At 40.3% G+C, this 72,089-nt stretch overlaps 1 protein-coding gene across 1 annotated transcript; it reads left to right on the top strand.

The window, feature by feature from the left end:
- Positions 1 to 2,113: 2,113 nt before the first annotated feature.
- On the top strand, positions 2,114 to 51,323 carry MSH2 (mutS homolog 2; the record flags this gene model as incomplete). Its single annotated transcript, XM_009866590.1, has 15 exons — positions 2,114 to 2,268; positions 2,688 to 2,966; positions 3,303 to 3,449; positions 4,568 to 4,717; positions 6,937 to 7,070; positions 26,952 to 27,151; positions 31,884 to 31,993; positions 36,782 to 36,905; positions 37,918 to 38,068; positions 40,503 to 40,600; positions 42,305 to 42,550; positions 43,944 to 44,148; positions 44,542 to 44,789; positions 48,316 to 48,488; positions 50,912 to 51,323. Coding segments are annotated over 15 exons (2,591 nt in total), but the record flags the coding sequence as incomplete, so codon positions are not given.
- Between the last annotated feature and the right edge of the window lie 20,766 nt (positions 51,324 to 72,089).

Here is a 72,089-nt window from a genome sequence, read left to right on the forward strand (position 1 = left end):
CCGAATACGAATCTTTGTTCCTCAGCCTCTCGCAGCGTTGGAATGATGCTTCGTGGCCGTTCGGAGCGGGCTGCGTGTGACAGGTGTAGGTGTGCGGGCGTGGGGAGGGATCCGCAGCAGAGAGCACGGTTCTCGCTGTGCGCTTCCTGCCGCCGAAGCTCCCGGCGCAGCACAGGGCTGTCCCGTGTGCGAAGTTGGTTCAGTGCAACGTGTTGCACAGGCTGACAGCAGGAGGTAACGTTTTTCCAGCGCCTTGGTAGGTTTCCCTCCATGAAAATTGGTTACGTGGTGTTTTCTGTGGTAACTGAGGACAGGGCTCGTACAGTTCTGTGGTGCAGGTTGACAGGTAAACCGTGGTAACACAGTAATTATGCATTGCGTAAGGTTTTTTCTTGCATCCACCCCCTATTGCTTTTCATTTATCTCTCGGTATAAGATGCTGAAGCCTGCAGATGTTGGATGTGAGAGCATTGAGATGGATTATCTTGTCAGAAGAGGCAAACCTTAGTATTATCCTTGATCTCGAGGAACACAGCGTTGCAAAGTTATTGGGTTATACTTCACAAAATAAACCTATTTGTTATGAATGACTTCTGTGTGTTTGTGATGGTGTTAAAGAGGATGACATTCTCATGCTTTCCATTTTTTATTGCAGGTGATGAGCTAACATCTAAAAAAAACCTGCAAAACCAAAGCCTAGCCATTCCCCAAAAATCACAAAAAAACCCTCACAAACAAACAACTTGAAGAGGTTGATAGTTTCAAGCATAAAATTTGATTTGTCTTCCAGACAAGTGTAGAAACACATGTATCGTTATTTTTGTGTTCCATTTAAGTGACCTTTTTGCAGATGTATTCCTGTGACTATCAGCGCTGGTTTTAAAATGTTTAAAGCCTTATGTAGCATATCCAACTAAAAGTCATCATAGGACTACATTTTTTTACTTTCAGGATGATTTCAAAGCACACATCAGCTTCAGTTGCCCCTTCACCCCCTGACTAGTGTATTAGGTAGTCTCTGATAAAAAAAATAAAATTGTCTTGTTGGACAGTTCTGCACTGGGAAAGAACTTAGTTAAGTGGAGTTATCTTTTTACCTGCTTCTGAAAAAATTAAACACTAGAGACAGGAGGAAAGAAGAAGAAAGAAAACAAAGTCCTTATGTGTGTGGCAATTTAACATTCAACATTCTTCACGTAAAGGGTGGAAGAGCCTCAAGTGTGATGAAGGCATGCTACTAGAAAGACGGACACGATAATCCCTGTCAATTGCTTGTGCTTGCTTTGTATGTCATCTAGCTCTCGTGTGTCTGACACCAGTCTGAGTTAATTCCACTTGTCGATCTGGCAGAAAACTTAGTATGCTCACCTGAAACTCTTAATTTGTGTAGTAGCGGCATTTTCTTACTCTGTGAGTAGACTGGTGCCAAAGGTGTCGTGGGAGGTGGGATGTAGAAGCGATATTGCTCTTCTTGGCAGCTGTAGGGAATTAAATTTGTTCAATGGTATCATCTACCTGCAGCCTTATAAGGAAGAAAAGCAAGAAGTTTTCTGATTAGACACTTCCTAAATTAGGTTTTAATGTGAAGTTTTAAGCTTTTTTGAGAATATGGTGTTTTTACAGTGTTATTGGTGATAAAAGGGAAATGTCTTGGCAACTGTACCTTACCATCTTCTGAGCACAAATAAGGTGGCAGTTTGTTCTGTCAACAGAAGTAGGCTATCCAGGAAAGAAAAGAGGTTATCCAGAAGAAAAACCTGTAGTAGACTTGAATAACTCATTAAATTAGTGTGAAACATTTAATTAGAAAAAACAAATGAATATTCAAAGAAGAGGGGATGGGTGAGGAGAACAGTTCTCTTTGAGTGTGTGTATATATATATATGCATCTGTTTAGTGAAATTTGAAAATGAACGTTGTTTTTATTTGGATATGGACTAAAGTTTCTTCATGATTAATCAGTTGAACACTGTCTTTTTTTTGTTTCATGTATTTTATGTTTGCTTATTCTGATATTAGAAGTGTCCTTCCCAAAGACTGTGGGAATTTTGAAAATGAATCTTATGGACAAATTCGTCTGTCTCATAACTTTGTTTTTTTTCCTTTTTTGTAGGAACTCAAAAGCTCGAGAGTGTTGTGCTTAGTAAAATGAACTTTGAGTATTTTGTGAGAGATCTGCTTCTGGTTCGTCACTATAGAGTTGAAGTTTACAAGAACAAAGCAGGGAGTAAATCTGTCAAAGAAAATGACTGGTATTTAGCATATAAGGTACAATTTTCAACCTTTCTTTGTAGTTGTGAAGTGAAAGGGAAAAAATCCAAACAACGTAACTCTTGCCTGAGCCCCTCAGCTTGAAGTTTTGGGATTTTCGGGGACTGACATTGGTGATATGATGATAAATCACGTAGTCTTTTATATATTGCTGTATTTTCTACTTCTCTAAGCCTGAACGATCTTTGCCATAGGTTGAGAAATACAGGAAACCTGTAGTGGTTTACTTTGTGTAGAAGAAGTTTAAAATCCTAATGACTAAAAAAATACGATAGCTGTATGTTTTGTATTAATGGACTGTTCAGTATTTAGTTTTAATGATTGCTATCCTTTTTTTTAAAAAGAAAAAAAGGGGAAAAAAAGCAAACCCTTATGTGCATATATACTCTTTAAAAGTATGTTTCTTTTCTCTGTAGGGTTCTCCAGGAAATCTTTCCCAGTTTGAGGAAGTTCTCTTTGCCAACAATGATATGTCGACGGCCATTGGAGTTGTGGGAGTTAAACTGTCTACTACTGATGGACAAAGAGTGGTAGGAGTGGGGTATGTCGACACTACACTCAGGAAATTGAGCGTATGTGAGTTTTCAGATAATGACCAGTTCTCAAACCTTGAAGCTTTACTGGTTCAACTGGGACCGAAGGAGTGTGTGCTACCAGGAGGAGACACTGCAGGAGAGATGGCAAAACTCCGACAAGTAAGGGAACCATTGTGGCTTATGGTTAGACAAAAGTTTATCTAAAAAGCTGTATTCTGACTTATTAGCTGGGCCCCATGATTTATAGGAAAACGAAGGAGCAATATGTTAACTCAAAGAAGATTTGATTTATGAATCCAAAATGTACTATTTGTCTGTTGACTCGTTTCCATTTTAATAATCTGCAAAAGTTGTTCTTAGGGTAAAATCTTGTCTTGTTATTCTTTGCAATTTTTCTAGCAATAAATAAGTGTCCCTCTGGGTTTTTCTTCTATGTGATGAACATCTCTCCCCTGAATATTCAAAGTAGTTGATAACTGTATTTATGGACAACAGGTCATTCAGAGGGGAGGAATCCTGATTACAGACAGGAAGAAGGCAGATTTCACAGCAAAAGATATTGTTCAGGATCTCAATCGCTTGTTAAAATCAAAAAAAGAAGAACAGATCAATAGTGCGGCGTTGCCAGAGATGGAAAAGCAGGTAAGCGCAGAGCAATGTTTAACGTGCTTCTGTTTTTTAGAACTAGAGTGGTGTATGTGCCTATTGAGCTGTTCTCCGTCCTTACTGGTTCTGTTTTATGCCGGATTCCTGTAGTTCTGGGGCAGTGTACTGTACAACCCATGGTATATTTAGCTACATTCTTGCTGAAGTGTTTAGCAGTTCTGCTCAGCTTGAGTCTATGTCAAAGCTGGATTCCAGGGGACCTGGGGAAAAAAAAAAAAGAGAAAAACCTTCACTTACCTCTTCAAAGTAGTGAACTCTGGTAAGCAAATTGACTGTGCACAAGAAGTGCTCCTATTTATAGTCCATCTAGCCTAAGGACTGAAGTACAATACTTTGAGTATTTTGCATGACAGGAAAATTGGTATTTGAAAACAAAGTAATGTTTATGATAATATTTTTTGTGGTTTATATAATCTTAGGGCTCAAGCATATGATTTAATGCCTGCGTGTGAACTGAACATGTTTGTTCTTAGCTGCAAAGGAGGTAATTTGCTCGAGATAAACATGTTTTAAAGTGCCCTTCACTACTCTTGCTCACTGCAGGTGTAAGGTACAGAGTGATTCTGTCGTAATGTGTGATTTCATAACAGGTTAAAATTGTTTGAAGTGTGTTGCTCCTGAACAAGTCAGTCATGTTGCTGCTTCTCTTTTGTGCTGGCACCAGTATTTGTAACGCCATGCAGTGAGTCAGATCAGATCCTTGTTCTGACTGAAAACTAACCCTGAAACCATGTCTTGAGATGATCCATGATATCTCATTTATCTGCAATAACCTGTTTGTGTTATTAAGCCAGAAGCATCCTGATAACAGCTTTGGAAAGCTGGAGAGGCGTGCTCTTCACGTTTTAGTTATCAGATTATGCAAGTGTCTAGTTTGTTGTTCTTGCACCTACCTAGAAAGACACTGCAGTGCCATGGATTGTCCCTATGAAAATGAAGTCTTGTCAAACAGGATGAGTCCCTTCTGGAATTGACATGGCTCAAAGTCTTCCCTGGTTGTAATTTTCTAGGGGCATTTATCAAATGCTCTCTGATTCATGAGTGTTTGTAGCTACAATGTGGTAATGTGGTATGTATTTTCCCTCCCCCTTCAGGTTGCCATTTTGTCTTTGTCAGCCATTATCAAGTTTTTAGAGTTGCTGTCGGATGAGTCGAATTTTGGACAGTTTGAACTGACTACTTTTGATCTTAGTCAGTATATGGTTCTAGATAATGCAGCTGTTCAAGCCCTCAACCTTTTTCAGGTAAGAAGTGCACACTTGAATTGCTGTTTGTCAGTATACTTATTTAGCTGCTTGCCTAGTTGCAACTCCCCAGATCTTGAATTTGCACGTTTTAGCTGTGCTTTCAGCTGCTCCTGTACAGTGTGTGTTCTAAACACAGTTAGCCACGGTTACCGCCTTTCTCGCTTCTGTTTGTTGTTAGTTTGCTTTGAGTGTATAAGAGAAGGTTATCAAGGAGGAAGGAAGTGCCCACAAACAATTATCTACACAAACTGTGTAGAGTACAGGTATGGGAAGAGCTGTAGAAGTACCTCATGGTTGTAGCTGCTGAGAAGTTTGGCTAAGCAGCAGGGGGAGTGCTTTGTCTTTCTGCAGTTTTAGTCAGAGAAGTTCTCGTCTTCAGTGCCAAGAGCAGCTCTGAGGTGTGGAAGGGTGGAGAGTTCCATAGTTTTGTGGTAGAATAGGAAACGACAGAGCACAGTTGCTTTATGCAGCAGTGCTGTTTTGGGGAAAGATTAGAACCTGAACTAGATACTATTAGGGGAGCAGGAAGCATTTGGAAGGAGTGCTGCTGTGGCATGCTAACTGGCCAGTATAAATTTTACTTTTTGCATGCCTTTTCTGAAAATCCAGGCAGGTTACTGATCTGTCCCCCGTGCCTCTCACCACATCTGTGCTTTTTTGCTAAAACCTTTTATAGTTTTTCCTAAACTTTTTATAGTTCTAGGAAAATGTGGACCCAAAGTGATGCGTTGTATCAGCTTTTCTCCTTTTTTTTTTTTTTATGTTAGCGTGTTAGTAAACCCTGCTCAGTCATCTTTACTTGGAGCTCATGCCTGTGAGTTTCAGATTTATAGGAAGAAATCACAAATGTAGTCCCCTCTTTACCTTAGAGGGATTTCTGGAGGAAAAAATAGCATGCATTCAGTATCTGAGCTACCCTGGAGACAGGTGTTCTATTTTTTTTTCTTTATTTCTTGGTTCTGTGCCACTGTCTAGGGAATGATGCAAAAATTATCTCTCTTCTCAAGCTTTATGGAGGTGTTCTAGGAAGTTCAACGTTGTACAGCTGCGTCTGTTTGTAAGTCCTTGCAGGTGTTACGTGTTTTGTGATAGGAAATACACTGCCATGTCTGTGAGCCTTGGAACAGGGCGTTTGCCATGTAGCAGGAGGCTGTGTTGTCTGTGTAGCTGGGTGGTTGTAGGAAGGTTTTTGGACAGGCGCTAAAGCAAAGGCGAAATATTTTGTAATTTGAGTTGCTCTCTGAGCTTTGTAGGTAAAGTTTTTGTGGTGCAGCAGATGCAATTGATTATGTGAACCTGTAGCCTTCCAACTTAGAGGTGCTGAACTAGCTTATTTGTGTACAATACATGTGCTCTGGAATGCTTTCTTCTATTTGAAAGTTTTTCATATGTAATAATGTCCAGAACACTGAAGAGAGGTACATCCCCCTTAGATACTAGATTTTCCAGGGGTTAAATATGTCAGTATACCTCTCACTGCATTCATTGATGCTGGTTTTACATCCCAGTTATTTACAGGCATCCAGACCTGCTTCTGGTGGAATGCTTGCCTGCTGTTTTAATTGCACGTGTTCTTGTGTAGAAAGAGTTTTTAATTTCAAACTTGAGAGTTGAAACAAGCTTGTTGGCTGCTTTTCAATGTTGAATAAAATTTTTACTCCTTGGCTGTTTGTGCAAAAAATGATCAAAACGCCAAGAAAAAAGGTTCAAAAGGGCTGTCTAGAGTCTGGTTAATATTAAACCTATATTGCATATAGTAAGCTATAATCTGATCAGAGTAGGTATAATGTTTATAGTGCTCCAAAGATGATCTGGGAAAGCTTGAGAGAATTTTGATAATTGTGTTCTTTCCCATTGCTTCCTTTTGTCATGTCCCTGGCAGCTCCAATGATCTTCAACCAAAACCCTTGAAACCAATCCCGTTTCCTCCTTTTTTTTTTTTTTCCCCCCCTGGACAGAGCTCCAATTTTTTGACCTTGTGACAGGCAAATTAGTGAATATCAAGGTATATTTCCAATTTTTCTAGTCAAGGGCAAACTGCCCAGTGACTGTTCCAGGGACTAGTGTGTAAGTGTTTTTCTTTTATTTGCCTTTTTTGATGGGTGCCAAGTTGAGTACTGAAAAAACACCGATCTGTTCCTAGGTAGCAAAGTTGAGTGCTCTTCAGTGTGTGTCAGTAAACTTCACTAACTTTTTTTTTTTCCTCTTCCCCCCAGAGTTCTGTGGAAAATGCGAACACTGCGCAGTCTCTAGCTGGTTTACTAAATAAATGCAGAACCCCTCAAGGACAAAGACTAGTTCATCAGTGGATCAAACAACCACTTATGGACAAGAATAGAATTGAAGAAAGGTAACAGCGTTACGTGTCTGATAGACTTACACAAGTTAATAGCTGTTTTACAGAAGCCTCTTTCTTTTTAAGCCAGAATACTACAACCAAGAAGTTGGTGGGTTGATGGGTGGCTTTTGTGTACTATCCTGTAACACGCTGTAATTAAACGGAGCAGAAAATACTTTTCCCTGAGATGCAAATTGACAGGTTACTGTTAGATTAAATACTTTCTACAATTATGTCATTTTAAAGAGGAGGTATGATTTGTTTGGATGGTCAAATGATTCATGCTATAGGCTACAAGTGTAGCAGCCACTTCTGAACTGTTATTCACGCTTCAAATGCACAGTCTGTATAATAATATTTTGGTACCATTTCCAGTTTAACAGTTGGAAAAAAATAATTAACAAAGCACCCAACAATCAAGTAGTAGTGACCTCTTCCTATTTCTAGAAATAAAACTACCTTTAGCTGCCGTGGATCACTCTTACCATATCCTGCCGAGCTCTTCTGGCTGAGGTACAGGTGCTCTTTTTCTTGCTTGCTCTTTCATACTGCTGCCTGCCACGATGTGCCTGTCTTACCAGTGGATAGCAGTATCAGTCGATATGAAGCCTTAAAGAATCTGCACAGTCACTGCTGAGAAGGTACAGATAATTCCCAGTCCTTCAGAAAGAAAAACTGCAAAGGCCATATTCCTACTTTGTGTGATTATGTTCACCATGCAAACAAAAGCTACACTTGTTTTAAACTTATGCTAAATATAGCTAGAGTCTTATAATCTAAAACCAAACTTAATGCAACTTGAGTGATGAACAGGTTAACGAGTTGCAAAATGTATGTTAACGTCTACCTTGACAAAGCAGAAGAAACCATAAAACTGAATTTAACTTTGTTACATTCTCTAAGGCTCATATTTCAGATGAGACATTACAGGTATGTCTGTATATGCTGTTGGGCTTTAGCACAGATCGTGACCTGAAAAAGAAATTTTGTCTTGGGCCTGCTGATGTTTCAAGAAGTTATGCCAAGAGTAGTTTTCTCTCTAGATTTTGGAAGACTGGGTTATTCTGCCTCTCTTCAACAAATTTTTTGAATGCCTAGTAGCTTCATCAGAGCCCACTTAGAAATATTAATGGGACACTGAAATGTTTGTCCCTAGGTTTTTTGAATGCTGTTTCTTACTCTTGTGTGTACTACAAGAGCTTTCATTTTAGTTCTTGATTATGTACCTAGGATCATCCAGTTCTGTCAGTTTTGGATCCCAAGATCTGAGCCAACTTTGATTTTGTGGTTGTGTTGGTTTAAAGTTTTGAAAGTTATTACTCCCGTTTGTTGTTTTCTCATGTCAAAGTAAACATTGGAAATTTTAGCTTTTGTGTCAGACTTGTTTGCTCATTAGTGTGTATCAGAAGTCCTGCAAGTTTGGAAGAGAGACTGTGTTCTCTTTATAAAACTGAGGTTAAATTATAGGCAGAAAATGTTAACTTGACCTGCTTTGGACGGTTACAGTCATCTCCAGGTTTTGTGTTGTGGTTCTGTGTGGCTAATGTTGACTGCATTTAGGAAGAGCTGTATTTAAAGGAGGAGGGGAGTAATTACATGGAGTTAAGCTCTTAGTGAAGCTTGTAAAGGTTGTGTATCCAAGTGTTACGAGGTTGAAAGAGGTCTGTTGATAACCTTCTCTACCTTGCCCAGCCACAGAATCATCAGAGATGCAATTTGTTGTTTTTTCTATGTATATATGGACAGTGAGATACTTCTTTGGTTTGTTCTGCAGCATGGCTAAGCCTGTCTGAATGCCTCTCACTTTCAAGTACTGCTTTGATTAATGTAATTCTTTGGGATAAAAAGAATGTATTTTACTCGTAAGCTGTTGGTGTGTCATCCTCCCAATCTTAATGCTTTTCAGAGCATGTAAGGTCATTCTTTTCCTGTAATCTGAAGGAACAAGCAAAGTAAGAGAAACTGTTAGTGGGACTGATGGAATGTATTGACAGAATCAAATATATTTCTAAAGATTGTGGCCTCTTTAAGGATTGTGAACCATATTAGAACATATAGATGGCTTGAGAAAGAAGTCTATGGATTTCTGTTCCTTTATGTCCCCTTTGTTGTCGAGGGGAGTTACTGATTATTTCTTAGCTTGAAGTGTGCCATATTAAAGGACTCCCATTTAACACTAGCCAGTGCAAAACTAATCAAACTAAGCTGAGCTACCCAAGTTAGATGTCAGGTGACACTGTTTTGAAGCAAGCCTGGTTTTCTGCTTATACAGGAGGTATTTTGACTTTTATTACAGTAGTAGTGTAGGATAGGATGTCTGAAAGTTTATTTTAAAAAGCTAAGCTCTTGTAACCCTCGGCTAAGACCTGTAGGTGGTGCAAGTCGTCTTTTGGAGCTAAATGGACCAACTTTTTTCAGTACTTTGTAGCCTGCAGTGTGTTGTTAGAATTTATGGATAAATAGAGCACAGAGTTACATCAGTCCTCCATATTAGCCATTGATACAGTAACAACACAATTTAATGTACATAGTGCACAGGCTTCAGCTAAAACAGTGTTTAACTACTGAAATGGCTCTTAATGAGAACTAGGAAAACAGGGATTCCTGATACTTGCCTGTCTTGAAAGACTTGGGGTTCTGCCAGTGCCTGACTGGTTTTCCATGATTAGAAGAATAGTTATCAGTCATACAAGTATACAAGAAACTTCTCCCAAAAAAAAACAAGTATGTGAGGCTCCTGCTCCTTCCCTTACAGTCAGCATATTTCTGAGATTAAAATGTACTTGCAGAGACAGAAGTGCAAATACGTATGTTAATTGTGTGACACAATTGGCTGTAGTACAGCAAGGAACTTCAGTTTATAATGTTTATTCAGTTACTGGAAGGTGAGAAGTGGCACAGAAACAGTACTTGTTCTATTGTGCCCATAGAAGAGAACTCATGCTGAATATATTTACTCTTTTTCTATTTTTTGGGGAGGAAACTCTATCTGACACTTGTATACAGCACAAATATAAGATTCCAGCTCACCTTTTTTAGTCCTCTCTACAAACTATGACTGAATTTCTTATATGTCTATGTCCTATAATAGAAGGGATTAGATGCAGGGGTCTCAGGGGAGTTAAAGCCTGTACTCCAACTTGGCTTATTCAAGCTTGTTTTGAGCTTTTCTACTGTGTTCCTAAATATCTTCTTTCATGGGGGCCGCCACATTGTAGAAGCATGTCTAGCAGAGTCTAGCAGACTGTCTTATGTCAGGTAATAGATTCAGGAAACTTAAAATGAATAAATGGCTAGCAGAGTGACATTTCCAAGTTGGTAGAGCATTCTCATGAAGCAGTCTTGAAGGACAAAGTAGCAGCTTGTTTGAAACTGAAAAACTCCCAATTTATTGCTGGCTAATGTAGGCAGCCTTGAATGTGTTTACAGTGCTTCATTTAGGACTAAATTAGGTAACATGTGCTTTCTCTAGTAGGTAAATGGAGGGACTGAGTGGGGTAATGCATGTGGGGTAGCTCGGAAGCCACGTCCCTGGGTGCTTATCTTGGGTGCACGGGAATATGCAGGTGGAACAAGTGTGTGCACTGCAGGCCTGTCATCTGCCTCGGGACTTGAGGAACTTGGAGGGCTTGAGCAACCCTGGCAATCTGCTGGAGTGGAGAATGACACTTGCATCTTGCTAGCAGACGAGACAGCTGGATGGGAGTCAGCAGCGTGCCCTTGCAGCATCGGGGAGTCACTGTGCTGGACTCCACCAGTAAGGTTCGGGTGGAGGAATGTGATTGCTCACATCTGCTTGGTAGCTGCGAGGCTATGTCTGGAGTGCTGGATCCAGTGTGGGGCTTCACAGTACAGGTAGACGGGCAAATGATTGCCGGTGCAAGAGAAAGGCACCAAGCAGGATCGTGGGCCACAGTGAGCGTATGAAGAGAGGTTGAGGGAGTTGGGTTTGTAGCCTGGAGAAGACTTAAGGGGCAAACTTAACTGCTGGTTTCAGCTCCCCACTGGGTGGGAGTCGTAGAGAAGGTGGAGCCAGATGCTTCTTGCAAGGGCATAGCAGAAGTATGGAGTTGAAACAGACACCAACTTCACCAAAGGACTCTCTAGCTGGATCTAAAGAAAAAAAACTCCATGAGGATGGTCAAACTCTGGAATACATGCTCAGAGAGATGGAGGAATCTCTGTTCTTCTCCAGTGTTTAACTGAAGTTAGCCTTGTTTTGAACAAGGGATGGACCTAGAGGCCTTGAGTTCTCTTCTGATGTAAATATATTCCGAGGTAGGTTTTGACTGCTTTTGTGTTCTTTTCTACATCTCTCCCTGCAAAATGTTGCAGATAGCCTTTGTTGCTTCTGCCTTTGTGGTTAGCAGCTCTGGAAAGACTTTCAGTACTTCTGAGTGTACAGGTCAGTACTTGTCTGCAGCAACAGACGGATTTCAGGCACTTAAATTAGTAGTCTCAGTAAGGGAGGGGAGAATGTGACCAACTTAGAGGTTTGTCTAAGTGGCTTAATTAAAATGCATTTTAAATGCTGGGAGTGCCCATAATGCCTGTGAAGTAGCTTCTGAAATACAGGTTGAATCTGAACTGGTTGGAAGATGGAATTGTGATTTGTTATTGTCATGCAGATCATGATGCAATAAATATTTTGCATAAAAGAAGTTGCCATTCCGGTGACATGAAAATGGTGTTGGCTTCCCTGTAAGCCTTTAGAAACGTTAGAAAAATTTCCTCTTTTCATTCCAGAGATTGTAATCTCTTAAGTTCTTTAGAGAAATGTTTGGAGCTTGAAGCTCTCAATGCTTCTTCTTTAACCCTCTCCCCTCCCCTTGCCTATGTTTACTGTTTTCGAAACTACTAAATCAGCTGTATTTTGCATTTGCTTCTAAAACTGAGATTGACAGTGGGTGCTCTCTAGAAACATTAAACAAAAACTCTACTAGTCAAGTATGTGTCAGACAGGCCACCTCTCTGGGAAGGAATTTCCATCAAAATCCCAAGCACTTGGCACCTGTTGAAAAACTTAGATTCTTGTGTTGCAGGTGACTTGGTTTTAATTTTTGTGTGTGAGGAGAAAATGGGGGTGGTGTAAATAAGAGGTGAAAAAGGACTCTTTTCATGACACCTTCAGGTGTGGTAAAGACAATATTCCTGTTTCAGCTGGAGAAGCACCTAAAAGCTGTTTGTATTCTGCGTGTTATCCAAATCATTTGTCTTCTAGGTCAGGGATTAGCAATCAGCATTGCAAATCTGTAAATTATAGGTGGCATTCGGTGGTACAGCACTGGAGCAGGTAGTCATAGTATCTCCTAGCTGATACTTCCAGCCCGCCCCCATCATCCTGACAAGTCCTCACTTGGTTACAAAATAAATAGGATTAAGCTTTTAGTCAGGTTTGGGTTTTTTGCGTCTGAATTTTGAGGCTCAAGAGAAACAAGAATTAAACTAAAATTTGGTTGAAACTTCAAAATGGTTTTCAGGCTTTTAAGAAATAAGCAAATTGTTATTTGTTTAGGGAAATGTGAATCTCTAGCTGCCATGCTGTTCTTCTGCTCTCAGCCTGCCAAAAGGAGGTGGATGGTAATTGCTGCAGTAGTTAAATTTTTGCTTAGAATCTGTGTTTAATTATTCAGTTGTTTTTTATGTTTTTTTTTTTCTTTTGAAATCACAGCTATAAGTTAATTAAGTTTCCAGTTAAAGAGCATGACCATATGAAAACTTTTACTATGCATGTGTGCAAAGCTCTCTGGTTTGTCATAGTTTCCTTGATGGTCGTTACTTTGAACATTCTGTACAGGAATATGGTATAGTCTTAGTGAAAGAACAGTGAACATATTATTGGTTCTGCTCTGTTTAATTTGCATCCACAAACATTAGAAAGGTGGTGTGTTAAGAAACTACAATGGAAGCCCTTGGCAAGATAGTTTTGTCTTGACTTGTAATTTAATTTATCATGTGTAAGGGATGTAAAAAACTTTAATGTTTTGTTTACATACAGTTTTGGGTTTCCTCTCTGTAGAGAATGAATGCAAATAAAGAAATATTTTTTTTTTTTGTATGACAGAGAAATAGGACTTGTTCAAAATGCTCTCAGTCTGCACAAATTTAAGGAAATGCACAGGCTAGCAATTTCAGAGAGTGTTAGTGTTGGAGTAGTGTAATAAACTGAAGCTCTTAATTTTAATAATGCATGGAAACTTGTAGGGGATAAAACATTTTAGAAAAGAAATAATGGAAATGCCTTTCCTCAGCTGCCTCTAGTCTTTGAAGACCATACGGTAATACTCTTTTATCACTGGTTCCTGAAATGCCGTATTTAATTAAAAAGGAAGACTGGCGCAAAACCTCTGCACAGTAAGGCATTAATGCTGAGAAGCAGCCTTAGCTACTTTCCATGCTTAGTTTCTCTGGAAGGTTTTGGGTGGGGCAGTTTCACTGTGTGGGGTTTACAAACTTGCCCGTGACTCTACAGAACTTGATGAGTTTGTACTCTGTTGTCTTCATTGTTCTTTGTTAATGTATAAGAAATGGACTTTTAGTAGTAATTCTTAAAAGCTGGGTGTTTGTTTTCTAGAAGCCTAAATATTACGTTGATGAAATGGCAGTGTTGTGAAACTGACTGCTCTTGTCTTTAAATTGGGATATTTTTGCCTTCAGGTCCTTGACACTTGCTCACACTAGCTGTTCCATGTGTAGCATTGCCTTTGTCTTCAGTGGTCAGAATTCAATGTGGAAGGTTATTGATTTTGACTGTTATGCATCGTGCAACAACCTGTGACACCGAGTTGTTTCATAGTTGGCTGACAGTGTCTGCAACCCCTTAAATCTAAAAGGGTAGTCATGCTCCCCTGACTGGTGGATTCTTACCAGTTCCCTTGTCATTGGCATTAGCACTACTGTTTGTGTAGCTGCTTGGCTCATGTTTTGATAGGGAATTTAGCATGCTAAAATAATCAAGGGTGTGATGTTGTATAGCATTTAATCCAGTAAAACCAGGCAGTTGCCAAAAGGGGCAATACCACTTTATGGCCTTCAGCTCCTGCTGCTGCTTTTTTTGATCTCATGGCTACAGAATAATTTGATTTGGTTTGTTCACCTTATACAAACTAATCCACGAAAAAGTGAGGCAAGTTGTCATCTAAGATTAATCTATTTGCTCTGCTGCAGCTGGTCCATGATCTTATCACCATAAATGTGAGATTAACATCTTCTTAAATGCAGATCAAGCAATACCAAAAGCCTCTTCTTCATCTTATAAAATCTGACTTGTAAGTGCTTGCTTTCTGTTGGTATCTTGAATTTTTTTAGAATTTAGGCTAATTCATTTATTGATTACCAAACTTGCTACCGGAGGATAAATTGGATAGCTGCCTATCCTCAAATTGGAAAAGCGTCAGAATCCATGGAATGGAGGTGTTCACTACCGTTACTCAATAAACCTGCTGCCTTTCTGCCAAATTCACTATGAAGATGCTATTTAAATATTTTTAGCTCCTACAGAAGACAAACAATGGAAATCTTATGGAAAAAAATGTATTCATGGAAATAAATTAGATAATCAAGTCTTTTGTAGCATTGGGAAGACAGAAAATATGTCTCTGATTAAGTGTTTGGGAGACATGTAGAGAACCTTCTTTTATGAACTATCCTTGTATTGCTTTTGTCTGTACAGTTCCTTGCAGGTAAGAGATGGTTTAGTCCAGAACGCTTGTGCTGGGTTTTTGATGTGGGAGAGGATTTGCTGTGTAAAACATCTAATATTCAAAATTCAGCTTTGCTGGTGGATCTCTGGTGTGTTGTTTCTTCTATAAGTGTGCATGTTTAAAAGTTGGTAACAGCATTTGTCAATCTGTAAAGTAGCAGATTGCTGTAAGATGAGAGTTTTCCCTTTTGATCCGAGCTCCTCTTCTGTGGAGCTGTTTAATTCATTAAGGGTAATGATTTTGTTCTTTCTAAAGTGAGAATGAGGAGGAGCGGTGAATCAAATCTCAACAGAGCTGTTGCATAAAACTGTACTCTGAATGGCAGTTCTTAGTAATAATTAAAAAAGTAAACTTTAGTCTTATTGGGGAAATGTAACTTTAGAGAAACGTAAGTGGAAGTTTATTTTCCTTTACTATTGCTTGGATAGCTGACTGTTACTGTAACTAATGTACCCAGGCTGCTGAATGGGAAATAAGACCCTTGGTTTTGGTTTTAACTGTAACTGAGGTGGTTGTATAGGCAAAGTCTGGACACTCAGGTGTATGAAAGTTTCTTTAGGATATAGACAGGAGCAATACTTTTTTGCTTTATATGTTTTAATATTTTCAGAACGCAAGACTTATAGAGCAGGGCTGATCTGCCCTGTGTGGAGTAGTCCCAACTGTTAAGTGAGCTGTCAAGGGGAGCTGGTGAGAGGGAGTGGCTGGTAGGCTGCTTTGGGTCCCTGCTGCAGGGTGTAGGTGGCCGTCTGCTCTATCTAGAGAGAAACAGTAGGACCCTTGGCAACCTTTGGTCATCACCTGCATGTGGAAATGCTCCTGAAGATCCCCCTCTCTATTGCTCTGAAACATAGCTGGCAGCCTGGAGCTCTCTACCATGTGAAGAGAGAGGTGTGTGGTGGCATCAGGAGCACTGCAAGCCTTGCTTTATAAATGAAGAAATGTTTCTTTTTTGCTTCTCTTTGTTGTAGGGAGTTTGCACGCATGCCTTGGAGCCCTGCGGTTCTTCACTGTGACATGCTGAGCTCTGCTTGTCTGCTGCTGCTTTGTTTGCATGGGCTTCAGAATGATGCCAGGCACTCCCTTCCCCCCAGGGTCTAAAAATATTGCTGTTGCAGCAGGCTGCTTCACAATCAAGATCTTAATTGCATCAAGTGACACCTTGCTGGCAAGGATAAGACCCAAGATTTTTCTACTCAAGAATTGTTTTCCTCTTCGCCTTGCCTAGTCTACTGTGTTTAAACACTTGTGCAAAAAGCGTTAATTATTGATAACTTGCTTCAGAATACATAAGACTGCAATAAGTATCTTTAGGGGAGAAAAAAACATTATATTGAGCTTCACAGTGCTTTTTCTGGTAAACCTGTTGTTTTTTTTTTTATTTTATTTTTCTTTATTCTGTGCTCATTAGCTTGCAGCCTCACAGTCAGTACATACAGCTTCCAAACCTTTGCTTGATAGTTATTTTGTGCATGGTATCCCTGATAAAATTTCATGGCTTTAATTTACTCTCTCTAGGCTTTGACATAATACTCAAATGTGCATATGCAGGAATTCACATGGGGTGGGAAAGAATCTGTTGCTTCCCTGATACATATTAATTTTGTGTTAACATGAATGTAACTGATATAGAGGAGTGAACTCTTGATTATTTGGAAGAAGTCATTTATTGAATGTAAAAATTTGTCTATGAGTGGACTGTTCTGAAGTTATAAATATCCAATATTGTTTTCATGGTAGGATGGTTTGGGGACTAGTTAGGAAAATTAGAAAAGGCAGGAGGCTGATTGACTGGAGCTTTCTCTTATGTTGCCTAATCTTTCAGGTTAAACAGCAGGGACCCTGAAGTGGAGCACTTTGCCTGGCTGCCTATAGCACGCTTTATGTATTCAGCACTTTGGAAGGGTGTGCAGTGTGATTTCTGTGGCTGTCCCAGGGTTTAAAGGTGCTCTTCAACCCTTGGACCCTGTATTACAAGGGCCTATTACTTCAGCAGAGCTGCAAAAAGTAATTAACGTATTCATAGTTGCTTCGAGTTCCACGTTTTGAGATTACAATGTAGTAGAAGTGAGTTCAATCCAAAGGCCTGCCCTGTAATAGAATTGTAGAATTATTTAGGCTGGAAAAGACCTTTCAGATCATCAACTGTTAACCTAGCAATGCCAGGTCCACCACTAAACTGTGTCCCAAAGCACAAGCACCACATCTGCATGTCTTTTAAATACCTCCAGGGATGGCGAGTCATCCAGTTCCCTGGACAGCCTGTCCCAATGCTTAACCACCCTTTTGGTGAAGAAATTTTTCCTGATATCTAATCTAAACATCCCTGGTACAATTTGAGGCCATTTCCTCTTGTTCTGCCACTTCTTACCTGGGACAAGAGACTGACCCCCACCTCACTGCAACCTCCTTTCAGGCAGTTGTAGAGAGCCGCAAGGTCTTCCCTCAGCCTTTTGTTCTCCAGACTAAACAACCCCATTTCTCTCTGCCACTCCTCATAAGTCTTATTCTCAAGAACCTAATAGTGGAATGAAGGCCAATTTCTGGTACTAAATACATGTTCAGGGCCTCAGATACTTGGTTGAAGATCCTTTGATTTAGTTCACTTCTGACTTGAGGACAAAAGTGTGGCAGGGTGGAGATGAGCAGCAGGTAGCAATAGTAACACTTTCTGTGGTGACAGTGCTGTTTTTTACCAAATTAGAAGGTTTTGTGGGACTGTGGCCTGAGGCCATAATTTCCTAGGCAGTTTAAGCCAACATCAAGATAGAACTGGCTTTGTCCACAGTTGTTAGGGCCACCCCAGAGCAAGGTAGTTCAGAGGAGCCTTACTGGCAGAAAGCTAACACAGCCACAGCAAACCAGACTGTGTGTGTAAAGAGGGGGAAGCAAATGGGAATATCACCTTCAGGGTCAACATGAAGTGTCTGCAGCTGCCTTTACCAGACTACCTGTTTTTCTTCCTCCGTGCTATGTGTCTTGCCTGCTCTCAAGTTGTACTACTGAGTCAGGCCATGTATGGTCTCTGACTTTTTTGTTTCTGCAGAGGAGAAGTTTTGAAACTCTGTTTGGGTCTAGAACCGTGAATGATTGCAAAATCTTTTAAGAAGCTAGGATGACTATAGTATTGGAATGCCAGTATTGCCTTTATAAGATTGCAAACATTACAGGTAAACTGTAAGATGGAGTAAAGGCCCTAATAATATTGTAGGGCCAAACTGTACCAATTTCATTAAAATGGCAGAAAGATTTTGAGCCCTTGCTTTAGATATTTTCTCTCATATGTAAGATGTGCTAGAAAGGTATTACACAACTCGTCTAGAGAGCGATGTTCTGAGTTGTTGTTGAAACAAAAGCCTGTATTCAAATCTTGCATCTTCAAAGTGCTGGAAGAACTGGTGCTTATGGTGAGTCCCCAGCAAGGCGGCTGCTGCTCAGGTAAATATTGCCACCAGCTGGAGGTTTGCTGCCAGAAATGGTAGCAAAAATGATCACAATTGCCACAAAAATGATCAAAGGGCTGGATCCTACGAAGACAGGCTGAGAGAGTTGAGGTTATTCAGCCTGGAGAAGAGAAGGCTCCAGGGAGATGTTATAGTGGCCTTCCTGTACCTGAAGGGCGCTACAGGAAAACTGGGGAGGGACTATTTACAAGAGTGTGTAGTGACAGGATGAGGGGCAATGGTTTTAAAGTGAAGCAGGGCAGATTTAGACCAGGTATCAAGAAGAAGGTCTTTACAATGAAGGTGGTGGAGGCCCCATCCTTGAAGACATTCAGTGTCAGGCATGTTGGGGCTCTGAGCAACTTGATCTAAAGATGTCCCTGCTCACTGCAGAGGGGTTGGACTAGATGACCTTTAAAGATTCCTTCTGTGATTCTCTGATAAATCAGGACAGCTTCTGAGCGCTGTGTGCAAGCTGAGTGGGGGATTGAGAAGATCAGTGATACTAAGCCTAAGGTGTATGAGTAAAATAAAATGGCTTTTGGTGATAGTCTCTGTAAAGCTGCTGGTTCTGTATTCCTCTGATTTTATGTTATTTTTATATCAAATTGTTTACAAAGATTACTCCAGTTTCATAACAATGTGTTTTGTGCATAACTAAGCACTTTCAAAAGCACGTGTGGGTTGTCTAGATCTTATGCATTGTTATTTCTCTGTGCTTGTCTGAGAAATTTTGAATCTTAGTTTTAAAAAAGCATGTAAACGACTCTGGTATTGGGCAAAATGACCTCGAATGGTCGGTGTGATTTTTATGTTGCTGAAATGTGTGCTGGAGTAAAGTAATACTCAATATCAGGCTTCAGATTCCTGATTTAGGTTCCTGTGTGCCCTTCTCAGATTGTAAAGCTTGTAAAGCATGCTGGTGGTGTTTGTCATGTTTGCAAATTTAAGGTGATACTGCTTACCTGAGGTGGTGACAGCTGGACTTCAGCTAATTTTTATGAGAGGAAAGAGGTTTGTCTAGGGAACTATTGGGTTACCAGGGACAAGTTTGTAGAGGGAGCTTAGGACAGTGTCTTGCTTATTTCTGTCTGGAAAACACCAACGTTGGTACTAATCAGCTATAGCAACTTGCTCTAGTGTGGACTTTCTCCAGGGTATTAAAATCTCCAAGTACTTTGTGTGGAAGAGAAAACCAGATTAGAATGGGTAAGATGATGGCTTGTCTTTGCCCTGCTCTCCTTTGAAAAGGTGGTACTCAAGGCTGTAGTTTGTTAATGTTGTTCTGGTCAATTCCTTAGGATTAGAAAAGAAGAATTTACCAGGTTTGTGTGTCTGGGTTAAGCATGTCCAGAGAGAGTGTACCTCAACTACATTGGATTAAAAAGAGATCAGCGTTTGAAAGAAACCCGAGGAAAACCAACACACATGAAGAGTTTTCTATTTCACTTGCATAAGGGAAGTATGAAATTAAATAGTATAACTGCATATTCTGAAACTTTTTTAGTGAGATGAAACTCTTAGCATATTTTAAAACAGTCTTTAATATGCTGCTCTGCTAAAATTCTCTATAATCAAGTTAAACAGTTGGGCAGAAAAATCTTATTCTACAGTCATAGAAAACAGGCAGAGAATACAAATGTATGCTCTTCAGAAGACTTGGCTGTTGTATAACCAGGGGAGTTGGAATCTTTTAAGGTCTTCTTTAAAGTCAGCCAGCTTCTTCCATCAAAGAGTGCATTCTTAATTTGATTACACTGTTAACGCTATTTTTCATTGTGTCATGTGGAATTTTTAGTTAGTACACTTTTTCCCCATGAAAATGTCTACTAGAATTTGCGATTTTAAGTTACTACACTATAGTAGCAATTAAGTATATATGTTACTCATTATTAAATATATATATTACTGATTATATATGGATCCAAGTTTCATAATACAATAAAATCCACCAAGCCCTTTTTCTGAGCAGAGATGCTTGACGGAAGGTTCTCCTTTCTGCATGTGCAGGGAGACTCAGAACTGCCCAGGGTTTTGCTGAGTGTCAGTGCAAGACAGATGAAAACCTGGGTGCTTTATAGCTCACTTGTTGTACTGTTCAGTGTTTTGTGAACTTTTTTTTTGGTGCTGGTTGATCCTGCTCAGGCATTAAAAATATTCTATTCATTCTAACTCTAGTCTGTTAGTTTAGTTATTTCTACAGACAGAATTCTTTTTGTCCTTCTGTGAAAACTGTATACAAATCAGGCTTGATTAATGTTTTTCTATTAACTTATATTTCTAGGCTTTTACAGAGCTAGATAGAGAATTTAATTAAACCCTCCTGACAACCTCTGTGTTGTGATATTATTGAATGCAGTAATCTTAAAATCATGTTGAAAAATGCTGTGTAGTTGTAGCAAAGGAAGATGCAATCTTTTCTGCTGTCAAATGGGATGTAAACCTAGGTGGGACTGAAGCATTCTGATGAGAATTGGCAAAGTGTGTGCCATTTGTTAGATTGAAAGAGACTTTTGTTGTACTTTTTCGAGGTGGAATGTTATTCCTTTGTCTGTTAATGGTAAGTCCAAGAGATGCCTCTGGGCAATAAAACATGATAAAGGATGAAATGCCTTCAGTTGGATTCCAGAATATCCAACAGAAACTTGGAGATAGGTGGGATTTTTTTTTTTTTCTGCCTCTTGGAGCACACTGCATGCAATGTAACTTAGTATTGCATTGAATTCAAAGCTGATGAATAGCTTTGGTTTTGAGTAGCAGGGAATAAAAAGTTCAAGAAAATTACTGGCATTGGTTTTCAGTTATATTAGCCGAAATCTTGTCTTCTGTGTTTCTGGTTGACTTTGCAAATTTAAATAACTGTCTTGGAACAAATATTTCACATGTTCTAGTATGGTTTCAGTAGTTATAATTGCTTCTGTTATCTTGGTTGTGCTGCCTTAGATTTGTTTCTTCTTGTATTTTTTGATTTTGTTTCCTCAGTTGAGCTTTATATTAAAAACAACCTGTCATTTGATTTCATAGTTACTTGTGAGTATTAGACATGGCTTGTAGTTGCACTATCTTAATGCAGCCCTTTCTGTTCAGCAACCTTGTATGTATTCTTACCATACAGGAGATTGTTATGCAAAATATGGCATGAACACAAACTGTCAGCGTTATACTCGTGGCTGGCAAATACAAGGGATGGAAGACAGAATAGTACTAGTAAGATCATGAGATGTTAGTCTAATTAGCATAGTTTTGGCAGAGGAAAATTGTATCATGCTGATCTGAGAACTCTTTGAATTGTCATTGTTGTGGACAAAGGAAGAAAAAAAAAAAGAACAAATTAGAGCTTTCAAAGTCTTTGACAAGCTTTTATCCGAGAGGCTGTTGAACAAGCTGAGTCATAGGGTGAAAGTGAAGGGCTTGTTTCCAGCATTCTCCTGGAGAATCTGGCTGCTTGTGGTTTGGATGGGCATACACTTCACTGGGTGAAAAACTGGCTGGCTGGGCCCCAGGAGTAGTGGTAACTGCAGTTAAATCCAGCTGCTGGCTGGTCACAAGCACGTGTTCCCCAGGGCTCAGTACTGGGGCCACTCCTATTTATCATCTTTATCAGTGATATGGATGAAGGGATCAAGTGCGCCCTCAGTAAGTTTGCAGATGACACCAAGCTGGGTGGGAGTGCTGGTCTGTTTGAGGGTAGGGAGGTTCTGCAGAGGGATCTAGACAGACTTTATCGATGAGCCAAGACCAATTGTATGAATGTCAATAAGGCCAAATGCCGGGTCCTGGACTTTGGCCACAACAACCCCCAGCAGCGCTACAGGCTTGGGCAGGAGTGGCTGGAGAGCTGCCAGGCAGAGAGGGACCTGGGGGTGTTGATGGACAGCTGGCTGAATGTGAGCCAGGAGTGTGCCCAGGTGGCCAAGAAAACCAACAGCATCCTGGCCTGGATCAGGAATGGTGGTGTCAGCAGGAGCAGGGAGGTGATCATTGCTCTGTAGTCAGCACTGGTGAAGCCCCACCTTGAGTACTGTGTCCAGTTTTGGGCCCCTCACTACAAGAGGGACATTGAGGTGCTGAAGCATGTCAAGAGAAGGGCAACAAAGCTGGTGAAGTATCTTGAGCACAAATCTTACGAGGAGTGGCTGAGAGAACTGGGGTTGTTTTGCCTGGAGGAGAAAGGAGGCTGAGGGGAGACCTTATCGCCCTCTACAACTACCTGAAAGGAGGTTGTAGAGAGGGGGAGATCAGGCTATTCAACCAAGTAACAAGTGATAGGACAAGAGGAAATGGCTTTAAGTTAGGATATTAGGAAGAATTTATTGAAAGGGTTATCAGGCATTGTAATGGGTTGCCCAGGGCAGTAGTGGAGTCCCCTTCCTTAGAGGTATTTAAGGGTCCTGTAGACATTGTGCTCAGGGATGTGGTTTAGTCAGGACTTGTGGTGTTAGGTTAATGGTTGGACTCAATGATCTTAAACGTCTTCTCCAATCTAGGCAATTCTATTTGTGTAGAAGGCACAAACAAAACAAACAAAAAAGAGGTTTTAATCTTGGCAAAGGTAAGCTCAGGAGTCCAGAGGCCGCACTTGACATTTTCTGATGATCAAGATAGCAGCTGGCTAGTAAAGTACTGACATTTTTATAGCTAATACAAGTAAGGGCCAAACTTCTAATGAAAACCACAACAGGCAATCTGATTGCACAGGACAGACATGGCTTGGATTTTGATGAGAATAAGTATAAAACAATATGTACAGAAAGAAAGAATTTAATCTGATGGTGTTTTACAGAGCTTTACATGGGTTCAGAAAGGATGTTGGGCACCTGTGTGTCAGGTTAAAGCCAAGTCTTTAAAACCCAACTGCACAAAGATAAGGTACGGTAGCATTATAAAAACTGTTGCTGCTGATCTGTTCCAAGTGCAAAATTTATTGAGTTTCAAGAAGTGGTTCCATGTGTCCATATGCCAGCATTACTGATTGTGTAGGGACTTCTTGGAAGAGAAACTAAATGCTCTGGCTTTAAACATAAGCCATGAGAGGGCAAAATGGTATCTAATGTAGAGGGCAAACTTGAATTTTGCATTCTTGCATGTCTCAGAATCAGAGAAAGCAGCTATTATATTGGAAGTTTCAATGTGGAAATTATGGAGTAGTCTGTAGCTTAAACAAGTTGTTTAAAACCACCAAACCCTGATTTTCTACCCCAGATAGGAGTAGTATTTTTCTAGATTAAAATTCACTTTTATAGTTGGATAAACACTCCAGATGTGTCTTGCTTTCTTCCTAGTACTTTTTTTTAAGTGAAGAAAGGGTGTTTCAAACAACTTCATGCAATTTTACAGATAATAAAACTTGAAGGTATTTGTGACTAATGCCTCTTTAAGGTTTGATGTGTGGTGATATTTTGATAATTGAGAATAAATAGGTTTTCAAATTTTGCATATCACCTGGGAAGTGAGAGGACATAACATGGGAATAAATAGAACCTCATGTGTTTTTGCCATGACTATAACGTGCTGAAGACGAAGCAAGGTAACAGTAAGAAAATATGAATGTGATTTTTTGACAAGTTTTCAGTGAATCCTATCTTACTTTTGCCAAAAGAATTGTTTCCAGATTATAGGACTAAAAATGACCGAGTTACTTGGTTCCTGTGAAGAACAAGAAGTTGGCAGGTACTGCCCCTAGTTTCAGTAAGCTCGGACAGAGTGGGAACATACTCTGAGGGGAAGACCTGCAGGTGGGGTTTCTTCCTTCTGTAATCCCTGGGGGAAGGTAGGCAGACATCTTGTTAGTGGGCTTATATTTAGGCTGTTAAACAGTTGTATCTGATGTCTTCAGGAGTTTTTATATGTGTGATTTTTTTTTTTATTATTATTTTTATATAAAAAACCCAATCTGGTCTTGTGTGTTCAATCACCAGTTGTGGCTTGTGCTTCTGACAAAACGGTTTGTGATGCGAGTCTTAAGTCAAGTCTGCTAGATGAAGTGTAGGGGTTTTGGTAAACATGGCAATGTATCTACTGTGACAAGATCATGTAATTCTTGTTATTCCTCCAAACCATTTGATAGAAGCCTTGAAAGCTAGAAATCAGGCTTGGAAACACAGGGTCAGAATTGGAATGTTTGAGTATTGCAACATTTCTTACACAACTCTGGTTCTGTGTTCTTGGCAGTAGATAAGTATATTCCTATTTACTTCTCATAAGCTTTGTGTATATGCTGGAGCTTTAATGCATCTTTCAGAGATTCCTCATATTTCCTGTCCTTTTTGGAAATAAAGCAGTCAGTAATGTCAATCTTTACACTTACTTACTAAGATGGTAGTGGAATGAATAAATGTAGAGGTAGGATTCTTCTCTTGTCTTCTTCATTGATTTTGTTCAGTATAATACTGAAGTGGTGTGGGTAGAACACTTTCTGTAGCAGAAAGTCATTAATTTTGAGTTATTTATAAAAAACAGTAATGTACTGCTACCTCTGCAGGGGTATTGGTATCTATTGTCTTGCTGTAGACAAAGCCTTTGTTTCTTGAGCTACTGTCTTTACTCATTAGCTGAGGCAGTGTACTATCTTAACCTCTTTGTACTGTTTGCAGTGTCTAGTGCCCTCTGCAGAAGACTGCATAGTGTAGTATAGAGATTATTGCTTTCAAAATGACAAAATAAAATTGTAATTTCCAGTGTGGTTTGCAGATGCAAATGTTTCTGTTATTGAAACAGATGCACTTTTCTCCCAGTAAAGAAAACAGTAGAAATAATGTGGTGAAAGCTGTCCTTTCTCTGCTTGCATGTCTCTAAATGTAATTAAGTTCTGTGCTGAAGCCGAGATATTGACAGCCTGTTAATGTGATTAACCAAAAATTAACACAGTGTATCATGTGTGGAAGTCTCTGAAGGGGGCACAGTTCTTCATGCGGATTCCTAAAGAGTAGCCAAAGAATACTGACCTCTCTGGCATTCCCAAATGAACAATATCCAACTTCTTTGTTTAACTGTGAATACAAAGTAATGCAAAATGTGTAGAGATGGCAGTGTTAACTGATGCAAAAAAGCAAGAAATGTATGAAACTTCGCTTCGATATTAGTGGGGAAAATATAATTTAATGCTCTGTCACTTCTTGTTGACATTTATGTTTATTTTCAGCACTTAAAGAATATTTATTTCACTATTTAAAAAAAACCAAACACCACAACCAAAAGAACAAAAGAGCAGGAAGCAGCAGCAATGGCAGGCCAAAGGAAAGGCAAGCTGGGAGTCAATGGTGACAACGAGGCAGGCAGGGACAGTACCCTCATTGATGAGGTTGCTGTCCCCCAGTAGCTGCATGAGGAAAAGGGGGTATATCTGGTAATACAGTGATGATCTGAGGTGAAGGAAGGAAGTCACATCAGTGTGATCAGTGTGTCATGATCTGGATCAGTGGGGTGCATGGCCAGGCACGGGCATGGCTGCAGCATAGATAGGTGAGAACCAAGAACAGGTGCTTTAGTTTGAATGTAGCTCTTGAGTGGAGCAGAGGAAGCCCCAGACAAGCTGGAGCAAAGAAACCAGAATCTTGTTAGAGGAGGATCAGGTTAGCAAACATTTAAACAAATTGGACACATGCAAGTCTGTGGAACCTGAGGAGTACCCGCACAAGTGCTGAGGTAGCTGGCTGAAGTCATGGTGGGACCAATCTTGAAAGGTCGTGATAGTTGTCAGAGGCTTCTTAAGATAGGAGTGACATTTATTTTTCTTTCATTCCTCGATAAGGGCAAGCAGGACTATCCAGGGAATTACAGGTTGGTCAGCCTCATCTTTATCCTTAGGAAGGTGATAGAACAGATAATCTTGTAAAGCACTGCTAAATGTACTAAGGACAGGATAGTAGTTGGCATGGATTTATGAAAGAAAAAAATCATGTCTCACCAGCCTGATAGCCTTCTGCAACAAATTGATAGATTGGGGGAGAGCAGTTAAGCAGATTTTTGTCACTGTCTGCTGCTACATCTGATGAGGTTTTGGACTAGTTAAGTAGTTGATGTGGTGGACTGAAAACTAGCCAACTGCCTGGCTCAAAGGATTGTGATCAGAGCTATGAAGTTCAACTGGAGGACAGTTACTAGTGTTGTATCCCAGAGGTTCATATAGAGGCTATTCTTGGAGATATCTAAAACGTGACTGGACAGAGTCCTGGTGAGCTGGCTCTAGCTGACCCTGCTTTGAGAAAAGGATTTGCAGCAGTCAGTGTCCAAAGGTGCCTTCCAACCTCAAAGATGCTGATTCTGTGATCCAGGGTTGCCCAGCTGCACAGTGTTACCGCTGGCCTTTACCACAGGCAGCTAAACTCAGCCAAGAGTGTTTCTTTCTCTTTCAGTGTGGGTTTTTCTACTTGAATATCTGTGCTTTTTTGTAGACAACTGGGTGACTTTTTTTTATAGTGCAGGGAAAGGGTTAATCTCGAAGTAGAGCCTGAGATTTGACCTACCTACAGAATATGTGTTGGCATTTGCACTTGAAACAGTTTCACTACAGTGCTCTTGATTAGATACTCCAACTACAGAAACATGATATAGGCTAAATACCCTTGCTTCTCAGCTCATGCATTGTCCTAGTTTTATTTACTCTTTTATCAAGGACGTTGGCCAGTGAATACAGCCATAGAGAAAGGATAGATAGAAACTGCCAGATAAATGTTTTCATTCTAATTAGTGACATAAAAGAATTATAGACCATGCATGTTAATCATTTTCATGAACTTCTTACCTAGGTTGAATTTGGTTGAAGCTTTTGTGGTGGATCCAGAATTACGACAGTACCTTCAAGAAGATCTCTTACGTCGCTTCCCAGATCTTAACCGGCTGGCAAAGAAATTTCAGAGACAAGCAGCAAACTTACAGGACTGTTACCGAATGTATCAGGCTATTAATCAACTGCCTAATGTTGTAAAAGCACTAGAACAGCATGAAGGTAATGCTCCCCCTATTTTCAGTGGTTTATGATACATGATAACGCAAAGAAATAGTGAGTAGATTTCCGAAGATTACTTTTTTCCTGTGTACTTTTGTTGCAGGAATAACACTTAAGACATCTGAATTTGAAATGAGGTGAAGTTCTGAAATACCAATCAGACACTTAAAAATCAACATAGTAAAATCTTTATGTGAAAAAGCATTCCAATTAGTGTGTAACTGAAATACTTGAACTGTTATGGGATGGTCTGGTAATCTTTCACACTGATTTGTCTCTAATAATTCTTGACCAATTTTGTATTATGAACTTACAGGCAAGATGCCATTTATACAGTACTGTTGTATTCACTTTGCACTTTAGGTTGCAATTAGACACACACAAAAAGTATATATCGGTATAATTTGAATGAATTTTTTATATATTCCTTATGTATTTGATAAGAGTACCTTGACAGGGGTTCTTCTGATCTACATTAGTAGGAAACTCAATGTTATGACAAGTGAATCTAGAAAACACCAAGGTTGCTATTTCTTTTCTATGTGTTAACAAGAGAATGCACAATAAGATAGTGTCAGCATAATGAGGGTGATTCAGTGCAGCAACAGCAGTCCTAGCCTGTCAGAAATCATATTTTTATAGAAGCCTGTTAATTTGTTTGAAAATCTCTTTTGCATGAAGCAAGCACCACCAAAGCCTTAAAGAGATTTTTTTTTTAATGGTTCAGTTAGAAAAAATTCTTTCCTGTATTACAGTAGACAGTGATGTCATCCAGTATATTAGACTTCTGTGCTATAGTTTTATGACTTTAAGTAATGAAACTTTTCTGTAATACTAATCATATTAATTTTTGGTTGCTGGGTGTATTATTTCCGAAAGCAGCTAAGGCATAAAACTAGGACGGAACTGGCAGGTAGAGCATTTTTTTTTTAAAGAGCCGTGCCATGCTTTAGCTGCCTCAGTTGTGCCCCTTTCTTTGACTTTTCCAGACAGACTCTACTTGTTTTGCCTTGATGTGGAGGTCTTGGATTTCCATCTTAATCTGAAATGTTAGTTCAAAATGCTCACTTCCTGTGTTTATTCTTTTTGTATTAGTTGTCATTTGGATCAACAGAGTTTCTCTGTCGTAACATTGGTGTAGGAAAACAATTCTGTTTTTGGAAGTTTTGAGAAGCAAGCTGTGTAAGGCAAACTGCTAAGCTCACCATATGGAAAAAAAATTAATAGACTGTAAAAAGTTCTTGCTGTTCTACACTTGAATCTGTCAGCTTTTGTAGGGCATTCATCAGCCCTATATAGGTTAAAGGTGTTATTTTTATTTTTCTTTGTACTTATATGCCCTTGTTTCAAATACAAAATGATTTGGTAATTTTGAATGTATGTGCCTGATTCAGACCAGATCTGATCTTTTTCCTGTTTAAGACTGTAAAAAAACTTGTCGAGATGGAAAGTCAAAGACTTTTTGATAGTTCTGGGTATCTGCCAGTTTCAGAACTTTCTTTTTTCATATATGCCTATGGGGAGATAGAGTAACTGCACCATGAAGTTATCAGCAATGATTGCCTTTCCTGTAGTATGAAGCATTGCTTTGAGACCCTTGTTTTTATGGATGGAGAAAGCTGAGCAGTGGGGTAATGAACATGACTACTTTTATTTTTTAGTTGTAAGAAACCTACATAAGAGAGGAAAGGACTCTGAGTCATCAAATCATTTTGCTGCTACTGGCAAAAGGGAGCACTTGTCCATTACTCAAATTGTTGGGGCATAAAATATAAGTATTTACAAGATGTCTGTATTTAGGAAGCTGCTGAAGCATCTTCCTTCCCATCTCTTATTTTAAGCCTGTAAATAGGCAGGATACAGGAATACACTGGGTACACAGTATACACTGGGTATACAGGATACACTGGGTTCCAGATGTATTTTCATCCTATCTTATACAGTGGTCTGCGTACCCCCTTACTGCTTCTGGAAATACCTCTTGGTGCATGTCCCAGTAGTGTTTCCTCAACGACTGGTGCACTGGTGTGTTATGACAGTATCGTGATCGAACTTGGCTGTTTCCCATCCTTTGTCATTTCCAGCTGATTATTCTCCTACTCAAAGTGGAAATTCATTCATCTATCAATGCATCATCTTACTGTTAACATTTACTTTATTTCTGTTAGCCCTGTTTTCAAGGTCAGTTAGTTATGTTCCTGATTTGTTTTGTTCTGTTGAGTCATAGGCTGGACTTGATGATCTCAGAGGTCTTTTCCAGCCTCAACAGTTCTGTGATTCTGAGATTTTTCACCTATTGATATCTTCCACATTGTGTATATTAGTGAATTTTATAAGCAGCCTACCTTTGTGCATTAATATTATTAATTCACACATCCTAAAGATAAATGCTTGTATGAGCTCCGGAGGAACTGTATTGCTGATGTCCTTCCAGCTCATTCATCTTTTGCAAGTGAGCGATGTCCTCTTTATCTGCCTCCTGATCATTGTATTAATCGTGAGTCTTGCATCTTAGCACCCCATGTGACACCACACTGAATGCTTTAGAAGAGCCCAGAGTAGACCTACAGAGCTCTCTTTGCCTTAGCCAGTCAGTTACCTCAGACAAACCTTGCACTTGCTGTTCAAGTATGAGCCACCTCTAGTAAACCTGTACTATATTTTATGCCAATTTACTTTTTGCTCAGTGTTCTTACCTCATCATTTTTTTAAGACCTTTTGTACCATCAAAATGGTTTGTTTACATGCATTTAGTTGTTGAGATTTGTCTGTTTTCCCTTGATAGTGTCAGTTTTCATACTTCTGTTTGCTGCCAAGCAAACTATATAAATGTTTCAAGTTTGGAGACTATGGCTCAGGTTTAATTTTTGTATAATGTTTTAAACCATATTAATAGTAAAGTCTTTAACGTGTGTAATAAATGCTTATCTGTGTGCTTCAGTAAGTGAATTATGGTTTAAATTAAAAACTGTACCTGGAAGGAGATGGACTTTGTGATCAGTATTCATATCTGCTTTTGATGGTATGTAGGTCTATTATTCTTTCTCTCCGTGCTTAGCTTACATGGTAATAATGTTGAGAAGGTGTAAAAGTGGTTTATTTCCCCCTCGCCTTCCCTTGTGTCTTTTATATGAATTTATGAATGCAGGTGCAAGACAAACTAGAGTTTAATTTACAATTTTTCAGTGGTGTTTCTTGCTCATATTTTCTTAATGCCAACTGTTAAGCTTTAAAAAAAAAGTATATAGCTTTTATAAATATTCAGTATTCACTGACTTCAGTATTTTACTTCCTTCAAGTGCTGGATGCTGAACATGAAGTTGGATTGAAAGTGCAAATCAATTTTACAATGTATCAATTTGAACCATATCACAAATATATGTAAACACGTTAGTATTTTACTGAAATAAATATTTTCTAATTTTTGAGTGTGACATCTACTTATGGTATCTGAAGATGTACTCTTCAAATTTAGATAATGAAATGGTATTAAACTTTTTTGTAATTGCTACTTTAAGTTCAAGCACAATATTTTTTGATTGATTCAAGAATACTGAAGATCATTTCGTTGTGTGTGCTATGCACTCTGGCAGCTGGTGCACTGGAAACTGCTAAATCCACTCAAGAATGGATCTGAAATGTCTTTTCTGCTCTTCAGTCTCTTACTACTTTACTGCTTCCTTTTATCTTCTAGGTTGGTTTAGATATGTCTCCTTACAGGAAGGGAAAAAAACCGAGCCAAAACAGATGTGACTGAGAGCCAGCAAGAGATTTCTGATAGAAACCAAGCTGTACTTTATTTCAGGTGTCTTAGTTTTGAAGATTTTTAGCAGAAGACTCCATTTTTACAACTTCAATAATCTCTCAAAAACATGTATTTTTTTTTCTCTAATAATAGATACTAATGACTTAAGAGCTTTAACTTCAAAAGCTTGAGGGAGTGGGGCAGCAAAAAGGCACAGAAGGAAAAAGAAACAAACCAAACTTTTTCTTTCTATTTGAGTTACTGCTGAGAGAGAAGAGAGATTCCCTTGGGTAATCATGTCCTTACTGTGTGACTTCTATAGATTTCTACAGAAATTTTTCTTAGGAAAGATTAGGACTTTTTCCCCAGTCTGGTAAGAAATTGAGAGGTTCTGGAGCAGCCAGAGCTTAATTCTCTGTTAATGTGAAAAGCCTTGCCTGTAAACATCACAAGCAAGTATCGTAGTTCTGTTCATAAGCTCATGGCTATGAGATGAGAGTATTAGATTCTTTTTGAGGCATTTTGTGTAAATCATATATATGGTAATCATTTTGTGATTAATCACAGCTTGAAGTGGCTGCAAAGATGTAAACATTCATTGACTGTCAGAGCATTTTCACAGCTGGCTGCTGAAGAGGTGCTTGTTTGTAGGCCTGAAGAAAATATTGCCAGTTCTGTGAAAGAAATATCTGTGCGTACTAAGGGAACTATGAAATGCATTTTGTGTTCAGTGCTTACAGTGTTCTCTGGACTTGAAACCAATACCTGTGCTGTGCAGTTACACTTGGTGCTACACAGCATCTATGCTAACGAAAAGACTATTTTAATGACATACTGTTTATTGGAAAAATCAGTGACTGTAAAGATGTGGTGAAATAATCATAAGCAATCTTAAAAATTAACTAGTCCTGTTTATTTTGGATAAGTGCATTCTAGTAAAGTTGTGGAGTTCTGTGAGTGATACTTTTCCTTGTTTGTTCTTAACAGGAGCTCATCGGATGTTGCTGTTGGCAGTGTTTGTAACACCTCTTAATGATATCTCTTCTGACTTCTCAAAGTTTCTGGAGATGATAGAAACAACATTGGACATGGATAAGGTATGGGCTAGTGTGTGAGAAGCAATTAAACTTTCTTATTGAAGTTTGCAATCTGGTCTACACTCAATGAATTGATCATCAGTTAGTGTTAGTTTAGCTGTGGAATATATGAAGGTTGTTATTAATATAGCAGTTGAATATTAACAGGCTGTTCACCTACTGTCTGAAATGATCTACACAATGGAAAAATGCTTTGGGTACATGGATACTGTGAACCTGAAACTACTTTTAAAAAAAACTCACCGGAATTAAAAGTTGGGAAGGTATTTTGCCACTTTTCTGCTTCATATTTTTGAAGTTACTGTGATGGTTCTCAAATCTAGAGTGTAGCCAGATTAGGTTTATTACATATTTCTCTGTTTCTATAAAGTTTATTAGACTTGGTTCTACTTGGTGGGATTAAGTAGTCATAACTAACAGTTTGCTTCTCTGAAAAATGATTGACCTAGGTATAAAGACTGATGTTACTTCCCAGTGTAAAGATGTTTCTCACTGGAGAGAAAGCTACTACAGTTATCTTAGCCTTGCATCTACACTTCCTTGTAAAATATTCCTGATGATAGGTCTATGCTTGCAAGGGAAAACTGGCCTTTTTTTCAGAGGAAACACTGGCCAAAGAAAGCTGGAAGGAACATTCTTTAAATTCTAGAATTTCTTAAATCTGTAGCAGAAAGGGGAAGGGATGAGTATGAATGTGAATGACTGATTTGTTGTTGTTTAACATGGAACACTTAAGATACGGGCGAAAACATGAACCATTGCTTAACTGCGTGTTACAATGCCAAGGTTTTCAGTGAGTTTTGTACATAATCTTTTCCCATTATATTTGTTAGCGAATTAGTGAGAAGCATTTTGAAATGTACATACACTGTTAGAAACATATTTAATTTTCCTTTCTCAATAAGATGTTTCAGTTATTTTTGAAATCTTGGACGGGTTTTAGGATTGTCTTAAGTGTAAGTCTCAGCTGACTTTAGAAATCCAAGATTTACCTAGCCCTGTGCCAAGGCTTGGCAGCAAGGGCAAGGCATTGAACTTTTGAGAACGGTAATGACTTTAAAATTTCGAACATGCTTGTTTTTCTCCAAGGGAAGAAACACCACATTTTACCTCTTTGTGTTGTGTATGCATTCATCAACTATTTTACTGTTTAAGGAAAGACTGTTTGATTGATATGTTGTTGTAATTTGTGATATATGCTAATGAAGAAATTTATAGCTTTATATGAGTTACAGGCCATCTGTTGATGCAATTTGTATGCCCTGGGACTCTGTTTTCTTTAGAACTAACAGCTGTTCCAAGCCTTCACCCTTCCTAGTCCAGCTCTTCAAATTTCTTTTCAACTCAAAAAATGTTTTGTTGTCCTTCTAAACAGAATAACACGTCAGTTATTTCTAATCAAGTCCCATAGAAAACAATGTGTCTGATTTTGGCCTTTTTTCCCCTTAAAGATACTGGAAAATAACTCTAGATAAGCCAACACTGGTTTTATCAGAAGAATAAACTTTGTATGAGTATTGAAACTTGAACTTTGACTTGAAGTTCCTCGTAGATTTCTAGGGAGTTCAAACAAAATAGCCAACCCTATTTTGAGTGTGATTGGAGGACAGGTTGTCGTAGCAACTAAATTTTGCCAATAATTCATCCTAATGTAAAAAGAAACATCTAAGTTCAAAAAGCGTGGGATGTCGTTAGTCACTTACCTACTGTAATAAAAGTTGAGAAATTGTCACTTCCATTCCTGTCTTTCACAGTATCAAAAGGGACCTTTGAAAAACTGTCTACTGCAACCTCCTCCTTAAGTCAGGGCAACTTCAAAGTTTGTTAGTGCTTTCAGTATATAGTATTTTGGTTTGACTATTAGGAGCAAAGCCTTTTACAGAGGGGCTTGTTATTCACATTAGCTAGCTTGCTTAACATAGTCCCAGAGTCTGCAGATCAGTTGCTGTCACCTCATTTGTGTGAGCATCCCGTGGAAATGTGGAAATGCTTGAGAGGAATGTCAGCAGATAATGCAGTTGTAGGTGCCTGATGTTGTTATACATTAATTACTAGCACAAGTTTTTATTATTTTTAGTAAACCATAAGCATCTTTCTTCCTTAGCAGTTTAGCTGAACTTTTAATTTTAAAATACTTTCTATTCACTTGATCATGCTTGGATTTTACTCAGACTGTGATCAGAAGGAGCAGTTCTCTTAGTCACCTGCTAAGGGTTACTTCATGAGGTCTGAATGAGGAGGGAACTGCCCTGTAACAGTTGGGGTGAATAATGCAATACATAAAAAGCTGTCTTCAGCCAGGATCTTACTAATTTTAAATTCAGATTTTTGGTTGAGGTACTTGGGTCTAGGCTGCTAGGTGTCCTAAAATCTTGATATCTGCACCCGGAAAGGCCACCAGGCACTTAGGCTGCAGCTGGACTGCCTGGTCTGCTGCAAAACAGTTCTTGAACTGCTGCAGTCCCTAACCCAGACTGTTAATATAAATGGAAGTTGAAGTAATTTTACTTTAATGCTCCTGTCCTGAAACTTCATAGCAGTTTAGGATTTATTTCTCACTTACCAGCAGCCTCTGGGTTCATTTGTCATCACAGGACCTGTAATGGGTTGGCAACAAGCACATGAAAGCTGCCTCCATCCCCGTGACCGCTGGACTGAGCGGTGGGTGAGGCAGCAACAACTTTTTTTTTTTTTTCCACATCAAAAGCTCTAGCTGCATATGGATCTCTGCTTACAGTGAAATGAAGTGTTGTCTGCGGCGAGGAGGCCCTGAAGGGTGGAATTGCAGGACACAGCTTGGGATCTGGTCAGCCTCTGAGTTGTGGCAATCTTGGGTGAACCCACAGCCAGATCGGGTGCCCTCTTGTGTCTGTGATCCTTGGGAATGTGACCTTCCTTCTCTTGAGGTTATGAGATTTCTGCAGTTTATTCCTGGCTTCAGATAATTCTTCGAAGCTGTGAAACAAAATTACTTTCCACTTGATTGTCAACTTTGGTGGTCTAGTGAAGCCAGCTGTGGCAAGGGCTGGCATGTGTGTGGTGTTTGCATCCCAGCCTTTCCTTTTGGAAAGTAATTTTGCATTCCAGCTTCTTTTTTTTTTTTTTTTGCATTCCAGCTTTTCCTTTTGGTTCCGGGAGGAATCCTCATTTTTGCAGCATGCTCTGTTGTAAATGTTTATTGCTGTTCTTTTAGCAGATTTATTAAGGGAGTGGAAGGAGCAGGTCTATCAACAGGGACTTCAACAGTGAATGAATTTGTTCATACCCCTTTCTCAATGTGGCCGAGTTTCAAGATGGTCCTTTAAACTGTTGTAATCCATTACTTTGTGGAGTCAGCATCTCTGGTTGAGCAACTGGAGAACTTGGCCATTGCAGTGTGTTGGCACACAGCACAACCGGAACCAAAACAACAGGCTGAGTTAATGCCTTCCAGTGCTGCTAATTGCACAGAGAAAATAAGCACCAAAGGTTCAGTTTTCCATGATGTAACTTCTGTGGAAGATCAAATTATTTCTGGGGAGAAGATCATTCTCAGAATAAAGTAGCGATCCTTTGAACATACAGTATGCTATGCAGTTTCTTCATATGATAATATACTTGTCCCTCCATTCCAAATTCAAATGTGGCTTTCATCTCCATATTGCATTCCCAGGTCTTAGTTCCAAGTTGCTGCAAAACCTGAGAGTCTGGCCTAATGCTTTTACCTTTGTTTTGATGCACTGTACATTTGAAGTGCTTGTTGTTGGGAGCTCTTGCAGTTATGGTTCCTGTTGGTCAGTGCTTTCTGAAGCGATACTTTCATTGTCTGAAAAGGAGTAATGGAACTGCGAACCTCCCTTTCCTCTTCTCCTTACATCTCCTGCTATGTTTTGCAAAGTATTTGTAACTGTTTTGTGGACAGCTTCACAGATAGTTCCCAGCTAGGGGAAGCTTCATGAAAGTAGGTGGGGTTTTTTTGTTTGTTTGTTTTAACTTAATTAAATTAAATATATTAGTAATAAGAAAGCCAGGGCTTAGTTTTCTTGTTGGAGGGCAGCGCTAATATATTGTTGATTGTAGACATTTCTGTATTAAAAATCAAGTTTCTTTTATTTAGTAGTCACAAGTTGTGATTGTCAATTAAAACTTAAGGCTTTGTAAGATCAGCAGAAACACATGCCTGGCAGTGGGAGCATGGGGAAGAGAGAGGAAAAAGTTGAAATATGACTCATTTAATTTGTGCCTCTGAAAATCTTTAGATAGGAAGGAAAGTTTTGCAATAACTGGGATTTTGGTGAAATTGTGTAGGCTCCTGCTGTAACCTCTTGAGTGTGTTGTGGACTGGAATTGCTGTTTCAGAAATATTTATTTCTGAAGACTTCTTATTTTGAAATACCCCAACCCTTTACACTCTTGATTAGCTGCATAGGTCCAGGCTAGCATATGTAACAATGATGTACATAACAATTTAATTTCCTCTGACTTCCTTTTTTTACCTGCTTACTGCTCAATTATTTGTATGCAAATAAATGTGCAGATGATTTAATTTCAAAGTAAAGGAGTCTAATTGGAATATTTTGCTTGCATAAAGTATGTCATTTGAGAAAACAAAGTGTTTGAGATATATTAGTTTTGTAGTCAAATCAGACAACACTTGTCACAAACAGCATTGCATTACAAAAAGATAACTAAAAGAAATTGAATAAATTAAGTAAATTCATTTCACTGTATATGATCAGTGAGGGGATGGTTTTTGGTTTTTACTGCCTATGTTTACAAAAATATTTTTTTCTTGCTCTTTTTCCCTAGGTGGAGAACCATGAATTTCTTGTCAAGGCTTCTTTTGATCCTAATTTGACAGAATTAAGAGAGAAAATGAATGAACTGGAAGAAAAAATGCAGTCCTTTTTAAAGAGTGCAGCCAAAGAACTAGGTAGTATATGAAAGTGCCTTTGATTCTTACACCCTTTGTAAAATATTTTGAGATCAAGTGATGAAAGCTGGTCTAAAAGAACTAAGGGATGTTTATATTACTTTATTATTAGTCTGGGGTGACTTTAAGTGATTTTTGGTTTATAATTTAGCCATTTTATTTAAGGATGGCATTCCAGAATATTTCAGAAGTTACCAATTATATTGCAAGATACTGCTGAATTAGTCTTGTAGAATTGTGACACATCTAGCTTTTGGCTAAGCCTAGTTCTATTTTACAACCTTTAAGGACATGCACTGAAATTTTTTACCCATCCTGTACATTTTTTCTGAGTGTCAATTCGGGACATGCTAGTTTTATTTTGAAGTTCCTTGCAAAATGTAATGCATAAGCAAATGAGACATTTAAATAATTATCCTATGCAAAAAAAAAAATTGCTTGTACAGCTGAATTGGACATTTGAAGAGTAACTTAAAGAAATATTTTTTTTTAAATGCAAGTATAGAAGGAAAACTGGTAATACTGTAGTTATTTTAGATTACACCTTTAAGGGCTTGCATATTTTTTTAGTCTTGATTTTTTTAGTGTGAACAAGATACATGGATGAAAAGGAAAGACGAGATTGTAGGGAGGAAATGAGAAATCTCTCCAGCAGAAGCATGTATTAGTAAAACGACTGCAAGACTACACTTGATTTGCTTACAGCTGCAATATAGGATGTCCTTGCGGTGTGCTGTGAGCACGTGTCACATTTCTGGAGAATATGCAGCAATACAATAATTGCCAACCTAATTTGAATATGCAGTTAGAGAGCGTATCAAAGTAAGAGAAGAGAACGAATCACTAAACTTCTGCTAGATCTGGGTGTTTCTCATACCTGTAACAGAACCAAAGCAAGTGTACTGAATAGCACATCTAAGAGGGGCTATATCATACAAACTGAGGATTAAGGAATAAAAACAGCACAGGCTGCAGGATTTTTGCTAATACAGTTTTTTGTTTCTTCTGAAAGGCTTGGAAGCTGGAAAAAGTATCAAACTGGAGACAAATTCACAGTTTGGACATCACTTTCGAATAACTTGCAAGGAGGAAAAGGTTCTCCGCAACAATTCAAAATATACAATAGTTGATACGCAGAAGAATGGTGTGAAATTCACTAACAGGTATGAGATCATCTTAGTAGCTTCTCAAGCCTGTTGTGAAAGAAACAAAATAGTTAATTTCTTTATAATTATGCCAGTAAACTGGTTTCTCTACATCTTGAATGGCTGAATTTTCACCTTTTTGATTGGCTCACAAATTGAGATATTGAGCAAGACTGGCATGAGGGAGAAGTAGACAAACAGTTCCTGTTAAAAGCTGCATTATCCAGTTACTTTGCCAACTGCTAGCTATTTTTGGTCCTTTCACTTGGGCTAATTTCTCAGTTTTAGCTGCAGCTAGTAGCATAATTGCATTCACTGTGAGTGTTTATATACTTTCACAAGCTGCAATAGGCGAAGAGCTATTTATCTTTATCGCCAAAGATGACATGCAGTAGTTTTGCTGGTGATTACCCTTTTTTTGTGTTTTGTTTTGTTCCAAATCACACTCTGATTTCTTTTGGTCCTGTATATTGAACATTGATTCTGAGGCTTTATAGGTTAAGCTATTCAGAAATTTCACTCTTCTGGCTAATTGCATTGATGCAGTTTCAGTGTCTCCTGTCTGGACAGGTCAGCCAAGAAAAAAATCTTTTTGTTGAATTTTTAGCTCTTCTGGTGCATTTTAGAAGGAGCAAGGGCTTTCTGTACATAGTGGTTTTTTTACACAGAACAATCAAAATAGAAAGTTGCATATACAGAATCAGGTAATAACTTAGGTTGTAGGTAATCTCTTGAGGTTAATTGGTCTATTCCCTCATTCAAAGCAGAGCCACCTTGGAAATCAGATCCTATCTCAAAGTTAGATGAGGTAGCTCAAGACCTTGTCCAGGTGCCCCAGCATCTACCACAACCTGGTGGGGCACAAGTTCCAGTGGAGAACCACTCTTTGTGAAAACTTTGCTAGTCAGATCTAATGAGAATTTTCCTTGCAGAAGCTTGGGGTTTTAGTATCTCATTCTTTTCCTGTACACCTCCAAGAAGAGTCTAGTGCCTCTCTTCTCCGGACTGACTTCAGGTTCTCTCAGCCTGGGATGGCACCTCTCCCACCCTGTCCTTGTTTGCCGTATGCTCCGGCTCCAAAATTTTTGTATCAGGCCCAGTATCAGCCCTAAGAAATGCCACTAATAATCACCCGCAGTCAGCAACCTCCTGACAAACTCCTCCTTGTCTGTCAGTGACAGGTCCTGGAAAAAAACCTAGTCTTTGAGTCTGCTGCATGTGTTATATACAGAAGGGTAAATATAGCAGAGATAAATACATCATGCATTCTATTTTAGACAAACCATGCTGCTGTCACTTTATGTATAGCAGCTCCTGTTGGAGTTAGCATCAGAGAAGTGAGTTTATTGAGAGAGAGAGATCTTGACTGACACACACGTGTGAGGAGCACTGCCTACAGGGCAAGGTTAGTTTCAGGCCAGTGCTGTTAATAATAGTGACTGTTGCTGTTAATCACTCACTTTTGTAGTAATAAATCCTCTGCTTTGAAAAGGAGGGCAAACATATTGGTTCACGCCAACCAATATGTTGATGTATTTCACACCAATTTACTTAAATGAACAAAGTGTAAACATTAATTGCATTTTGTTTTAACATTTAGTCAGAAGATATTTTTTCAAAACATCCCTGAAATTTAAAACAGCTCTTTTTTTTGGTTCTAAGTATGTTGTGAATCTAAACGTAATGCTGAAGTTAGGCTTTTCTGTAACTGAGAAGATGATACTTAAAGCTGTAGATGTCATCTGTTACTTTCCCTTAGAAAAATTACTAATAAAACCAACTTCTCTGTGCTTAGTTAAGTTTTAGTTGCTTCTGTAGATGGTATTAGAAGCACAAGCCTAACTTCTTATAGTGTGGATCCATTACTTGGGTGTTTTTCATATTCAGCCCTGCAGACCCTGATCTGTGGTTGGAGATGAATTTTAGAAGAATAAACACTTGGTTAAACTCTCTCTTCATTTTGACTTTACCTTATTTTGAAGACTAGAACCTGTTCTTAGTGACCGTAGTTCACTGAGGTTTTTCCTAAATGAAAGAAGTCAATGTCTCTGGCTCTGATAAGCCACTTGTAGGATTCTGGGCTAATTACACACTTGCTTAGCAGCAATTCTTCTCTGCCAGTTCTACAACGTGCCACAATTTAGTACAAAATGGCCAGAAATTCAGCTTTAGAGCAAGGCTTTATCACATAGCATGCTCGAAGACTTTTAAGAATTCTGTGTTCAGAGAGGCCACAATTGCTATCTTAGCCCTTTTGAGTGATCTTTGACTTGGATTTAATGTTACTGATATTCTGATGTGGATTAGTTACCTTGTAGTTTGTGCTGACTCTTGCTGTTAAAACAGATGGTTACAACTGTTACTGACTTGTAGATGAGGAGGCCAGAAGTTTGTTGTTGTAGCAGTGAAGATAGAACATCACAGTTTCTAAATATTGTGCTTTTGTTCACAGCAAACTGAGCTCCGTCAATGATGAATATATAAAGAACAGAGAAGAGTATGAAGAGGCTCAAGATGCAATTGTTAAGGAAATCATTAACATTGCTTCAGGTGAATATGTCAGTGTTGATGTGTATCATAGTCTGGAATGCTGGGAGGACTTGAGGTTACTTTGTAGGTAGGTCCTTCTAGAGAGAAGGACCATGATTTTTCCCAAAGAATTAGCGTGAAGAATGAAGTTTGGCTTTTAAACAGTGGTTGAAAGTTTGAAATATGTTGTCTTCTGTAGTCAGACCCTTTCCTGGCATTGCTACAAGTATACAGTGATAGAACATTGTGCGAATGCTAATCCCATAAAAGAAAAAATAAAATGCCCATAAATGCCACATTTCCACCCAAAGAGTAGGCTAAGGTGAAAGACAAAAGGGAATTGAGGGAATGAGACCTGAGGTCTGTGAGGGATGGTGAAAAAGGAACACTGGTATGCAATAAATTTAGTCATTGCTTATGTGGTATAATAAAAAATTATTTTTGCAACAAGCTTGCCTGCTTACAAGGCATTCTTTACTATTCTTCACCAAAAGGAGAAGAGACATTAGGGAATTTGGGCTGGAGGATTCTATGAATACTGCCTTTCCCAAACACACTAGTTCCAGGAGAACAGATCTTAGTTCTTTGAAAGAAAGAAGTGGAAGGTGAAAGCACTAATGAATATCAAGATAACACTAAGTATACTAAAAATAAAAAAAAAAATAAAAACTCCACGGTTTTTGTGATAGTATATTTAATATATTTGGGCATATATTAAGTTATGGTGGAAGTTTTCATAAGCTCTGACCCGTTGTCATGATTAGGAATTTGCCAATACATTGCAAAATCAGTAGATTGTTAGAATTTTATTTTTTTGTTATCTTAGTAATTTTCAAGTGGTGTTTTACTGTGTGAAGCATACTAAGGTTTTTATATAAGTGTGGAAAGCTAATAGGCTGTTACGTGGCAGGATTAGCTTCAGTATGTCATCTGTAAGCACCTAGTATATTGAATAAAGACTTTTGCTGCTGCTTAAAGCTTCTGTGGTGTGCAGTTGTTGACTTAGGAGTGTAGATGTTTATCTAAAAAGCATTTTTCTTCCCCAGTGGAGGCAATTTAGTGAAAAAGACTAGATTATGTGTGTAATTCTTGAGCAAAAGTGACTTAGAGTCTTCTTAATGATCTATACCTAGCCAGTTCAAGAGATGATGTTAGAAGAGTAAATGTATTTTGTCCAGGTAGGACTCTTGTTTGGCAGGTCACAAAAAAAAGCCAAAAAACAAACCACCAAAATTAAAAAACAAACCCAGTACTGGGAGTGGTGGGCCATCTAGTCTAGCTGTCTGGTGTCACAGGCCCTGTACCTTATGGACCTCTCCATACCAGCAGTCACAGAAACATTAGGGGTTGCTGTGAGCTGAGTTGCCAGTACTGTGTGTATTGTCTTTGCATGAGCATCAAAATGCAGTGTATTACTGAGGAAGAAAACTTACTGGATTTCCAGCCATCTTGCCCTTGTGAGCATTTGCCTTCCTGTGCTAAGATAAGTTGTTTCTTGTTATTTAGTGTTAAGATAAACAACGTGGCCTCATTTCTTCTGAGTCTGAAGAAGTCCCCTTTGTAGTCAAAGCACAGATTACACTTTAGACTCTCACAGAAACTGCTATCTTAAACAAAATTGACATTTAATGCAAGTTTCATTTTATGGGCTTAATCTAGGCCTTTCCAGCAAGAACAAAAACATTTCTAATTGTTGTATTTGTTTCTCTCTCTGATCAAAACCAGGTTATGCAGAGCCGATACAGACAATGAATGATGTGGTAGCTCAGTTAGATGCAATTGTCAGCTTTGCTCACGTGTCAAACGGAGCGCCAGTGCCGTATGTCCGTCCTGCCATTCTGGAAAAGGGACAAGGAAGGATTGTGCTGAAAGGTGCCAGGCATCCTTGCATTGAAGTGCAAGACGAAGTGGCCTTCATCCCCAATGACGTTACATTTGAGAAGGGCAAGCAGATGTTCCACATTATTACTGGTAAATACTTTTGTTCTCTCCTTCTGTTATTTGTTTTACATGTCTCCAGTGTTTCCAATAATGATATCTTTGAAAGAAACAGCTTAACAACAAACAAATAACCCAATAAAACTCTGTCAGAACAATTCCTCTAATCAACGAAGGGTGAGCAGTGAGCAAGTTATTAATCTTTCTGTATGAGGGATAAGATTTAGCTCTGGAAAAGAAGGGAAGGTATTTATAAGCTCTCATTGTTCATTATATTAAAAGAAAAAAAAAGTGTCCACAATGTTCTTGTGAAGTATTTCCTTTAATAGTGGTTATTCTACATGTTTATGCACATGCAGATATACTTCTTATCTTCCAAACTAATAGTCATGAAATTAGTTATTATGAGTGAAGTTATACTGCACTGTTTGGGAAAGGTGATCACTGATTTAGAAATAGTCATTTGGGAGGAAGAGAGAGGCTGCTAGAACAGGAAGAAATTAGTCCTTCCTTAATATGTGTATTCTTTGCCTTAGTCAATATAACTTGACAAGCCAGGGCAGCCTTGGGAGCTGAAGAACCTGAACTTGCTTAAGTGATTTTGAAAATTCCACTAGTACTGTAGGCACTTATGTAGCTAAGATTTTAAGAAGCCTCTTCGTTAATGTTTTTTTTTTTTGTTTATTATTTAAGTCAGTTTTAAATGCAAAACATGTTTGAATGACTTTACCCTTTTCCTCCCCTATTCTCTGGTGTAATTAAGATAATTTTACTACACAGGAAAGCATTTTTACTGTTTATAGATTTAATTGAATTATAACTTCCATCCAGCAGTCCTTGACATACATTTTGAGTAGCAAAATCATAAAATTTGGTTTAATGATCAGTTTTCTGGAAAATGCTTTTCATTTCATTTGTACTTCAGTTAAAATTAAATTATTATCTGGATTTGCTGATTCAGAATCCCTTTAGATTGTAATTTAAGTCATCCATTAGCGTGTATGCAGTCTGTAACTGAGCTGTTTCATTTTTACAGACAAATTGTAATTGTTTGAGGTTGAAAGCATATTATTTTCATTCTTAAGCAGCAATCTTGATCACTTTAATTTAAAAGCTTATTAGTTTTAGGTATGGACATGGGTTTTAGAAGACTGCTTATACTTCTGAGAAGTCCTAAAACTTATGAATATCCCTAACGCTCTTCAATCTTTTGAAAAAGCAGCATTCAATAAGACATACAAGCACGACTTAGTAGTGGAACTACTTGTTACACTTGTTAGACAAGTCTTCTAATCTTTCCTGTCAAGAGAATAATAAGTTTAAAGTTCTTTGTTTTCATTTAGCATGTGCTCTCCTTTAAAAGAGCTGTTGAGTTGTGAAAGGTGATTTTTTTTTTTCTAATTAATTTGCAAAATTTCTTCTTTAGGCCCTAACATGGGGGGAAAATCAACCTACATACGACAGACAGGAGTGATTGTTCTTATGGCCCAAATTGGGTGTTTTGTACCATGCAACTCTGCAGAAATAACTATTGTGGATTGTATCCTGGCTCGAGTGGGAGCTGGAGACAGTCAGCTGAAAGGTGTGTCTACTTTCATGGCTGAAATGTTAGAAACTGCTTCAATCCTTAGGTAAGTCCTGTGCTTATTTGATTTTTTTTTTTTTTTTTGGTTGGGCTTGATGGGAAAGGAGGTGCTCTAAGATGCATTTAAGATTTCCCTTCATGTAGGATCTCAGTGGAGAATCTCAAGTCCTTTTTAGCAGGCTCATAAGTTCTTGAAGTAGCCTTCTGTTTATTTCAGTGGTTATACTGAGCTGCTACCAGGAGGCCAAAGTCTAAATGGGACACAAAGTAATTTGGAGTAATCTGCATGATGCTGTGCTTGTGCCTTGTTTGTATATTATGTAAATAGGGAAGGTCTTTTGCCTCTTTCATGCTATGCTTCCACAGCATAACTTGTGGTACTCCAATATCCAGAGTTCTTACTGTTCCGAAGCATTGTAAAATGCCCTTGTATTTTTAGGACGGCATCCGAAAACTCCCTGATAATCATTGATGAGCTGGGAAGAGGAACTTCTACTTATGATGGCTTTGGCTTAGCATGGGCTATTTCGGAGTACATTGCTAGCAAAATCTGTGCTTTCTGTATGTTTGCTACACACTTCCATGAACTGACAGCTCTTGCTGACCAAGTGCCAACAGTGAATAACTTACATGTTACTGCTCTCACCAGTGATGACACATTGACGATGCTTTATCGTGTCAAGGAAGGTAAGACTAAGTGGTGAATGTAAAGATTATTTTATGTTTTCCTAAATCAGCCATTTTAACCTGCTGATAGAAAAGACTTATGTTCCTTAAACTGTTATTTTAAATGAAACGAGTGCAGCTTTCGTGTGCTGACAGTTTTTAATAATGTCTATTTCATTGTAGTAAGGCTTAGTCATTGAAGAAAGATGGTGCCCAATTTATGCAGTAGTTTGAGATAGGAAAAATCATGTTTAATTTTTAGCAAATGTCCTCATAGTAAAGCAAGTAGCCCATTTTGTTAGTCTAAGATAAATCAGATGTATTTAATTAAAATCCTTTAGTGGATGCAGTTATTTCTTTTGGTATTAAATTAAGCAATTTTTAATTGGGCATAAATTTCATTTGTTAACTACAATAAACGGTTCTTCCTACTTCTCTATATCCCCAGTCACTTGTTCTTGCTCCCTTCAGAGCAAGGAGCTTTATTTATGCTAAATTAATATTATTTATGCTAAATTATGCAGGAGCCCATATTTATGCTAAATAAAGCAGGGCTGTGGAACTGTGACTTGCAAGGTGTGGTCAGTTATGGCATTCTAATCTAGCTGCAAACCCCACAGTGATCTTGTTGTTCCTAAGAGAGCATTTCAGTCAGATTGCCAACCTCTGGACTGAGATTTTTATTTAAAATGTGGGCATGGTACTGTTACGCAATGTTTTCACTTAAAAATACCTCTTAATTTTCTTTTTCTGAGTTTCACAATGAAGGAATGAGTAAGATTACACTCAGATGGATGGAACATGGTTACTATAGGATGCTGTGGCTATACTGGATCTGATCAACAACTGCCTTGTTGGAGTGATTTGGTCTCAAATACTAAATATTTGAAGGGCTGGGTATTATCTTTTATAGAACAGTTAAGTATCATCAATCCTTGTTAAGAATAAGGACCTAGTCCTTGTTTCATGTCTCAAATCCTGGAGACTGATGTTTACTTATCTTTTTAGTTTGGGTTTTACTTAACAGGTACAATTGCTGAACTTCATTCCTAATTTTAAAAGCTGTTCTATTATGTTGACACAATAGCAAATATTTGCTTTTGCTTGTCTAGTTAGTAACTCTGTTTTGCATCATTAATGCATATTCAGTATGTGTCATCCTGAAAACACTCCCCAATATTTTCTGGTTTCTTTAGTCATTGTAGGGCTTCTCAGTTCATTCCTTCTGGCATATATTGTTCCAGAATGAAACTTAACAAGCTGTCCATTAATTAAATTTTACTGTTATGCTTTTAAAGATAGTTTTTATAATCTTCCTAAGCTATCACCAATATATTAAGTGTCTTTAGATAATGCATAGATACGTTTTTGTATAGTATCCTGGTCTGAGCATCACTGAAGTGGCACCATGCTAGTTTTACTTCTGTGGTATTATTGGCTATTTCTCACTCATTTCTTCTGATTTTAAAACCATGAAATTACTTCATTTCTTGCCCTTTGATTACTTGTATGACCACTGCTAGTTTTGTATTCCCCTGTGCCTATAGACTTGCAATTAGGTTTTGGGTACTTCTCTGTAAAGCTCAGAGGTTGCTCTCAACAAGGGAAAGCAAAGCAAGACCAGAAGTATGACTCTTCTCTGGCTTTACTGAGAGTCTCCTCAGAGCTGGTTGGAGGATGTCTGGGTGCCACAGTCTTGTTTCTTTTAACTCTGTGTCCTTATCTTTTTAGATCTTTATTTCTTAGAAATGGACTCTGTTTTTCTCTCTGTTCAGGCACTTCATGAGCTGTGATTTTTTTCGTGATTTGTTGTTTCCTGTCTTCTCCAGCACATGTTGAGCTCCTTCCACTGAGGGAAGGTTCAGAGCCCTCTGAATGTCTTGATCAAATCAGTGCTTAAAATATGACTTAGTACAGCATGGGGATTGAAGACAAGTATAGTCATAAATTGCTGCAAGCATACAGTGAAACTATGAATGTTAGTCAGAACGAGAGCTGACGAAGTATAGCATCTTGAAACAAGCCATCTTTATTTAGATGCCTTATTTTGAGTACTTAAGTTGGGGAGAGAGATAATATACACTAAATTTAAACCTTCTAAATCCTTTGGGATAGCAACTCTCATGATAAAACCCCCTAATATTCCACAGAGACTTGGGTGAATTCTTTCTTCCATATCCCCTCCCCCCTCCTTTTTTTTTTTTTTTGGTTGTTTTTATTTAACCATTATTAACTTACCCAGTCTGATCCTGGATTCCAGTTTCATATTTTTCTTGGATCAGTTTTGCCATTTTTAGTCGCACACGTCTTTTCTTTGTACGTGCAGTGTCTTTACATTCAATCCATTTTCTCGGAAGCGCTATTGATCATAGAGGCCCAATAGTTTGTGTCCTTAAACCTCTGTTAGATGAGATACAGCATTATGAAACCTTCATCTTAAAATACTTGGTCTTAAACTTGATGCTTTTCACGTAATTTTTGCATTTAGTGTTGTGCTCTTTCCCTTTGGAAGAGCTACATTGTTCAGGCAAGGGTGTGAGTACAGGTAGCTCAGGCACAGCTGAGTTTTGAAACAAATAGCAGGTTTTGTGTCATTTGAAATGTATAACTAAATCTGAAATACATGACAAGGGACTTTCTCGTACATTATTTCCATCTCTGCCATCATGCTTCAGGACTGTAACAGAATCTCTGGAAGAGGAGACACAAAAAGTGTTTTCTAGGCCCCTGCTCAAGATTCTCTGAGCAGAGACCTGAGCTAGCTTTGTGTCTGGGGAGGTGTGTGTTCTTAATATATAAATCAAGAAGATTAATATCTCCTTAAAAACATTTGTTTCCTTTAAAAAACCTATAAGATTGAGATGAATAAAACAAAAATATCTAAATGTGAAGCTTTCCTTTACCTGTTCTTCAGTTACCCAGTTTTTAATAGATGATTAGTTAAGTATCATTTTACATGTGTGATTTTTCTATTCATAATTCCTTGCTGCAGACCAGAATTAAAAGGATGTAGTAATATTTGTGGGTGGCCAATCGGAATTATGGTAATGTAAATGAATGGAGTTGACGGACTGTATCAGAGGGTTTTTGATATTAAAGTGAAAGTTACCTTATGTAACTGTGTTTAATTGACATATTTTAAGCAATTATGAGAATTTAGCTTTCTCAGCTTGGTGTTATATTAATTGAAATAAGTGTACATTTAAAGTTGGAATGTTTTGATATAATTAAAGATGACTTCAGGAGGCTGAGGAGTTATGTGCTACTGATGAAACTTCTTGAAACTGATGTGGTGCTTATTGAAACACTTTTGGAACCCTGCAATTACTGGTCTAAGAGAGCTTAAATTAATAACACAGACTGAAAGGTATGTTCTTGCTTGTGTATAGACCAAAAGGTAAATTAGAAAATGTTGGGAGAAGCAAATGATGTCATGCACTTACCTCTTCAGAACAGAAAAATATTGGAAATTTGTTCGTTTAATCTCTGCGTAGCCATATTACCCCTTGAGAATTTTTTTACTGTTGTCTTTTGCCTCTGCATCCAGGTGTTTGTGACCAGAGTTTTGGAATACATGTAGCAGAGTTGGCGGCTTTCCCCAAACATGTGATAGAAAGTGCAAGAGAGAAAGCATTGGAGCTGGAGGAGTTTCAAAATGTTGGCAAGTCCAAGGAATCTGATGGAGAACCACCGGCCAAGAAATTCTACAGAGAAAGAGAGGTTTGCTATCAGGAATGCTTTTCAAGATTTGTTTAGCTGGAATAGCCCAAGTGAAATAGTTTAAGGATTCATATTTCCCCCCCAAAAATGAGAATAATCAACTATAATCTCATTTTTCTGTAACAAAATGGTTTAGTTCATTAGGAGTTGAAGAGATGTTCAAGGATATTAGGTTTTGGTTTAGATTTATTTCAAGTTAACATTGGCAAGAATTTTACTAAAAAACATAGTAATGGGAATGAAACTATTTTTTTTTCATTCTTTACGAATCATGATTAGCAGTTAGTGTGACTGAGGTACACCTGGAGTCATACAAGGGACCATGTCTCTAGCTGTCCTGTGGGGTTTTCTTTATGCCGTGAACCAAGGGAGAATTTTGTGTTTATCACTTTTGTTGGCTACCTAGTTTGTATGCAGTCCTTCTTGGGACTTGGTACAGCTTTTAATTGTTGTTTTGATTATTCTTGGCTCTGCAGATGGGTTGCACCTGGTTTTGCTCCCCCTTATCTGAGGGGCTCATTAATGTTAACTTCTGGAAACTCAAGGTGAACGTGTTCAGATCTGTGCATGTCAGAGAAAAGCTGAGTACACAGCTTTCTCCTTTGGGCCTTTCCATGTCCCATCAACATTAACACGTCTCACAGGCTGATTGTATTGAAGGATATGACAATTTGGACCTGGAATATCTGATTTACAGATGTCAAAGTTCTTTCCATTTCACATGTGAGAGTTTTAGCTTGGTTCTCTCAGCTGAGAAGTGGAATGCTCTTGGCTTTGCGCAGGCTTCAGGCATAAGTTGACGAAACCCACGTCTCGGCAGATCAAATCTACATCACATAATAGAGTTGCATAAAGCTGTTTGAGTAAACTGTTTTTTCTCCCTTCACTTTCTCTGAAAAGAAGCTTCCTTAGCAGCTAGTGTAAAGGAAAACAATAGTTTGCAAGAAGCTTCAAAATAGACTCTTGTTGTCTTGCTTGATTGAGAGTCTTCACAGTGACATCTGTTACAGCTTGCTAGAAAAGCCATGTGCTGCCTTATGACTTGCATCCATCCTGGGTTTCTTTGCCACTAGTCAGATCCTGGTTCCTGCACGCACGTAAATCTGCCTACAGATCTTGGTTCTGTGTCCCAGCAGTTGGCCTGAAACATCTCAGCCTTGAAACTTATTTGTTTCCTCGTATACATCAGTGACAATCTTGGTAATACTCCAGTATATCCAAAGCGCTTTCTGCATTAAAAAAGCTTTTGCTCTGGGTGGAATCAGTCACATAATACTTTATCTTCAGTTTCAGAGGTCTACTGCATTTGTTCCTGCCTCAGTTAAGTGGATGTGATGTTGTGGATGAACAGTCTCTGGTTTGTCCGGCCTTTTAGTGCCAGGAGGTTCCCCCTTCAGCTACATCAGTTGCTCCACTATTACCTTTCCTTTGCTGGGTTGCTAGGTATCGCGGAGAAGTATTTTTCAGAGTAGTTGGATCTGGCTGTGTTCTGGTCTTAAGTTGATGTAAATTAAATTGGCATGGCAAACACTTGTTCATGTTCATGTTCCATGTTTTATTTCAGTAATAGTATATTTCATAAACTGTCTAGGCAATAGAATGTCGTAGCTTTAGATGTCTCACCCAGGCAAATTGTCTGCCTTCGTTAACATCATGTTTAGAGGGAGAAGCAGTGCCATTACATTTCCCAGGTATTTGGGGACTTCTGTGCTAAAAGCATACTGTGTTAGTCTTAAACGATAAAACTAAGAGAACTTGGTAGTAGAGTTGTAAAATGCAAAATGCAGAGGACTAGACAAAATCCTGTATTCTGGGCAAATGGTTTCTAATACAGGAATACTGAATACTATTTGTTGAAATGTTTGTTCTTGCTATTCAATTCAGATTGTTTCTACTTCAATTCAGAAGTTCTACTTTGCCTGTTTGTGTAAAAGCATATGCATAAAGCTTAATTATCATCTGTTCTCCTTGGTGACGGCCACTATCTAGTTGCTTGGTTACAATTTGTTCTTTGCTTTTGCATACTGAAACATTGGGTTTGATTTACATTTCTTTCAAAAAGTAACTAGTTTGGGTAATATGGCCACTCCGATGCTATTATTGCTAGCAGACCTCACATAATGTGATTGCACACTGGAATTAAATATGGAACACGTATAAGAGCTCTCAGTGTTAAATATGGTGTTTCTGTTCGTCAACTGGTGCTTTCTTTTCTCATGGAAAGGGGAAAGAACTCCCGATACCAGTCTAACTAGATTGTTCTACTGTTGAAAACATGATAGCAAGTGCGAAAATAACTATGTTTTTATCTGCAAAAAGTTTCTGCAATAAATAATACTTTATATCTTTAGGGAATTTGGAAAAATCCTGCTTGCAGTCTAAACATCCTTTGTTTTCTTTTCTTTCTCCTCCCTCCATTTCAGGAAGGTGAAAAGATAATTCAGGATTTTCTTTGTCAAGTGAAAGCATTGCCCCTGACAGATATGTCAGAAGAAGATGTCAAAATCAAGCTGAAACAGTTGAGAAATGATGTCTTGGCAAAGAACAACAGTTTTGTGAATGAAATCATTTCCCGAACGAAAGTTACATCATGAAAGATGTGAGAACAGGATACAGCTCTTGAAGTGTGTTTTACATTGCAAGAACTATAATTTTCTTGTCTTGTAGTTTTTATACTTCATGATACTTGTACTGATTTATGTAGACTTTTTTTTTCTTGGATTGTAATTATTTTGTAAAAAAATTCTGAGCGCGTTCTGTGCCAGATTCCTGCTTTAGTTGTGTTCATTGTGTTCTTCTAGAAGTTTTCAATAAAAATGCTTTTTAAATATTGAATTATTGACTGTACAAACAAAATGCATAATATTTTACCAGAAAAATCTAGAAAATACAACAGTTGACATGGAATACAACTACCCCAGCCTTGAAAAGCAACAGTGCAGGCACAAAATCTTTGTCCTGTACCATGATTCTTTTTTGTATGATGCAATTACATTAATTATTTTGCTGAAGTTTTGATAACTCTAGATTAGCACTCCATTAGAAAAAAGCATCTAATCCAAGTGATATGTCATAAAACTTTTGCCTGTGTACCTCTCTGGAGCTTGGTATCAGAGGTTGAGGGGAGGATTTTTTTTGTTCGCTGTGTGGATCTTAATGCTTGAATCAAATATACTATAAGCCTGCTCTTCATGCCTGAGAGGTGATAAGTCTTGCATATGTTAGTGGGCTTTATAATGTAAACAGAGGCTGGAGTGTAGTTACAGTTTAACTGCAACTCTTTTGAGTTGGTCATGATTTGTGTGGTCTGTCTATGAAAGAACACATTGATTTTTATCTAATGTACTTCTTGCACAGTTTGAAAGCATCCAGATACAAGTTTATATTCTCCTTGAAATTTCGCATTATAAAATGTAGCTCAGTGACGCTTTACCTATATTTAAAAGCGTCAGTGTTGAAAGATTAATGGGAAGAGGTGTTTATCGCATGAGACTGGAGGAATAAAATCATGCTGAAGAGGCTGTGCAAACTTCTGTGTTTGGAGATTGCATCAGCGAGTGTGTGCTGGGGACAGCAGTGCTGCTGCGAAGGCTGTGCTGTGGCTCTGCTTCAGGTATTAATGTGTTGCATTGATCCTTGTTTAAGTGTTCCAACAATAGTCATAAAAGAGATATGTTGTTCAACTTGCTGTTGGGTAACATTTGTAGTTAGACTAAACTTGGACATACTAGATATACTTCTCAGCAGAAGAAAATGAAGGCTTGAGAGGTTGGGGCTCTGCATAACACCTTTTTAGTCTTTAAATTAGAATGCATTCCACTTATAAAGACAAAAATAGACTCGCATTTACAAACAGCACAGTTGATGCATGTATTCAGTAGCTTGGAAAGTGCATGAAAGGAAAAATCTGTTACATAAAGTAAGGAAAAATATAGCTAGTTTTGCAAATTCAAGTGGTTCAGGCACAAACTATCAAAAAATACAAAATTTGTACATAAAATAGACAATGAGAATCGATTTAGAAGATCAGGTACTGCAATGACATGTGATTGGTGTTGGACCAAACTGCATTATCTGTTGCTGGAAACAGGCAGTTCTTATAAGGGACTAGACTGGCTGGTTCTTAGAGCCACGTCCTACATACGCTGAGAAATCTGTGGTCTGATCAATGATGTCCCTCGTTCGGTCTCCTGGTGCTGACCATGGGAACAGATATAAAACCACCAGTGTTTTTCTCTTCCAAGAACTTCTGTTTTCCCCTTGACCCTGCGTGAACTTTCAGTGTCTTCAGCACTCTGAGCCGTGGAGTTCCTCACTGAGCTGCCACCTGCAAAAGGGACCACTACTACTTTTGCTTTGAACCTGAGTCCTAGTTTCATTCAGAGCTTTGTCTTTTTATTCTTTTAGGTGTCTCCTCGTTCCCCTCTGGATGTGGTGCAGGAGTACACCGTGTCTGCAGGATGCTCATGAAAGGCTGCTTTATTTTTGCGTTGCACTTGGAGGCTGATAGAGCTGCTCCTGTATAACCAGATTTGGGTATCTCCAAGGGAGAAAGCAGTGCTTGTGTGCGTTACTTGGGAGTGCTGGGGTTACCCTCAGTAGACCCTGAGGGGACCAGCTCTGGGCAGCACCTTCTCTATGCTTCAGAAAGGGAGGCATATGCATCTGCAACATAAACTATTCATTTCTGTCATGCCCTTCAGCACTCTCAAGGAAGAAAGAGGAGGAAAGATGCAAGTTAATGGGATCTTAAGACTCATATTTGCAACTATTTTCTACATTACACTTCCCTTCTGAGTGTATTGTTGCTGGATACAAGCAGAGTTTAGTCTCCATATGTCAGTGCTGCTTGCGAACTGGGTTACAGGTAGTGTGATTTTGTGCGAGTGGGAGAGTGGCTATTTTTGCAGTTTCCAATTCAGCTTTTTGTTCAGAAACATACCTATGAGACGGGAGCAATTCCAGAGCTTGTCTGGTTATTCCAGAGCTGTGCCAAGGATGGAAAGATTATCAAAGCTTCAGAACAAAATAATGTAGCTATTGAGGAGTGGTGAGGCCACTTACTGCCAGCCCTGAATAAAGACACAAATTTCTCTTTGCTCATTCACTTGAGAAAGCTTGGCACTGAGTGCTTACTGTAGGTGTGGTCTCTTTAGTCTGTGCTGTTACTGTTCATCTAGGAGGCTCTTTATGAAGAAAACCACACTAGGTGTGGTAAAAGAAAAGAGGATGTGATCAAACAGTGAAGGGATTACTTTCCTTTGCTTACTTTACTGTAGACCTCTTAGTGATCAGGTTTTCAACCTATTTGTGTGCAGGAGCACCTGGTAGCCAGCCTGATGAGAAAATACTGGGGTTCACCTCCTGGGCTGTGGTCAAAAGCAGGTGAGGTGCTTGGTGGACAGCAGGCTCTGATTAGAGTTGGAGGACTTGGGGATCAAGCTCACAAATCCAGGGAAGGCAGCCTGCAAGCTCTGGGACTTGGCTGAGCCTGTTCATATTTGCAGTTGTGCAACTTTGCCTCAAATAATAATGCAGTTGGGTGGCTCTGTGTCTCTTTCCTCCACTGGGGCTGAGGTAGTTTTGGAATTGGAAATGTCAGGAACATGACTGAGAGGAGTCCTTGCCTGATGGCAGATGCACTGGACCTGGTTTGAGGAGACTCTCAAACCTCTGAGAGAACTTGAGGTACCTGCTCATAAGAAGCAGGCTTGTTACTGGCCTGGGCTTTGTTGAACATGATGACTTTGTGTTAGTTCTTAGTGGATGTAGCTGTTTGGGTTGATAATCGCTCTGTAAGTGACTCTGAGTGCTCCTGGTTTAACATTTCCAGATTCAGGGAATCCTGTGTGAGAGCTTGTTGCTCTGCTGGAAGAGATGCTGCTTTTGCAGCTCAGCTGGGACCTGAGATTGTGCGAGCAGTTGAATCTGATTTGTGCAGTTTGTGCAGGATGACAGTTTAAGCTGGTTTTCACGGCATTTAATGAGTTTTCAAATATATGACCCAAACATCGGCTGCGAGATTTCTGTGGCTACACAACAGTGCCACAATTGGTCTTGCTGTTCTGCAGTGTGACAGATTCATTTGAAAAATCAAGGGAGAGGCAGTTGCTGCTCTGCATCTGACATGGCATGAGGTCATGCGTTGAAAGCTCCGCGTCTTGCTGACCTGGGAACAAGCCAAACAAGTGGCAGTAGGAGCCTGAAGCCTTAAAAGACAGTGAGACAGGTGCTGACATCTCTGTGAGATGGCTGCAACCCTTGCAGGTAGATCTTGCCTCCTGCTGCTGCCTGTTTGCTGAAAAAGCCTTGTTTGCAGTTGTGTCTCAGACATTCTCTCAGCCACTTTTCTCAGCCTGTTGCCTTTTCTTTCCCTTTTCCTGCCAGGTGTCTGCACTGTTCCTATACACAGGGGAGCACCTGGCATTGATCTGTTTGTGTGTGTGTGTGTCTTACTTAGCTATCAGCAATGCATTTTATCCTTGCATCGGGTGGGATGGGGGTAGATTGATCCCTGCATGTGCTGCTTTCCCAGTCGAGAGGGAGCAACCTCTGCTTCAACAGCCTCTGCTGTTGAAGAGGGAAGTGAAAATTTCAAATTGTTCTCAGCAGCAGCTGGGACTTACCCTCCTGACTAGGTCTCACCTGCCACCCTGACCAGCAGCAGTGGCTGTAGCTAAAGGAAACAATACTGTAAATCAGATGTCAGATTGCATTTACTTCAGCAGCTGGAGCAAGTAGCACTTTACCAGAGGTGAGAAACTGTATTTGCGTTTTGCTATCATGGAAAAAGGTGCTTTGGCCACCTGGATTGAGCTGCTTGTGGCAGTTTCCGTAAGGATGTAATTTTTCTGCCCTTCTAGGGATGGTTGGAAAGCTGGAAACAGCTGTGTTAATGTGATCTGAGGGAAAAGCTGAGCGTAAATAGCCTGTGGTTATGAGAGCGTTTCCCTTGCTGATCCACCTGGTCCTGCTGTGTACTGCAAAGTCATCGCTTGTCAGGGCAATGTGCTACTTGCACGACAGGTGGCTTCAATTTGCCTTTTTTTTTTTTAAAAAAAATTCCAAAAGGGAGACAGCTGTTCTCATGTGGGTGGCTGTGGGCTATGTGAGCGGGCCTGGCTGCTGTGGCAGACAGCAGACCTTTAGCCAGATCACACCGGCAGTCTGGTCCCACCTCCAGTCCACCATGGAGGAAGGCAAGAACCTGGGCAGCGTTCCTAAAGAGTGTCTGTGCCTCCCTGCAGTTGCTGGTTTACACCCTGAGGGACATAGATTATTTTCATATTGGTATTTTGAAATAGTATCTTGTCTTCTCCTGTCCTGCACCTTTCTATTTGTGTGTAGAAACGGTATAAAACTGGAGGAAAATATCCACCGCTGTGGGCTTCAGACCAGAGATTGCTGGTCTTTTCAGTGTGCCGGCTGTGTGGCTGTTTCCATGTCTTTGTGATGCTTCTGACAGCGATAGTCCAAGCTTGTAAACCTCTCTGCACCCACCCGACCCCATCCAGAGCTGCTTGGGGACCTACAGTTCCTACGCATCTGCAGCCAGGCTGGAGCTGTAGGGAGCTAGACTGAGTCCAGCAAAGCTGGCCACATCCAGTACTTCCTCCCCTGGGCATGTGGTTTCAACAACAGACACTCTCCAAAGGATCCAAAACGTAGCTGTCATCACATCGTGGTTCCAAGCCTTGCAAGGAACAGCAACGTGTGTTACCATAGCGTAAGCTTATGGGGTTTAGGTGATTGTTGGAAATGCCCTTTAGAAGCAATTCTCTTCTCCCTGGATATTTTCAGTAACTTTTCCTTGTGTCTTTCTCCTGTGTAGGTTGTTGCTGATTTGATTGTCCCTTCCTTGATTTTCAGGGTCTCAACATAATGGCAAGTAGTCTCCTTACACTTTGATGTGCTAATAAAGAAGGTAAAAATAAAAATCAAGTTTCATATCAATGTTCAACCCTGAAATTACTAGCAAGATGATTCTCATGCTGATTTCAGTGCAGTTGCTCTGGCTGGACAAAGTCATCTTTTTGCTGTGACCTGGGAAGGCAGAGTAGGAGTTGTGGTGTCTATACCCACTGATTGCTTCTCTTTCACCTTGAGCAGTAGTAGATTTTTTTTTTCCCAAGCTCATGCTCTCTTTCTTCTTGCGGTATGCTGTGTCTCATATCTTCATTCTGCTATGGCATTTATCATTAATTCAGGGACACTGGAATGCAGTGTGACAATTCACTGGCACATTAGTAGCAATCAATGACATTAAAAGACAAAAAAAAGGCTGCTTAGTTTGTGCCTGTATGCTGTATAAAAGCATGTGTATTAAAGTGCGAAAGGATAGTAATCTAAGCGTGGGAAAACAAGGAGGTGCACATGAGTGGTGCGAGATGCTCCCTCTTTCTATGTATACATGTCCATGCTGAAATTCAAAGCAGCCCACAGGCTGTAAAACAAAACCAAACCAGCTTCCTAACCCCCCCAGCTCTGCCTGAACCTGCTGAAAGTACCGTTTTCACACAAGTCCCAGCCTTGGTAGCTTTGCCAAGAGGAGTGCACGGATCTCCCAGGACGTTGCACGTATCAGCAAGGGTGAGAGTAGGTTTGGGAGATGGGTTGTGCAGTAGATACCTCATTACTCTATCTCCAACCAGGAACCAAAGCAGCTAATTCCACCTCCCTCCATGCAGTAAGCACGGGAGATGCCAGCATGGTTACGTAATCTTATGTTGCTTGCTGTGATGGTACCCTGAGCCCTGCAAAACCAAACAACTAGAACAAATCACGTCGCACGGCTTGGCTGTTGGACAGCCCTGCACTTCTCTGGTCTGGCACGAAAGCCTGAGCCTGCAGCAGCTGGGAGCAGCTTCCTGGGGTAGCTCTGGTAGTGTTGATCCCATGGCATTGCCTCCTGTGCTCCAGTTTCAGGGCACCTTAGTCACTGTAGGAACCCTGGTTCTCAGCACGGGTTCTTTCTCCACATAGGCTCTTGAATATGCTATTTCAGCAGTCCTTTGGCCGCTGATGTTATGTTTAGTTATTACCTCTACTTTAAACAAAGTCAGTTGAGACCAAAAACATCTGCTTGAGGTTTCCACAGAAAATGAGGGGCACTTAACTAAGCAGGTGGTGCACCGCCAGCACTATAAAACCCTTGTGTGGCTGGGTAGCTTGCCTTATGATATTCAGTCTTCTGAGAGGGAAGTGTAGCCTCCTCAAAATGCTGCCAATGCTGAAGGCACTGGACAGGCGGTGAATCTGCAGCTCCCGTGGGACTACAGCTTGAACCTGCCTGCCCTGGTATATCAAAGTTGACTTGCTGTTCAGCAAAGCAGCAGCTAGCACACAGTTAAACTGGCTCTAGCAGAACTACGTCTTATGCCTCGTTTTCTGATGTACATTTTCACCCATAGTAGAATTTTAATTTTAATTTTTTTGTTTTCCCTCTCAGGAAGAAAATCAATTTGCAAAAGGGGAATCTCACCAAAGCCCCTTTTTCTGTGCTGCAGAGGCTGGATTTCAAGCACGGTATGTTATGGTGCAGCACTGGTTATGAGAAAACCGCAGTGCTGTTTCTTTCTGCTGTAGAGATGCAGGTTTAGCTTTCTGTGATCTCGCTTGTAAGAGTTGTGCTCGTCTGATGTGAATAGGAGGAGCTGCATGAAGTAAATGGTTTGGGTTTTTTTCCCCCTGAGATTAGACTGGCTGTTGATTTGGCCCACGGATCTATGCTAATGCTATTGTGCTCTTACTAACTCTCAATGGTTTAATCTCTCTCTCGAGTGTAGTTTGTCTGTAGATAAAAGTGTAATTTTCTTACAGGAAAGCTTCTGAAGCTGATTAACATCTTATCCATTAGTATTGCAAAATTCAGTTTAATGATTTTGTGTTTTTCTTTTTAAGGGATTTCAGGCATGCAGTGAGAACTGGCCTCCATCAGTGACGAGATGCTCATTTATTCTGTGCACATGAGAGAAAATAAAACCATCCAAGGTTTCACTGCACATCCCATGCATCCTGAGGAATGCGCTTAAGATCTTCCTTTTGCTGTTTCCTCTGTCAAAGGAAATCAGGTAAGGCATCAGACTGCTTGAAGATGTTTTATGTGAACCAGAGGGTTTTTGGGGGAATACAGTAGCTAGTGCAGTAACCTGATATTTGGAGATAACCCATCCATCTTGTAAACTGAAGGGAGCCAGGAGTGACTGGTGCAGCTGCTGCTTTAGGGAACAGTAGAGTGTATTGCTTTTATTCTTTTAAATTCAGAGCTCGAAGGCGGCACTGTATAGTACTGTCCTGGGAGCCTGCTGTTGACATAGAGCCAATCTTCAACCCAACAGAGATTTGGGTATGTTTTTTGGGTTGGGTTATGATGGGGGGAGTTATAGGTATGGGAGAACGCACGTCCACATCAGGGTGGCTCTGAAGCTCTTACCATGTGTGCAAATAAAGTGGAGTACTTGAATGTGTATGGAAGTAGCTTGATTTCAGCCTTCAAAGTCAATACCCCATAGTGTTGAACTGCTGTGAACACACAGGAATTGCTCCCAGCTCCTGGCTACGGTTTGGAGAACCCTTAATGGGAAATGCTGTTTACTCTTGCCTCATTCTTGGTTAACTGAGAGGATGGAAGAAGAAAAGCAGTAACTAAATGAACATATGAAGTATGCATAGCCATGGGCCTCTTGACTTCTTAAAAAAATCTTCAACATAATATACTGTAAATGCAGCAATATGACCAAACAGGGTGAAGAGCAGGAGGGAATTCCTGACATGGCACTCAGAAGGAGATGTTCATGGAAAGCAAGTGTCTCAGCAGCTCCTGATGGAGGCAAGGCGGGCACAGAGAACCTGAAACCATCTAAATTAAATTCCATATTGATCTCCTATTGGAATATAACAAATTCCACTGCTTTAGAGCTGTAAGACACAAGTGGATACCACAGCAGTGACTCTGGGAAATTAAATGATGATTCGTGGCTCTTCCCTCACTGCTCTTTGCAGCGTCAGAGGAGGTGGTGTGTCATAGCAGTCACATAACTGGATGCCTGGTTATAAGGAAATTAATAACCCCTCGTGTCCTAGGACCGTGGTGCTTCACCTAGATATTTCTTGCAATTGGAACAGACTGGCTACGCACGCTACACGATGTGAAGAAACCAACTCCTTTTGCATTTGTTTCCCCCAGGCTTGTAGGAGCTGGTTTTCACCCATCTACCACCTGTGATGGGCTGCATTGCTGATGGTGATGATGGGCATGGTTTTCTTCTGCCCTGGGTCTGCTCCTCCCTCCACACCCAGGAGACCCTGCTGCAGCAGAGCTCGCTGGCCAAGGGGTTTGCCAATGCTGGCCATGTTTTCCGCTGACCAGTTTCACAGCTCTTCAGCCTGGCTTCATCTGCTGGCACAGGGCTGCTGTGCTGGAGCTCAGCTGCCTGGAGGAAAGTGAGATTTTAGCTGCCAGTCCAGCTCAGGTCCCTAGGCTCAGTGCAGCCAGGGCTGAGCTGGGGAAAGCACCTCCTCACACCTCTTTGAACCAGCCCTGGATGCTCTCAGAAAGGTGTATTTTCTTACCTCTGAACATCTGTCTCCCTACCACCAAAGAAAGGATAACAGTGATCCCCATTTCCAATCACTCAGCGGCTGAACAGGTCCTAGAATGATGAGCACTGTAAAAATAGAGAGAAATAATGCTAAAAAAGAAAGAGTGGTCAGATAATGGAATAGACTGCCTAGGGAGGTGGTTGAGTCGCCATCCCTGGATGTGTTCAAGTGTTGTTTAGATGAGGTGTTGCGTGATATGGTTTAGGGGTGAACTTGTAGGGTAGGGTTAATGGTTGGACTCGATGATCCCAAGGGTCTTTTCCAACCTGAATTGTTCTATGATTCTATGAAAACTAGCTTTTGTCCTCTGCAAAGGGGACCTGAGCTCTAGAACAGCTGTTAACCTGTGTGGCTTTGGGATGGCTGACAGCAAACAGCTGGGGCTCACTCTTCTGGGACAGTGTAACTAGTGATTAGGTGCTTCTGGCTTTGACTGTAGCATGAAACACACTTGTTAGTGGAGGAGATGGCTGCTAATCTTTTAAAAAAGTTGTAAAAATTACTCATCTTCAGGGCTTGTATGCTTCAGCTTGATGTTCAGTTTCTCAGTTGGATTGGCTCTATTTGTGGTTTATTATCCCCTATGTCGCCTAAAAGACAGTGACCTCCCATTCCGAGGTCTGCTTAAGTATGATCTTTATCCACCTGGGGAAATTTATCCTGGAAAATGGATTGTAACATGTGTGGTCTGCAGGGAACGGATGACCATTAATGTATTTGACAGGGAGCTGAAAGAAACCTTCATAACTATGACTCAGGGAAACCTTCCCATGACTGTAGGGGTCAAGTGCCTTGTCCGCTTTGAGATGGTGCTTGACACCTTCGGTTGCTGAAACAAGGGATGCTCTTTTCTGCTTCTCTTGCAGCTAAATGTATCCCCAAACACAGTGTGCTGCTTTGCACTATATCAAGTGTATGTGCAGACAACCTAAATTGCTCTGGTTTTAGCACCGTAAAATCAGACAGAGAAACAGGGAGGAGAGGAGGAGCTCATCTGAGAGGAGCATGTGCTTAAAATGCAATGGCTCAAATGGAGAACCACGGGGTCTTTACTCTGCGTACCACAGCCTGCTTGTTGTTGCTCTTACGTGAGTTAGTTACAAAACTTGCGTCAATTTGAATAGAGCAGGATGAGGTCACTGTGCACCTGTGTGATGTTTTAATTCTCACTTCCTCATGTACTGAAAACACAAGCCCTGAAGCTTTTGAGGCTGAGTGAGATCCAAAAGCTGAAGGCTGAGGTGTGGGGCTCCAACACCCCTGCCCAGGCTCGTGCTGCAGGGGGTCTGTGAGTGGTTAGCAGAGACCACCATTGAAAGCATCTCAATTAGCCATCAGTCTTTAATTAGGCAATGGGAAAGCTACTGCATACCAGACCCCTTTATTAGCACTACACTCTCATCTCCCTGTTTCTCCCTGACTTTTGGGCTATCACCTGTCACCTCCATCTCATCGTTACCTGTTTATCTTCCATTCTTCTGCGATAGCGTAGATGGTTGGGAATGGAGACCGGTGAGGAGGGACACACATGCTGCAGCTGAGCAGGGAGCAAATCCTCTGTGGGGAGTTGGGAGAGGGACAGGCTGTGATTTTTGGATGCCCTTCACATGCTGCTCTAAAAAGGCCAAACAAACAAACAAAACCCCAAAAAAGGCTGTTTGCACTAGGAAGCAGTCCAATTTCTGCTTTTAAAAAAATGTCTACCCTAGCAAAGTTTTTCAATTCCAGCTAATGAGGAAAGTGGCTGCAATGATCGATGCTCCTGAATGTGTGCAGGCAGAACAGTTTCAGGACTTGGAAAGCTTGATAGAATCAGGTATTGTTGTGCCTGCCGAAAAAAAAAATCACCTTTCTAGAAATGCAATCAGGGAAAATTTAGGATTGAGCTAATGTTGGGAAGAGGCAATCTGAAGGCTGTGCTGATACACAGAGATTAGCCCATTCCTCAGATGCCTTCATGTTCCCTTAGTGGGTAGGTTAGAAAGGAAAGCCATCGGGAAACCTTTGGTGTTTTAGGAGACTTGCATAATTGCTATAATCTTCTGTTAAAATGTAGCAGTAATATAATCATGGTGGTATATTGGGTGCTTGTTTAACAGTATAAATGCCTCCTCATATTTAGCTGTTGTTGACACTCTTTACTAAGAGTTAGAAAACACTTGGAAAAACTAATATATATTTAAAATATGTAAAAATTGGTATATAGATTAAAATTTTATTCATATTTCTAGGGACAGCTTTCTGAAAGTAATCTTTTTTTCTTCCCACTGTTCTGTTCCCTCCTACCAGGCCATGTTAAAAAGACACATGGGAGCAGACAAGCTGTGATGAGCTCCCATGACAGAGTGTGAGCTCAGCTGGGGTAAACCCGATTCTGCTTGTAGTGGTTTCAGAGAGACCAGCCAGAAACCAGCCTAACAGAAATAACAATTCTCAGCTTTGGTGTACCCCCAAAATCATCAATTCCCATTTTAAAATGGACTAAGTGGCCAAAAATCATTGCTGGCAAAACTATGTCAGTCTTAATCCAACATAGTAGAAAAGTATACGGATTTGAATAGGTATCTTTGATTTTGAAATGCTGTGTATGGTCCTGAAAGGAGACAGGCTTTCTCCTAAAGCAGGATCAGTCCCTGCTGTGGATGACAGCACCTCAAATAAAACCGTTTGGGTGTCACCCTTGCTCCCTCACTCAGCCCCTCTCTGAGGAGAGCAGCAGTTATTCTAACCTGTATCTTTAGTAGCTTGCAGCTCTGTGCACACTCCAGATAGAAGTGCCCATCAATAATATGTTAGAATGTGAACGACTGTGTTTGTTGAGCAGCAGGGAAAGAAAATCCACAGGGAGGACCTGTCACTTTGCTCTCCCTGGGACAGCTCTGTGGACTGTGCCCTTTATCTGCAGTGCAGAATTTGTGCTTTGATTTAAACACCGCACAGCTCAAAAAAGGCGAATATGACGTACTCGGAGACTTTCCTCACGTCCTCAGCATCTACTTTGCAGGCACTTTAATAACGTTTGCAACAAATTTCCTGCCCACATGAGAAAGCACTGAACCACGCCGGGACAAGCTCTCTGACAGATAACGCTGACTGGTAACTCCCAGAGCTGCAAATGTGGTGTATTAGACATTAATGGGGTACTATAAAGATACTGGAGGATATAGGGCATATGCTAAAAAGGCTCAGCTGCAGTTTCTGGACTTTTAAAAGACTTTGGAGATGACTGACAATGCTGAATGATGCAGTGGATACACCCTCTTCTGACTATATGAAGTGCTCCCTTGGGCATATCAAAATCAGCTCCAGCACTGGGAAACCTTCCCCCTAGCCCTAGGCATCTGTGGGTACCAACAGTGGCTCGAAATGATTTGCGTTGTGGAGGTTGTTTCCCTCCCGACGGATCGTGGAAGACCTTCCATCCTGTGACACCAGATTTTCATCCAGCAGTGGGAGATGTGGGGATGGGCTGATGGGCAAAGCTGCTGCGAGCAGCAGTGTCACCCTGAACACCACGGTCCTGCCAACGTACCAGCCCTCCTTGCCTCTTGTCGGGCAAAGACAATTACTTTAAAACCCTTTAATCAAATTATGTTCTGAAAAGAAATGGCTCCCAAGTCTCCTCTGCTGGAGTTGTTACGTATTTATTTGCTTGAAGGGCATCCAGGAGCACTTCTTTAGGCACCAGTGCCAAACAAGCTTCTGCTTGCAGATGGATGCTGGTGGTGCTCTGGATGCTGCCCCAGGGCTGGTGATGGAGCTGAGCGATGCTGCAGCTGGTCTGCAAAGCACTTGAGTTTCTCAGCCCCGAGAGCCACGCTCAGGGCCTAGTGGCACTGCAGGGGATGCTCAGGAGCCAGCTTATAACAGAGACCTGGTTGTTGTGGTGGCACCCATTCCCCTGCTCAGGGTTTGGGTCCTGAGGGGCAGGAGGGGGACAGATGGCTAAAACACCCCAGGCAATGCACTAATCGCCCTGCAGGCGATCCTGTCCCTCTCTGCTGGGTCAATGTGAGAGCAGCTCTGGGAGAAAGGGCTGCCGAGAGAGACCCTGGAGAGTCCCCAAACCCAGCCCAAATCCCCTCAGAGGTACCCATGTCTTCTCACATTTGGCTTAAGGATGTTTAAATATCAGGAGCTGCACTGGTGTGTGTGATGGCCAGGGATGCTTTGGGCATCAGACCTCCACACATTTTAATGCACAGTGAGGGTGTGTTATCCCACAGCTGCGTGAGCTGTTGCCGCTGTCTGTGTTAAGAGGTTTTTCTGCCATGGAGGTGCACAGAGTGTGTATGAGCCCTCTCTGACTGCACTGATCTTCAGTATCTCTGCGGAAAAGCAAGCAAAAGCAAGTGAAACATGGGGCAGATTTTGCGCTGGTGGTTTTTCTGCTTTGGAAAACAAGCTGACGTGCCCTAGCAGGAAAGCAGTTATGATATTTCTGAGGGTTTCCAGCAGCGTCTGTCTGTGTCCCCAGTTTTCTCTGTTGTCTCTGCTCTTTTGTAGGTGAAACCAGCCAAAAAAGTGAACAATCCCTCACAGTTGTTTTCACTTACGCTTTTGAAGTAATATTTTTACAGCAAAGCAACGTAGATCAAAATGCATTCAGGTTGGGAGGTGATACTATAAAAAACTTCTAAAAAGTTAGCTCATTGGCTTTTCAGTGCTTAGATACAAAGCAAAAATAAAGTAATTCTTTGGATAGCTTTTAAAGTTGCTAAGAGATACAGCTGTATTTTCACTGGCGCTTTCAAAACCTAGAGCTACGCTTTTTTTACACTGCTTTGAGAAACGGATGTTTTGTTAAAATCCCGCTGAGCTGAGCTGCTTTCTGACTCCTGCTTCCTAATTCTGATACCTGCATGATGGGAGGATTCATCCCTGTCAGCCTTATACATGGCAACATCTGCTTTCAGCCTTAATAATACTTTCAGTTTTCAGTGCCATGACCTGACGTCCACTTTTACCAGCTTTACATGCACAAGGTTTAGTGAAAAACTGGGAAAATGCCAAATGCTCTCTGTTTCTGTTGGGTCCAAGGTGCTCAAGATTTGTAGAGTTGGGATTCTCATCACCATCATCTTCAGGAGAAACCATATAGAAAAATGTGTTGCCTATGACATTGGTCTGGGACTCAAGGAACTGAGGTTATTTACTGTGCAGACCTCCCATGTTATGATGGACAAGTCCTTGACTCTCCAGTGTCTGAGTTTCTGCATAAAGAGCCATAGAATCATTTAGGTTGGAAAAGACCCTTAAGATCATCGAATAAGGTATGTGAAATGAGAATGTCAAAAGCTTCTCGTTCAGAGGCCTGAGGAGAAGCTTATAGCTGGTGATGAGATGCTTGGAAATCACAGGCAGTAGAAGTACCAGCGACAGAAGGGAGCAAAGACAGAATATCTAATTCATCCACGGGATCCTTGTTATTGATAATACTCTGAGGAGCTGGAAGAGAGGCAACTGCACTTCAGATGGAACAGTCACTAAAAATTATTCTTGCTTGTTCATTTTTTTTCCCTAAAGGGCTGTGGATACAGCCTAGAACTGCCTATAACCCATTTTTAATAAAAGATAATTTCTGCTTAAACGATCTCACGAATCTCAAGGATATGCTAACATTTACCATCATCTATTAGATCTACGTAGGAATATTTCATTTCTTCTGCAATAGCACAGCTGATGCCCATGAGAGGTTGCTTAATTATACCTATGTTTTGGAAGATGAAAGATAAAAATAAATATTGATACAAATCAAGAGTTTTCTTGCAGTCATAAAGAGCTGAGAACAAAGATTCAGCATCATTATACGGATATGAACAATTTCGTCCAATATTGGCTTGTTCCTTTCTAATTGCTGATAGGTTTTACCTGATTTGCAGAGGTTTCAGGAATGAGTGTTTCTCTCCCTGTATAATTCAGATGAATTGGTTTGATTTTGCATTGCCAGACCAGTTAATGTAATGAGATGCGGACCATTGCAGCTCCTGGCATGGAGATGTTTCTGGCTGGGAGTGCAGGAGAAGACTTCAGACCTTGCCTGACGAGAGTGGGAATGAGCTGGGGAGAGCCCAAAGCACGTGGGTAGAGCGAAGTGACCCCCTTCGTGTTACCTTGGAGGAGTCTGTCTGGGTTTGGTCCCTGTTAATGTCATCACTTATTTTGTCATGTCGGTAAGCTGCTGTAGTGTGTTAGGCTAAACAGTTTTCCTTTCCTGGATATCATAGGTTAGCAGAAATCCCTCATTTGAAAGACACTGTCAAATTCCCACGTATTTCCTACTGAAAGAACAGCAACTTGGAGTAGCTTTTTCCATGCAGTTTCCCCAGGAAGGGGTAGGGGTGTCCACCCAGACAGAAGATCTGAGGAACAGCACAGAACTTGTGTGCCAGAGGGTATAGCATATTTTTACTGGTCTATCAGTATCCAAGTGCCTCTAGCCTGCCCATGGTGTAATACGTGATAGGAGATCAAATCATACCGAAAGCAAAGAGACGCAATTAGATGGCTGCTCTTACCAAAGCAAACCCAAGCACATTGGTTATAGATGCATTAGATCCCCTCCACTGGATATTTTGTTATTCCTGTTTCTTGTTTACCAGGAGCATAAGAAGGGCAGAATCATTTCCTTGGCCAAAGGAGCTGTATATGCAGTATCTTGCCTACTGATGGACAGTTAGGTGGTAAGGGACATACGGACGTGAAACTTGGCACAACACCCATCCACCTGCAGCTGTTGAGCTGAGGGGAGGGGACTGCCTCTCCTACTTCTGCAAACATGCCCAAACAGAAAGTATCCCCAATCATTTGCCATTGCTCCAGGGCTGAATCACTCAGGAAGCCATCCCTCTTGGTGTCAACATGATGTGTTGTGTTAGCAGCAACCAGAAATTTTCAGGCAGAAGATTGCACAGGTATTTAAGATTTCCCCGCAAGAACATCTCTTCCAGGGCATGCAGATGTGCGGCTTCAGGTTCTGCTTGCTCAGTTTACAGTTAAAACAGAAGAACACTATGATGCAAAATAGTTGGTAATGCTGGGGAGGTGAGATCTGTGACCAGCTCTTCTTGATTTTTGATAGCGCCCCACATCGTTTTCATAGGGTCTCTCTCGCACATTCACTGGTCATTTAGGGATGCAGCAGACAACAGCCCTCCTGGAAAAGGACCTTATCTGTGCAAGATAAGGGGTTGCAGGTGGATTGGCAATGCAGCGGTATAGCTGTGATTACAGAGACTCAGATGTCCATAAATTCTAAAATAGTTTCATCACAGCATTAAAAACTTCCCACATGAACCATTTTGAATAACTGGAGGGTGAAAATCTAAATATAAATCTAACTTTTTTTAAAAAAACCCTGACTTCAGGCACATATGTACAGCTTCAGCTGACTTTCAAGAGAAGTCTGTGGGAACATCTGATGGCAAAATTAAGTTATATGTTTCTTGTGGGAGTTTGTTTCCTACGAAAAATGTAAACACCTTGTTTCCCTGGCACTCATATTTTTAAACCTGTAAGCCTAACAGGATATGAACTGTTTTTAATTACCCCCACTGATGGTGTTTTGTCCTTTGGAGGAATTGTTTGAGGAGTGGAGGAGAACAGGGAAGTTTAGTGCAAATGCAAGTCTGTGATTTATTTTTAGAGCCGGTGTGGTGATCAGCTCAGCTGGGGAGGTTTTGTCACCGAATGGTCACTGACAGGTTCACACACCGCCTTTGAATTAGTTTGGGAGAATAAAGCAGTGGGAAGGAAATGGAAGACCTGGAAGCAGGCAAAGGACTAACTGGTGTAAGAGACCAATTAATCTGGATAAAAACGAAGAGACAAACAGGGAGCATGGTGAGGGCTTTAATGATTTCTACAGCACATTTCAGGGGTATTTTAGGTGAAACCTTTTTTGGCTCACTCATTTAAATAGCCTCCTATCTGCCAAAGTAGCTGCTTACGTGACTAGGGTGAGCTGGGTTCTAACCTTTATGTAATCTTCCTATATAATAGTTACACAAAATACAGTTTCTGAATATAGACTTGCAAAAGAGGTGACGGCCTGTTTCTTGGTGAGTGATCAGATGTCCACCGCAGGTGGAAGGAGAATGAAACTCAGACTCAGGAAAATGCAACAACAGTCATCTTAATCCAGTGAAGTTTACAGCTCAGTGGCTGAAACCACTAGAAAACGCAATTCATTGTTAAACCTCAAATCAAGCAGCACAAAGTCCAGTGAATCATCTGAAACTGCCTCATCATGTACGTATCAGCCCTCATGCAGGTGTCAGGAATGCATGTGTGCCCACTGTGGATACTGGAAAGCATTGGTTGGACTCAGTGGTCTTGAAGGTCTCTTCCAACCAAAACTGTTCCATAATTCTGTGAGGAAAGCCAAGGTGGCCCCAATGCCAGAGTGGTACGAGAATGCATGTGAGATAAAATCCCAGTGACACATTTGGTTTAGTGGTGGACCTGGCATTGCTAGACTGATGGCTGGACTTGGTTTAGCCTGGAGAAGGGGAGATTCAGGGGGGACCTTATCACTCTCTGCAACTGCCTGAAGGGAGGGTGTAGTCAGGTGGGGGTTGGGCTCTTCTCCCAGGCGACCAGTGACAGGATGAGAGGGCATGGCCTGAAACTGCATCAGGAAAGGTTTAGGTTGGATCTCAGGAAGCACTTTCTCATGGAGAGGGTGCTCAGGCACTGGGATGCACTGGCCAGGGAAGTGGTGGAGTCACTGTCCCTGGAGGTGTTTAAGGAGAGGCTGGATGTGGCACTTAGTGCCGTGGTCTGGCCGGTGGTGGTGTTGGGTCATATGCTGGACTTGATGATCTCAGAGGTCTTTTCCAGCCTCAACAATTCTGTGGTTCTGTGAAAGGTCTTTCCCAGCCTAAAAAATTCTATGATTCCATGATTTGGGAGCTTGAGGCGACCCCATCATCCCTGTAGTGTAAACACCTTGTAGTGTAGCATAGTGGAAATGTAAATAGAGGGCTGGATCCTGCTGCAATAATGGATTAGGGGCTGTTTTTTACACTCCTGCCTCTGGAAAAGGTTTTGGGGGGGGCTGGAGGCAGATGTGTGCCCTGGCTGGGTACGTGTCTGCTCAGTTCACAGGTGAAATTTCCACCTTCAGCAGAAACAAGGGAAGTTGGCTCCCAGCGAGCCAGGTGTCTTCTCCCACCTCCTGATATGCACCAAGGATGGAAGCTCTCACAGTGGCCTTCTGCCTACACCGGGACAAGCCACCTGAGATCTCGGGAGCAGTTGGGGGAGCTGTTGGTGCTGCCCATCCAGGTAAGTTTTCTCCTCCTCTCATTTGCTTTGCTGCCTTCCTGGAGAGCAAAGCTCAGTAAGGTGTGGTTTTTTCCCGTTAGGAAATGAGCTGAGGTGGCTGGTGGTTCCCCAGGAAGGGATATATTTGCAAACCAGGAAGTTACCAGAACAGTAACATCAAAACAGAGTGTTGTAGAAAGTGTAATTGTCATTAAATATGGGAATCTATCAGATTAGTAGGGTTTTCCCCCTATACTCTGCAATGGAGAACTTTATGTCTGGAATTATGAAAAAAATGGAATATTCTGAAGAATCTCAACTTCTTTGAAGCATTGAGATCCCAAATAAATACCAGGGGAATTGGTACTCCCAGCATCAGCAGCTTTGAGAACATCTAGCACCAGTGGAATGAGTGCTAAACGTCCAACATCTTCCCCCTCCCCTTCACCGCCTGGCCCAGCATAACTTTTGGCAGCTGCAACTCTTCAGCCCTTACCCTTTCTGCTGGGAAAATGATTCGTGTGTGTTTTGGCAAGCAGGGCCTGTCAAACCAGCCCTCTCAGGTTGTGTGTCTGGCTGGGACGCTGCAGCAGCGAGTGCCATCCAGAGCATGTGCCCAGCACCAGCTCTTGCTGGGGCTTGTTTTAATTAGCTAAGGAGATGGAGACCGCAATATGGATTTTGACTGGGTTTATAAACCAGAAAGGTTTGCACTTTGGGTCCATGACACCTAGCAAGATTAGCAAGCCTCCACGTTTGGTGAAGTGACATTTCTCTGTTTGCAGTGTGATTGATTTTTTTAAGCGCCTTTCTAGTCAATACCAAAATTTCCAGGATTTATCTTAATACTTTGGACAGATGGATTGTATTGATTTGAACTGAAGTTGGGGAGAAGGGATATATAGGGAGTTCCTTATAACTATTTACAGAGCAAACAGTTTCCATCTGCTCCCTGTTTTACTGTAAAGCAAAGGATCAGTCAGCTGCAAACTTTAACAGATGACCATCGTGTACGTTACAAGCATGTGACAGTAGTTATTATCCTCCCCAGCTCTGCTCAACCGTACACAGTTTAGTCAGCATGTGGGGGGTTGTGGGGTCTCCAAGTGGTCTCCAAGCTACATGTTTCAGAGAGGATCTCTCAGCCAGGAGGTGCTTCTGCCTCGCATCCTGCTCCCCATGCTCAGAAGAGTACTTGCATACACATCCCAGGCAACATTTTTTCTCCTGTTTATTTCAAAAGTCTTTGTAAATAACTTAATTGCAAGAATCCAGACATCACCTGGAATTTGACATTGTCCCAGGTGTATACAGAATTCACACTTGGTTGTGTATCACAGCATTAAAAAACACACAGGAACGTTCCCCATACACCATCGGTGGGTTCTTTCAGGGTCTCTCTAACTACAAATCCTCCTCCAACGCCTCCGCATCGCTTTGCAGTGCGGCTGCGCATCAGCCGTCTCTGCTTCCCAGCTCCATAACCATGCTTCTGTGAATGAAGGGGTGCCAAGCCCAAAATACCCATTTTTTGTTTGCAAACTGTACATAACGTACCAGTAAAAATGTGATCTGCATTTCATTGGCTTTGTATATGGCTTTTTAGTCCTCTTCATTCAAAGATCTTAAAAGTGGAAAAATCCTGAGCTGACATCAAAAATGGGACTGATTTGTTAAAAGCACTCACAGTCGTGGTATGTGTTGGAGGCAAAGTTGCTGTCAACCCAGAATTAAAGCATTTTAAAAAATGCCACTTGTTTAAATAGATTTCCATCTTGAAATTTATTCCAGCTTAATGTTTTGCTAGGAAGCATCATCTGAAAGACAATGAATATCTATGTTTTCTAATCAACATATTACAGGAACTTATGCTTTTTCTTTTCACCTCTTGACTCAGTAAACACAACCAAAATTGTGCTGGAAGAATACATGCATCTGCTTTTGACTTCTAGCAGGCATTTAAAAGTCATGATATCTATTTAACTAGGTTACTTACTACCTGCAATTCAACTAAGTTACTCCAGATTCAGACAAGAGCAGCATTTGCTTCCTAGAACCTACTGGTTCTTTTGACTTATTTAAACAATTTCTGGGTTTTTTAACTCTTTGGGAGTACATTGAGTGATACCAGGCATTGAGACCTTCTACACCTCCCAGAGAAATGTCATTTTTTCTGATGATTTCTCAGCTGAAATTCCTCTTGGTTGTTAAAATAGTCACTGGCTAATGCCCAAATTCACCAGTGACAGTAAAAAGCTCGTGTAAGACTTGCTGATATCCTTGCAGGGCAATGTCCAGCACCCCAAATATCCAGCTGGTGCTCTCCTGAACTCAAACTTCTCTCACTGCCAGGGAAGCAGCTGGCTGCTACAGACAGAGACAGCTCTGTTCACAGCTTTTGCATGTGAGATCATTACTGCCTCACTTAGGATTGTTTTTCTGATATGTTGATATTAGGTGGTGTGGTTTTTTTGTTTTAGGTTTTTTCCTCTTTTATTTAAAGAAGAAAACCAGCCTATGACCACTTGAAGGTCAGCTGTCAAATGCACCAAATGATCAGTGCAGGAAGATTGAAAATCATGACATCTTGTGTGTGGGCTGTGAATAATGGGCAACACCTTTTTGATCATTAAAATAGAAAATGTTCTCTATATTTTCTGACGTTTTTAGCCCATTAAGGCGGGGACATGGCCACATTGCTGACAACTTGCACTGCTTTCCTGGCAGTACATC

This window comes from Apaloderma vittatum, unplaced genomic scaffold (genome assembly GCF_000703405.1).
Source record: "Apaloderma vittatum isolate BGI_N311 unplaced genomic scaffold, ASM70340v1 scaffold7733, whole genome shotgun sequence".
NCBI classification, from domain to species: domain Eukaryota; kingdom Metazoa; phylum Chordata; class Aves; order Trogoniformes; family Trogonidae; genus Apaloderma; species Apaloderma vittatum.